Source organism: Polypterus senegalus, chromosome 1, assembly GCF_016835505.1.
Source record: "Polypterus senegalus isolate Bchr_013 chromosome 1, ASM1683550v1, whole genome shotgun sequence".
Lineage (NCBI taxonomy): Eukaryota > Metazoa > Chordata > Cladistia > Polypteriformes > Polypteridae > Polypterus > Polypterus senegalus.
Window position 1 is genome coordinate 222,817,987 of NC_053154.1, and position 60,948 is coordinate 222,878,934.

The window sequence follows — 60,948 nt, forward strand, 5'->3', positions numbered from 1 at the left end:
GAATAACCAGAAAACAGTAAGCAGATATGTAAAATAAAACATGGATATGTTGTAAATGGAAAAGACAAACAAATCTATACTCATAAAAGGCAAAGCCCTCACTAACTGACTGACTCACTCATCACTAATTCTCCAAGTTCCCGTGTAGGTGGAAAGCTGAAATTTGGCAGGCTTTTTCCTTACAGCTTACTTACAAAAGTTAGGCAGGTTTCATTTTTAAATTCTACGTGTAACGGTCATAACTGGAGCCTACTTTCGTCCATATATACAGCTATAACCTGCAGCTTGTGCCTGCCCATATAAGGCCGTCCGTCAGCAGCTATCCAACAGACACGCTGCCACGAAATATTCGTGGATGAAGGACTGTGCTTATGCAAACGAAGATGAGATGGTCAGGCACAAACTCAGCGAAAGTGCGAGAGAAACTTTTAAGTGCTGGGTCTTAGCTAACATTAAATAGAGCCGTGGACATCGCAAGATTGCATGACATAGCACAAGCACAGCTGAGAACCTTCAATGCATGTACTCCGAGCTGCTCACGTGAACTGACTTTGCAGGACTGGGAAAGGTAAACCCGTGCATGCAGTGTGTGATGTAACAACCCTCTGACGCTGAACAAGCCTTTTGTACACATATCAATACGAAAGCAAGGTGTAAAGCTTAAGTTTAAATTACGTTCATAGACACAGGCAAATCCACAACTTAATACTGGGAATGCCTGTTAAACATCTTAGATTCACGAGTACCAATTTGGGTAGTGATCACTTCAATGAATGAAAACTGTTCAAAAAACGCATTACACAATTGAGAAGGCAGCAAAAGAATATGAAGCGAGTGACGCATACAAGCATATTCATAGGTGCAGCTACTACGGAAACAAAGCACGGTGTAAACCTTAAGTTTAAATTAAGTTCACAGGCTGCCGCTGACATTTGACATGCCTACCACGAATACGATATTCGCGAGATAGACGTTTAATGAGAAGACGTAGGGTATAATGGAGACTTTTGATCACTTTGTAGCAGAGTTAAAATTGCTGTAACGGAGTTAAACTTGCTGGTGAAGGACTGTGCTTATGCAAATGAATAGGAAAGCAGGGTGTAAAGCTTAACTTTAAGTTAGGTTCATAGACACGCTGCCGCTGGCGTTTGTCATGCCTAAGACGAATACTATATTTGCGAGATAGATCGCACTAGATAGCACAAGCACAGCTGAGAAGCTTCGATGCATGTACTCCGAGCGGCTCACGTGAACTGACTTTGTTCTGACTTTAACTACTGTGAAATAAACAGACATAAACTGGAAGCATGAGACTGTGCCTTTTAATAATCTCGAGAGAGAAACATGGTGGCAGCGTAGGTGATGGAACTGCGCCGAAAGTTACGCCAGTTTGCTGTTAAAAGTTCAGGACGCGGAGACGCCTCACACGAAAGGAAAATGGAGGGTCTAAGACCGCCTCTGACATTAAGCCTCGATGCTAAAGACCTGGCGAAGTCATGGAGAACATGGAAGGACGAGTTCAGATTATTCACAGAACTTGCAATGCTGGAGGCAGAGGTAAACACTAAGGTCAGATTATTCCATAATCTTATTGGAGAGAGCGGCAGAGAATTGTGTCAGGCGCTGACCAGTGATGTAAGACCTGATGAGTTAACCATGAGCTTGATGATACGTTAATTTGATGAACATTACAACCCGAAAATAAACGAAACTGTAGAGAGGTGCAGATTTTTTTCAAGAAATCAGACAAGGGGAGAAAATATAGACGACTATGTCACCGATATGAGAGTGTTAGCAGGTACATGCAATTTCGGGGAGATTAAAAGTTCCCTTATACGTGACCGAATTGTGTGCGGAACCGGTGATGCAAGTTTAGAGAGGTGCATACAAATATGCAGAACCACAGAACTGTCGAAGGAGAACAGCAGAACAGTCACACAGGCTTCCCTATTCTATACTTCTCCCGGTGCGTCTCTCTAAACCCTCCGTGCAGGAACATTATCATAAGGCTTAACAATCCTATTGTTACACCTTCTACGTGCACCCAACTGTCCTTATTACAGAGTCTTCCTTGCTTTAACGCTGGCTGCTTCTTTCCATTCACCTTCCCAGCTCTTTATTTAAACCGTTTTCCTTCTCACTTTTCCGCTCCTTCGCTGTCTTCTGCCTTTTCGTTCAAAATACGCGCCTCCTTGCCTTTAGCGATTTGGGTAGTGAACACTTCAATGAATGAAACCTGTTATCTTTACAACGGTTGACAAACACGGAATGTAACTTGAACACAACACGTCCTCCAAATACGAACCTGATTGAAAGAAATAATGATAATCAAATCCTTGATGACAGCAACACTCATAACAGTCACAAAACAATTACATTGACAATCAGGTTATGTTATTTTTAAAATGTTTCCTTTTCTTTTTCATAACTTCTTTAACACACTACTTCTCCGCTGCGAAGCGCAGGTATTTTTCTAGTATTCAATAATATGTATATATGTGTGCACAAAATACCACTATCCCAAATTACACCAGTGACTAAATATTATATAAGACACAACTATGCAACTATTTACAAAGAACCCTCCCTTGCCCCTAAACAATTAATAGAAACACGAAACACAAACACAGATTAGTTAAACACAGCAATTGAAATGTGGTGAAAAATTAGTCCAAAATAAAATCCGGTGGTATTGATACTGCCTGTAGTGTTATTGTGCTCCTTCCCAAAAACAAAACGAGTGATGCAGTAAACGGCAGTGATGAGCTTGTAAATGATCGGGTAAATTGTCTTCTTTCTCCTCTTTCCCTCTCGCCTTCGCTCCTCTTTTTAAATACGTCCCGGATGTATCTGGTGATTTCGGTGCTACGGTCTCTCTTCATCATCCTTCCTCTCTTCGCTTAAGGGGACAACATTAACTAAGGCACATATAATGGACAGTAAACAAAACCCACTCAGCACAAAAAAAATCAAATACTTATTATTATGTAGCCAAGTCTTTAGAGTCCTGGGGCCTCATGTATAACGCCGTGCGTAGAACTCGCACTATAACATGGCATAAGCACAAAAGCCGAAATGTGCTTACGCACAGAAAAATCCAGATGCAGGAATCTGTGCGTACTCCAACTTCCAAGTTCTTCCACTACATAAATCCCAATCAGCGTGAAAACTAACGCTCGTACACGCGCATTATGTAATGCCCCAAATTCTCCCAGAATTACGCCTATTTGAATATGCAAATCAATATAAATCGCCCTTAAGCGCAGCCTTCTGTGAAAAGACAATGGGAAAAGCACGGGGAAAATATAAGAATTTCAGCGAATACCAAGTGGAGGCAAAGGAAAAACATACTATTTGTTCAAATAAAACGTGGTATATTCAACAAAATGAGGTTGATCGAGTGACATAGCTGTTGGAGAAACTTGAAAGCTCACATTCACAAAATCGCACAGTGCCGGAAATAAAAAAGAAGTCACATATCAAAGTTGCCGCGAAAAGAAGAGTTGTAAGCCCACTGTCTGAGTGTCATATGAAAGCTTATTAGGGTACAGAGAAAAAGGCACACGGTGGGGAAAAAGCACGAAATGTCAACTTTAATCTCGAATTTTCCACTTTAATCACGTAGTTTATTTTGTCATTTAGTAGAACATTATAAACTTCATCTTAAAATCGTTTAATTAACCAGTTTCTCAAAATTACATCGTAATTAAAGTAGCACGTTAAATGCTTTGTTTTGTATTTGATCTTCTACTCGTATGTGATCTATGTGTGTGAATCACTACTTGCTTCTTAAACTGGCTCTCTTCCTCCAACTGGACACAGAGTCCATTACATTTGTGATATTACAGCTCTCTGAATAACTAAAATACTGAGATGTATACGTGATGTCATTTTCATGATGATAGGAGCTAAAGCACATTATTAAACATGTGTTTCATGAGCCTCGTGCTCATGACAAGCATTATCTTTTGTCAAAATTTGTCGCTGCGTTTTTAGCTGTGTTGTTATTTTCTCTTTCTGTTTTATATTCAATATATATTGGCGTGGCCACCCAAGAGTCCTTGCTTTTCTTTCCCCAAGTAACCGATCGCCATACAATCAGCTCTGTAATAGACGTTAAGCCATCTGTAAGCTTAGCGCCGATTCTTCATAACGGTTAAAGAACATTGAAATATCTTCGTAGTACATGTTTAATTATTCTATCCTTCACGACACTCCCAGTGAAGAATATAGATTATTTAAATGAAGTTAAAGTTTTATGTGTATAATTTAACAAACATATTTTGCTGCATTTCACCTTAAAAATGATATCGTCATCATATGTAAATACGCGCTTTATAAAGTGGCTCAGGTTGTGAGATATTATAACTATAGTACAAGTTTACAGTGGGGTGATTGTACTTATAAGTACAAACCGTTCTACAAGGAGCAATTGATTGAGTGCATTTAAAGTTCTTGGGATTAAACTGTTTCTGAACCGCGAGGTCTGTACAGGAAAGGCTTTAAAACATTTTGCAGTGGCTGAGACAGCGTGTCCTTGAAGCTGTATACCGATAATTCTCTTTCCGATCAGCTGCTGCTGTGATTCACACTCAGATACAGTGATATAAATACTCCGAGTGCAGTGAGAGAAATATGGAAAAAGATGATCCGCTGTGGCAACTCCTAACGGGAGGAGCTGAAAGAAGAAGAAGAAGAAGAAGAAGAAGAAGAAGTGAGAGTAACAACGCTAAAGCAGTTATGGTATTTGGAATACTATGGCTGTTCCCTGGACCATTATATTGTTACGAGTTAATTACAATCAGATGCATTACACTAATAAACAATATGCAGTTAGTTTCTGTGTATTTATAAAGCCGCGTCATGAAAATAATGAGTAATCACACAAGAACAGTACCATTGCTTTGACGCTGGGTGCCGCCAGTTTGCAAAACCGAGCGGAGAACTTGCGTACGACAAGGCATGAGGTACCGTGGAAAGATGCGTGGCTTTACGCCAAGTGTAGGTTTTATACATCGCGATTTGAACGTGGAAAAGTTCTTACGCAACATTTCTGTGCTTACGCACCGTTTATACATGAGGCCCCTGGTGCTTCCTGTCTTGCTATATGGTTGCGAGACATGGAGGCTTTCCTGTGACCTGAGACGAAGACTGGACTGCTTTGGTACTGTGTCTCTCCAGAAAATTCTTGGGTAGCATTGGTTTGACTTTGTGCGTAATGAGTGATTGATCATAGAGTCCTGAATGGGGCACATTACCTGCATTGTGAGGGAGCGTCAGTTACGTCACTACGGCCACGTAGCATGTTTCCCAGAGGGTGATGCAGCTTGTAAGATCCTCACTGTTGGGGACCCGAGTGGCTGGACCAGGCCAGGCAGATAGAAGGTCATTTCCGGAGGGTGGGACTGGACCGTGTGTCTGCCTGGGGGGTTGCCAACCAGGATCCAGAGTTGTGTCGTTCTGTAGTGGACAATGCATTGTACTAGTGAATGCTTCCCAACTTGACTTGACTAATGTTCTTTTAATAGAGTGAAATGAGATAATAATAAATGGCAAATATTGATTAATGAAATATTCAGAAATGTTCCAGGTCTTAATATTTGCATAGTTGTTAAAATTTGACCATTTTTTATTCAAGCTTCTTTAAGTGATATTCATACTTCAGCTCCAAAAATACTGTACATTACACCATAGGTTATAGTGAAATAAGAAAATTCTAAAAAGAGATTCATGAAACCTATGGAAACGTCATAATATTTAATTAATTGTTGGGACATGATTTTTTTTTTTTTATTGAAGCATACTTAAGTGATCTTCGCACTTCAGTTCCTACTATAGGTTACACAGCCCAGGGAGGAGGAGATTCTTGTAATGGCCTTTGCTCTTCTTTTGCTTCAAACTGCTCATGTGAATATTCCTGTGGCTACAACAACAACTGCTGCCCTGACTTCTGTGACTTTTGTCCCTATGTTAATTTTGGTAAGTGTTTCAGTTTAATGTGAAATTGTTGCAGTAATTAAACATTAAGAAAGTAGAAGTTTTGATTTGGCTTAAACAGAGATTCTGTTTTAATATAGATCAGTGTTTTATTCTGCATTAATTAGAGATGCTTTATTTTAGGTTATTGTGAGCAGTCAACTGCCATGCCAAACACTACTTCAGGTATGTTGATTTTTTTACAGGATTAGAGAACCTAATATTTCAAGTTTAAAGTTAAATTCTGAACTGTAATCAATAAATATGCTTGTTAACAAGATTAATATTTGTAGTTCACTCTAATTTGTTTCTCCTGGATTGGATGAGATTTTTATTCAATGGTGTAATACATTTTATAGAAATGTTAAAACTGAGAACATTTCAGATAGTATTATGAAAGTAAAATGCTTCAAGGTTATGGTAAACTAGCCGTCCCCGCTGTTTCACCCGCATAGAAGTGAAAAAGGATAGCGAGGAGTGCCCTGCCTGGCTCCCTACTCCTGACGTCACGCTTCCCCCTCCCCTTGGCCCTCAGCCTCTGCCTCAGATTAGCACAAATATAACGCTCTTGCAAGCAAACTATGATTCTTAGCCCGATGAGAGAAGTTGCAAAATCAACCGGAATGTTCAAGCAAATTATAGAAGAAAACGTGATTTAAATATGTTAAGTAGTTCTCTCGTTCACTAGCTAAATTGGTACCACAATCGAACTATGATACTTAGTACGATGAAAGATTTCGCAAAATCAAGCAAAACGTTCAAGCAAATTATAGAATAAATCATGATCTAACTCCGTTGAGTAGTTCTCTCGTGAAAAGCATATAGACAGACAGACACTGAATTTTATATATATAGAGATAGGAGCTAAGCAATCCAGTATATTGGTTCTAAACCTAACCAAAACACAATTTTGCTAAATGATAAAAAGATCACAAACATTAAGTTTGTTTTTTTTTAGTTATGAAAAGCTTGGACATCATGTTCTAAATGCCAACATCTTTAATAAATTATGCATGATCGTGTCACATGCAATGCCCATATATAATCACCTGGGCAGTTAGAAAAAAATACTACCGACAGCATAATAGTAGTACCCATCTATAAACAGAAAGGTTACGATAATTGTGTGTTGTGCAGGATTCAATTGGAATTACAGTACATTTTTCGCAAGTACAAAGTGATCATTAAAGTACATCCACTTTCATGAGATTCTCCAAAGAATAATCACCCAAAGTCATCCATTTCAGTATGAGGTGAATGGGGCATCACTAACATAAGTGCAACTAACTGATACTCTTTCTTTATCTTTCACAGATGTACCTGTTGAAGGCTCTTGTAATGGCATTTGCACTGGATGGGCTGGGAACTGCTCCTGTGATTACTACTGCGCTTATAACAACAGCTGCTGCCCAGACTTCTGTGACTACTGTACCTACGTCAATTCAGGCAGGTTTTATATTTTACTGCTGATGTCATGTCCTGGTGTGTTGTACATTCATGCCAGTTCCTTATAGGCCCATTCTGAGGATTAGTGCTTTCTTCAGTTCTAATCAGAAGCTCTTTGTTTTAGGCTATTGTGAGGCTTCAACTACCACATACACCTCTTTAACAGGTACGTTTGCTACTAATGAAATTAAATGCTTCTTTTATTTGGGAATTTAAAAGTTAAGTAAAAGGAACAGCATAATTGTTTTAGAAAGATGAATCTCTCCTGTTAGAGATTTTAAGATTTGATTATCTCTAATGTTGTTTTCATTTTACAAATAGGAAGCAATATGTGATTTTAAAGTTTTGAATCATGATATTTAAGTTATACCTGCCTAAAATTTAAGGCCTAATTATTTTTTAAACTTAAAAAGCATTAATATTGGATCATTTTTGTCAACTTTGTTCTTCTTGAAAGACCAGCTTTAGAGAGAAACAGGTTTACTAATTTTGCATTATATATGTTTATAACAACCCAGCTATCTGCTGTTCGAGGTGTTGTGATGGTGTAACATCCTGTTCCACTTGATTCTGTGTTGGATGTCTGCATTTTGGAGTCTCCATTTCCTAACCTTCTTTGAGTGGGTTCTTTCTGGGACTTCACTATCTTCCCCCAGTCCACAATGAATTGGCACTTTTAAAAAATGGCCAGAGTCACTGCATGGGTGCGTCTGTGAGTGGCCTTAAAATGGACTGGCATCATTCCTGGGGTTGGTCTCTTTCTTGGACCTATCATTGGATAGACTTCTGCTGTCCTTGATCCAATACTGAATAAAAGAGGATTATGGAATGGATGGACTAGGAAGAGTTAATACACAAGATACTGTGTATTTTTTTAATAACTGCAGTAGCTCATTAACCATTGCTACAGACTATCTCTCTGTCTCTCTCTCTTTCTCACTCTGTCAGTAAGAATGAACCAGAGGCATATAAATGACAAGCTGCATTACACGACTTTTACAGCGATTTTCAATCATAGTTTTTGCTTACATGATCTTAGAGAGTCTAGAGCCAGTAATGTAATTTGACATGCCTAGCAACTCACTGTAACTAGTCTGTGATCTGCTCTGTCAAAATTAAATAAGTCTGAGATTATCTTTTATCGTAGGGACATGAGAGGTGACAACAAATGAATGCTCATCGGATAGTACAATGCATAGAATACAGAGACACGAAATAAGGAACATGTGTGTTGTTATACCTCACAAACAGAAGAGAAACTCGTCTTTTCTATGTTTCATGTTTTATTTACCATGACAGAATGGAAAATAGAAATAAAATTGCAGAGTCTGCAGCTGAACTTGCCACACATATTAACTCTTCGTAAAGGCTCAATATCCGTCAGAGAGCACATTATTGCCTGTCACAAAAAGGGGCAAGATGACTGTGCTGAAATGTCAGGACTCAGTCAGTAAGTGTGACATGGGCAGTAATTTTTAGTCATTTAAATTGATATAATTCAATGACTAGACCAGCAACTGTGGTTGGCAAGCCTGACATACCCAATGACTCGAAGTCTTATAATGTGATAACGTCTTAATGAACTGCCAATTGGATTGAACTATTAAAAGGAATTTTAATGTCGAATATATTTACGTATAGAAACTAGTGTATACTGATGCAGATCTAATGATCAGTAGCATTAAGTTCATCTCAGCATGCTAAGGATTTTTCTTATCATGTGCACACTTTTCAAGATGGCCACACAATGTTATCCTGGTTTTGGAATAATTCTAAGTAACCTCACAGTACTTATTTCATTCAGTTTCTGGTTAGGAATTTCTACTTTAACTTAGTGTTATGTTTTCTATATTTTTGACATTTAGATTTTGGTTTTGTTTAGAATTTATAAGCCTTGTGCTGTGATATTTCCATCTCCTACCAGTCCTTGACTGTGTTTTATTTTTTTCCGTTTGATGTTCTTGTTTAAAGTTGCACACGAGTACAAATAATTACAAAAGCAAAAATAATAAAAACTGTCAGACTAGGTAAGTAAATGATTCTCTCCGATTGCAAGGAGCTCCATCTTGCAGTACAGTCTGTTCTGAAAAGAACATCTCCTTCTTGCAGCTGTGGGATTTGTAGGCAGGGAACTGGAAGAGGCGGAGTCAGTTGCCCTCATATTAACATTGATGGCTAATGTTCTTTCAAATGAGTGAAATAAGATAATAATAAATGGCAAAAAATGATTCATGAAATATTTAGAAGTGTTCCATGTCTTAACATCTGCATAGCTGTTGAATATGACTATTTTTTATTGAAACACCTTTAAGTGACATTGATCTTCAGCTCCAAATATACATCACACCATAGTTTATAGTGAAATAAGAAAATTATAAGTAGCAAAATAGATTAATGAAATATTTGGCAGTTGTTCCATGTCTTAATATTTAATTAACTCTAGGGCATTTTTTTTTTACTAATATTCGCACTTCAGTTCCTACTATAGGTTACACAGCTCAGGGAGGAGGAGATTCTTGTAATGGCCTTTGCTCTTCTTTTGCTTCAAACTGCTCATGTGAATATTCCTGTGGCTACAACAACAACTGCTGCCCTGACTTCTGTGACTTTTGTCCATATGTTAATTTTGGTAAGTTTTTCAGTTTAATGTGAAATTATTGCAGTAGTTAAACATTAAGAGAGTGGAATTTTTGATTTTGGCTTGGACAGAGATTCTGTTTTAATGCAGGTACAGATTGTTGTTTTATTCTGCATTAATTAGAGATGCTTTATTTTAGGCTATTGTGAGCAGTCACCTGTCATACCATCCGCCACTGCAGGTATGTTGTTTTTTTACAGGATTAGAGAACCTAATATTTCAGTTTTAAAGTTAAATTCTGAACTGTAATCAATAAATATGCTTGTTAACAAGATTAACATTTGTAGTTATCTCTAATTTGTTTCTCCTGCATTGGATGAGATTTTTATTCAATGGTGTAATACGTTTTATGGAAATGTTGAAACTGAGAATATTTCAGATAGTATTTTGAAAGTAAAATGCTTCAAGGTTATGGTAAACTTGCCGTCCCCTGCGGTTTCACCCACGTAGAAGTGAAAAAGTATAGCGAGGATTGCCCTGCCTGGCTCCCTACTCCTGACGTCACGCTTCCCCCTCCCCTTGGCCCTCAGTCTCTTTCTCGGATTAGTACAAATATAACGCTCTTGCAAGCAAACTATGATTCTTAGTAAAATCAACTGGAATGTTCAATCAAATTATAGAAGAAAACGTGATTTAAATATGTTAAGTAGTTCTCTCGTTCACTAGTTAAGAAGAGGTAAGGTACGTCCAGAGGCTGGAGCGTGAGTGAAGAGGGCCCTGCTCCCTTCCCCTGGGTCTGCTGCGTCTCTCTCGGATTCCCAAAAATAAATTGGTACCGCAATCGATCTATGATACTTAGCGCAATGAAAGAAGTCGCAAAATCAATCGAAATGTTCAAGCAAATTATAGAATAAATCCTGATCTAAATCCGTTGAGTAGTTCTCTCGTGAAAAGCATACAGAAAAACAGTCCGACGGGCATTGGATTTTAAATATAGAGATAGGAGCTAAGTAATCCAGTATATTGGTTCTAAACGTAACCAAAACTCAATTTTGCTAAATGATAAAAAGATCACAAACATTAAGATTTTTTTTTTTGTTATGCAAAAGCTTGGACATCATGTTCTAAATGCCAACATCGTTAATAAATTATGCGTGAGCGTGTCACATGCAATGCCCATGTATGATCACCTGGGGAGTTAGAAAGCATCACTACCAACAGCATAATGGCAGTACCCATCTATAAACAGAAATGATACAATAATTGTGTGATGTGCAGGATTTAACTGGAATTACAGTATATTTTTCGCAAGTACAAAGTGATCACTAAAGTACATCCATTTTCGTGAGATTCTCCAGAGAATATAACACCCAAACTCGTCCATCTTAGTATGAGGTGAATGGGGCATCACTAACATAAGTGCAACTAACTGATACTCTTTCTTTATCTTTCACAGATGTACCTGTTGAAGGCTCTTGTAATGGCATTTGCACTGGATGGGCTGGGAACTGCTCCTGTGATTACTACTGCACTTATAACAACAGCTGCTGCCCAGACTTCTGTGACTACTGTACCTACGTCAATTCAGGCAAGTTTTATATTTTACTGCTGATGTCATGTTCTGGTGTTTTGTACATTCATGCCAGTTCCTTATAAGCCCATTCTGAGGATTAGTGCTTTCTTCAGTTCTAATCAGAAGCTCTGTTTTTTAGGCTATTGCGAGGCTTCAACTACCACATACACCGCTTTATCAGGTACGTTTGCTGCTAATGGAATTAAATGCTGCTTTTATTTGGGAATCTAAAAGTAAAAAAACAAGTAAAAGGAACAGCATATTTGTTTAAGAAAGATGAATGCCTCTTGTTAGAGATTTTAAGATTTGATTACCTCTAATCTTGTTTTCATTTTATAAATAGGATGCAATATGTGATTTTAAAGTTTTGAATCATAATATTTAAGTTATACGTGTCTAATCTGTAAGGCTAAATTATATTTTAAAACTTAAAAAGCATTAATATTGGATAATTTTTTTCAACTTTGTTCTTCTTGAAAGACCAGCTTTAGAGAGAAACAGGTTTACTAATTATGCATTATATATGTTCATAACATGATCGACTTCGTGGTTGTGTCGTCGGACTTGCCGCCGCATGTCTTGGACACTTGGGTGAAGAGGAGGTGGAGCTGTCAACTGATCACCACCTGGTCGCGAGTAGGCTTCGATGGTGGGGAAGGATGCCGGTCAGGCCTGGTAGGCCCAAAACATGTTGTGAGAGTCTGCTGGGAACGTCTGGCAGAGTCCCCTGTCAGAAGTAGCTTCAACTCCCACCTCCGGCAGAACTTCAACCACGTCCCGAGGGAGGTGGGGGACATTGAGTCCGAATGGACCATGTTCCATGCCTCTGTTGTTGAGGCGGCTGACTGAAGCTGTGGCCGTAAGGTGGTCGGTGCCTGTCGTGACGGCAATCCCTGAACCCAACGGTGGACACCGGCGGTGAGGGATGCTGTCAAGCTGAAGAAGGAGTCCTACAGGTAGCTAATAGGTACTGGCAGGCCAAGCGGAATGTGGCTTCGGTGATTGCTGAGGCAAAAACTTGGGCGTGGGAGGAGTTTGGGGAGGCCATGGAGAACGACTTTTGGATGGCTTCAAGGAGATTCTGGTCTGCCATCCGGCGTCTCAAGAGGGGGAAACAGTGCAGTGTCAACACTGTATATGGTGGGGATGGTCCGCTGCTGACCTTGACTCGGGACGTTGTGGGTCAGTGGGGGGAGTACTTCGAGGACCTCCTCAATCCCACTAACATGCCTTCCAATGAGGAAGCAGAGCCTGGGGACTCGGAGGTGGGCTCCTCCATCTCTGGGACTGAGGTCACCGAGGTGGTCAAAAAACTCCTTGGTGGCAGGGTCCAGGGGGTGGATGAGATACACCCGGAGTTCCTCAAGCCTCAGGATGTTGTAGGACTGTCTTGGTTGACATGCCTCTAGAACATTGCATGGACATCAGGGACAGTGCCTGTGGATTGGCAGATCGGGGTGGTGGTCCCCCTCTTTAAGAAGGGGGACCAAAGGGTGTGTACAGACTACAGAGGGATCACACTCCTTAGCCTCCCTGGAAAAGTCTATTCGGGGGTCCTGGAGAGGAGGGTGCATTGGGTAGTCAAACCTCGGATTCAGGAGGAACAGTGTGGTTTTCTTCCTGGTCACGGAACAGTGGACCAGCTCTACACCCTTAGCAGGGTCCTATTGGGTGCATGGGAGTTTGCCCAACCAGTCTACATGTGTTTTGTGGACTTGGAAAAGGTGTTCGACTGTGTCCCTCTGGGAATCCTGTGGGGGGTACCGGACGCCCTGATAAGGGCTGTTCGGTCCCTGTACAACCGGTGTCAGAGTTTGGTCCATGTTGTCGGCAGTAAGTCAAACCCGTTTCCAGTGAGAGTTGGACTCCGCCAGGGCTGCCCTTTGTCACCGATTCTGTTCATAACTTTTATGGACAGAATTTCTAGGCACAGCCAGGGCATTAAGGTGGTCTGGTTTGGTGGACTCAGGATTGGGTCACTGCTTTTTGCAGATGATGTTGTCCTGTTTGCTTCAACAGGCCATGATCTTCAGCTCTCTCTGGATCAGTTCACAGCTGAGTGTGAAGTGGCTGGGATGGGAATCAGCACCTCCAAATCCGAGACCATGGTCCTCAGCTGGAAAAGGGTGGAGTGCCCTCTCAGGGTTGGGAGCGAGATCCTGCCCCAAGTGGAGGAGTTCAAATATCTCGGGGTCTTGTTCACAAGTGAGGGAAGAATGGAACGTGAGATTGACAGCCAGATTGGTGAGGCATCCGCAGTGATGCGTGCTCTGCATCAGTCTGTCGTGGTGAAAAGGAGCTGAGCCATAAGGCAAGGCTCTCAATTTACCAGTTGATTTATGTTCCTACCCTCACCTGTGGTCATGAGGTATGGATAGTGACCAAAAGAACGAGATTGCGAATACAAGCAGCTGAAATGAGTTTCCTCAGCAGGGTGTCTGGGCTTTTGCTTAAAAATAGGGTGAGAAGCTCAGTCATCCGGGAGGGTCTCAGAGTAGAGCCGCTGCTCCTCTGCATCAAGAGGAGTCAGATGACATGGCTCAGGCATCTGATTAGGATCCCTCCTGGACGCCTCCCTGGTGAGGTGTTCCGGGCACGTCTAACCGGGAGGAGGCTTCGGGGAAGACCCAGGACACGCTGGAGGGACTATGTCTCCCGGCTGGCCTGGGAATGCCTCAGGATGCCCTCAGAAGGGCTAGAAGAAGTGGCCGGGGAGAGGGAAGTCTGGGCATCTCTGCTCAAGCTGCTGCCCCCACGACCCGATCTCAGAGAAGCGGAAGAGGATGGATGGATGGATATGTTTATAACAACCCAGCTATCTATTGTTTGAGGGTGTTGTGAAATGTGATGTAACATCCTGTTCCACTTGATTCTGTGTTGGATGTCTTCACTTTGGAGTCTCCATTTCCTTACCTACTTTGAGTGGTTTCTTTCTGGGACTTCACTATCTTCCCCCAGTCCACAATGAATTGCCACTTTTGAAAATGGCCAGAGTCACTGCATGGGTGCATCTGTGAGTGGCCTTAAAATGAACTGGCATCATTTCTGGGGTTGGTTTCTTCCTTGGACCTATAATTGGATAGACTTCTGCTGTCTTTGATCCAATGCTAAATAAAAGAGGATTATGGAATGGATGGACTAGGAAGAGTTTATTCACAGCTGCAGTAGTTCATTAACCATTGCTACAGACTATCTCTCTGTCTCTCTCTCTCCATCAATCAGAATGAACCAGAGGCGTATAAAAGCCAAGTCGCATTAGACAACTTTTGCAGCAATTTTCAATCATAGTCTTTGTTTACATTATCTTAGATAGTCAGGAGTCAGTAATGTAATTCGACATGTCTAGCACCCCACTATAACTAGCCTGTGATGTGCTCTGTCAAAATCAAATACCTTATATACTCACGTATAAGTTGGGTGTTGAAACCTAAAAAATTGATCATAAAATCAGACCTCAACTTATATGCCCGTTCAAAAATGCAACACTTAATTTTTTTTTTAACATCTTCTTGCCTCCTCCAATCTCTTATCAGTTTCTCAGACATATCGAATTTTGTTGCAGCAGCGCAGTTACCAATTTCTTTCGCTACTTCAATGACGTTTAATTTAAAACCAGCTTCATATTTTCTTCTGATTGAACGCTCCATCATAGATAAGTGATGCTCTTACAATAAAGGTGTATGAGGGTGTGAGATACAGAATAGTTTGGGTATTACTGTGTGCTCACGTAGGCACAATAGAGAGAGAGAGAGAGAGAGAGGTTAGGAGCATGCACTGATATAGCGCATTACCGCACCCACATAGAAATAAAGGCCTTATACAACTGACATTACAAAATACCAGAAATTATAGGATAAAATCAAGTCCCGACTTATCCGTGAGAGAACTTATCTGCGAATGTATACGGGGAGATTGATTTTATCTTTTATCGTAGAGACATGAGAGGTGACAACAAATGAATGCTTATCGTAGAGTACAATGAATAGAATACAGAGACAAGGAATAAGGAACACATGTGTTGTTATACCTCACAAACAGAAGAAAAACTCATCTGTCCTGTGTTGCATGTTTTGTATACCATAACAGAATGGAAAAAAGAAATAAAATTGCAGCGATTGTAGCTGAACTCGCCACACAGTTTAACCCTTCATACAGCGCTAACTCCGTCAGACAGCACATTATTGGCTGTCACAAAAAGGGGCAACACGACTGTGCTGAAATGTTGTCAGTAATTGTGACATGGGCAGTGATTTTCAGTCATTTAAATTGATATGGACTGGCAACAAGATCAGCTTCTGCGGTTGGCAACCATGACATACCCAATGACTAGAAGTCTTATAATGTGATAGCATCTTAATGAACTGCCAATCGGATTGGACTATTAAAAGCAATTTTAATGTAGAATATATTTACTTATGTAAACTAGTGTATACAGATCAGTAGCATTGAGTTCACCTTTGCAGGCAAATAATTTTTCTTAATTTGTTAAATTTTCATATTTTGTTTCTTGTATTTTTTTTACTGTGAAAAACATCCTTGGGCAAAGAAGCAACCACATTATTTGACTGAAACTGTTAAGCAGTATGCTGCAGGCTAATCCTGAAAAGTAAGCCACAGGTCTCAATTTAGAATTCATAAATGGAACTCCAAAATCACCAAGTGGCACACTGAACACTTGAACAAAATCCACAAATGTCAGCTCCTACAAGTTATCTTCTATAATTCATTCATTTTTTTCCTCAACACACTTACTGTAATACAGACAAAGGGGATTTGGAGGCTATCCTAACAGGACTGGTTGCAAGCTTGGATGCAGTCCTTTATTGGAAGCCAAGTCCACAACATTCTGACACCTTAGCATCTCCAACCAACCTAACCTGCATATCTCTGAGATGTGGGAGGAAAAGTGCCATAGCTGGAAATGACCAATATAGATACGGTGATGGCATGAAAAGTTCACATAAAGATTGATTTGACATTCAAACCCAGTTTCGTGGAGTTTTAAGGCCACACTGCTAATCTCTGTGTTATAGTGTTTTGGATAACTGTGTGCAAAATGTACTTTTGTAGATGGTTTCCAAAAATGACCTTTTACAATAAAATAAAAAAAGATTGTCTTTGGACAGAATTAGAACATTTAAAATGAGTACTAATGGGTTCCTTTTCATACTAGGAATACAAATGAGAAATGCTCTCCTTGCTGATCATCAATTGTAATAGATAGATGGAATAATCACAATATTTCTTTTTTTTATCAGAATCATTTGGCCCATTCTGTGGTGGTGTTCTTATTGGACCTTCTGGAGAAACAATAATGCCACAATATACAGAAACTAATGGAAACAGTGCTCAATGTACGTGGTACATAGAAGTTGCAAGAGGCTATCGAATACAGATCCAGATTGCACCATATTCGTAAGGAAATTCTTTTCAAAAAATATTTCTAAGCCAAACTTACATGAGTGTTGACTCACTTTTTAAACACTTAGAAATTCTGTATAAATGGTAAATTTCCCACTTTACCAGCTGGAGTGAAATCATTTTATCAATTTTCCTAGCTTTAAAAACTACTCCTAATTTAACCAGGATTTAGGAGACCTCGTGAGCTATCTTAACTCTCTAGGAGCTGCCAAAAGACATCGGAATACACATCCAGGGAAAGGCGGAGTGTTTTTGAAATGCAATGATCTTGTAAAAAGATATCAATCTGACAGAGATGGAATATTTAATATTTGTAACTAATCTTGTATGTTATGTGATCAATCCATCTATTTGGAGAAGCCATGCACTGTCAATCGAAACAAAAGTGTTGGTAATGTTACTTTTTGGCCACAGGGAAAATGTAGCCTTGTAATAGAAATGATTTGTGTATGTCACAATCTACCATTTCTCAACTTTTGCAGAAAACTTAAGGTAATACGCACATTTTTACATTTCCCCACAGCTCAATATGAGATCATTTGTAAGCAATATGCAATCATGCAACAGGGGCATTGATCTTTATGTGAATAACTAAGCATGGATAAGCATGCATATTTGAATTGCAAGAGATATTACAATATAAACACACAGGTAGTAATGGATGTAAACTGTATTGTAATAGACAGTATTTTACTCTGTGCGGCTGACAGTGAAATGGCACACAGGTATGCCAAGTTCTGTACTCTACAAACCCCTGGAACATTCATGTTACATTTTGCAAGTCTGGGAAGATTCTAGAAGGCAGACGGACACTCCTGGGGTGACAGATAAACATAGTCTCACTGAAGATGAGGAGAGGATAACAGAGAGGGACACAGGATGAGAGTCTGGAAGAATGAACACAACTTATAGCTGTGGCTGTTACTTTACGAGGTGCTTCTTGTGGCTATAAGAGTGGGAAGGTGATTCTTCTGAAAGGTACAACTGTGGATCATTCATTGCTAAATAAACATACCTGTTATCGAGCTTAGCTCTTATTTGGTACGTTTGTCTCGAATGTTCCATCTTGGTGGTCAATATAGAATCATTCTTGATATTGCTGCGAAGTGGCAATAAGTAAGTGTAACTTAGCACCTGTCCTACTTTATATTGTTCTCCGTCTTCTTCTCCTACAACTTTACTATTATTATCCTTGCGGTGAATCCTTAGTGTTAGTATCAGAAAACTACAAAATGTTACCATGAGTGCTGTAAAATTGTCATATAAGTCATTCTCAAACTTGGCCACCTACTTATTGCTGGGAGTGCGAGTAGAATGCTTTGCAGCTACCTCTAATGTCTTAGAATGAGGTAGGACAAATTCTTATCCTAATCAGACTGATAGTGCACTTTCTAGGAGTAACACTTAGACACTTAAAAAAAACAGCAACGGTCGCAAAATCTAGCAATAGGGCGAAAGACTACTGAGTAGTTTAACACTAGCTTCCCCAGTTAGTTGTCACATTTTTCCCCAAAGTCGTCTTGTGGCTTATTGCTAACATGCCATGGCCCCACTTTCGCTCTATAAGGACCAACTTGGCCCCTTCTATGAAGAAAATCTCCACCAAGATTTTCAGCTCTTTTCCAGAACTCAACTATTTTGGTTAATTTAGAAGCACTTTATGAAATTAATGGGACCCCTGGGGTACTAGGGGAAATCTCTTCACTTGCACTCGATTTCCCTAACCTTGTAATCTCATTTCCATGGTGAATGGTAAGTGTCTTTGATCAGTTGTCCAAACTAATAGGTTCATGACAGGCATGCTGTACATATTGATCACTACTTAGATATGTCAAACACATACCTTATGCTATTTTAATACAATTAAGATTAAATTGTTTATTAAAAATGTATTATATTCAATTGAACAGTTTCTTTATTTTTATTTTTTAAGGATGACATGAAACTTTAAAACATGCATCAATGATTAAAAGAAAAAGCATCAACTTATCATCTATAATGTTTGATTGACATCTTTTTCAGAGAAGTAAACTTCTATCCTTGCAACATGGACGTTATTTCTGTAATTGATGGTCCTTCTGGCATTTTTCCAATTATTGGATTGAATTGTTTTGGAGAATATGGAACATATGAATCATCATCCAACTTTTTGACAGTGACCTCTAATTTATCTTCAGTCAATACAAATTCAGCATTTCTTATAAATTACAGAACTGTTCCTGGTAAGTTGACTTTCCAAGTGTTGTTTCATTACAAAAAGTAAATTACAGTATTGCTCAAAGCACCTTTTGCAGTATTATCATGTACTCATAAAGATCAGTAGCTGTGTACACATTAAATACAGGTTAAGGATTTCATCAAGATCACTTTGAGAAATGATGAATAACTGGGTTTTCAACTTCAAACCTAAAAAGGTTGTTGTATACAGTATTTCAATATACAGCTTTACGCTTTGATAATTGTAAAAAAAAAACTAACAAAAAGTAAAGGTTTTGCTGTCTAAAATATTGTATCTCGTCAATTCCTATTCTTTTATTGTTTTGTAAATACTTTTGTGCCTAGAAAGTGTTTTTGAAGTATTGGGAGTATAACAGACATCTAATGCCACTTAGCAACCTAGACCATATTACCTCCTCGAAGAACCTTTTGATTTTATTACAAGATACAAAATATTATCAACACTTCTGATTTTTCTAGGATAAAAAGATTGCGTTTTTTGACCCTTCAATCTTAGAGTAAAGTTCTTTCCTCCCCTCTAGCAGTTTTGAGAGTCTTCTGATGGAGATTCCAACTTCAATTCAGATTTGGACCCCCTCACCCAGGTGCATTATGGTGCCTATACACTGCAGTGTCCTATAAAACGCACCATCATACACTCGACCCCCCAACACACACACATTTCTTATATTTATTTTCTTCCTTTTTTATGGCTGCTCTGTAGATGATCACATATTACTCTTTTCTTCGCTGTTAGAAACTTATGACAAAATGAATAGAGCTTTTACTCAATACTGGAAAAAAAATCCTTAGTTATACTGGCCTCATTTAATTTCTAATTCATTTATAATTATGGATCTATTGAATGTACAGGCTTCACAGTTAACATTGTTATTTCATGGCATGTTGTCAAAGTCAAACACAAGACAACTTGCTACAATGGCGCTAGTGGGTAGCAGCAAAATCCACTGCTGAAAAGGCTACACCCATAGGGTTTCATTTAAGAACCTCTTTGTCTGTGCACTTTAAACATGGCATAACAATTGCAAGTAGATTTTAAAGATGTATTATGCATTCAATACAATTATTCTGTAAATATCATTTTACAAATACGAGGGATGTTCAAAATGTTTCTGCATTCTTTTAACTCTATTTATTAAGAATTTCAAAAAGAAATTACATCACTTTTCTACATAGTTACTTTCCTTTGTGATGCAATTATCCCAGCATCGTCCTAACTTTTTATTGCCCAATTACTACTCCTCCCACTATCACCATTTCCAACAAAAATATAAAAGTGCGGAAACTTTTTGAACATCCCTCATATACAGTAATCCCTCCTCGATCGCGGGTTATGCGTTCCAGACCCCGCGATAGGTGAAAATCAGCGAAGTAGAAACCATATGTTTGTATGGTTATTTTTATATATTTTAAGCCCTTATAAACTCTCCCACACTGTTTATAAATATTCCCCGCAGAGATATACAGCATAATCCCTTTGTATTCTCTTAGATATTAGGTAAGATTCATTGAAATTATGTATATAAACACACTGTTTATATACAGTAAAACCTAAATATTATTTTAAAGATATTGAGTGTCTCCGATATCAATGCTACCAGCCATTACGATAGACATGCCACCAGCAATAAATACGCACAATGCAACAAAAATAGTATACAGTAAATGTGTGTGTACAGTGACACTAAACGACGCATACATGTACTAAGTACTGTAAGTAGAAAATTAATTCTGGTTACTCACCAACAATGACACGATGACTTGTCCGATAACAATGAGTTTTATTTTACTGCACAACAAAGGAGAGCGTTACAGCCCTTAAAGGAGCCACTTCAGGCGATTGTGAAGCACTGCCGTTGTTCTTCTTCTGGCAGTCTTCAATCCAAATCCCTAAAGCAGATTCCATCCAGACTACTGCCTTATTACATCCACTTACAACTTGTTTTGCACCCTGGTTAAAAGGACACTGCGGCCGTAGATCTTATATTCCTTTCCTACTTTTTAAATAAAAAGAATCGTAGCCTTCAACAAATCCAAAACGTTTACCTTTTCGCAATCGTTAACATCTTCCGTTTACGCTTGGGCACGGCCCCTGAAGCAGTAGCAGATCATTTTGGAGCCATAATGAAGGGCTTGACTATGCACAAAGATAAACACAAAAGAGCACAACTCTTTACAAAGCGAAACACGTTGATGCTGAATGAGCGAGACGAGACTTCCTGGTTAACACTGCATTCAGCAAGCAGGAACTTAACTGCGTGCTCTGATTGGTTAGCTTCTCAGTCAGGAGGACTTAACTGCGTGCTCTGATTGGTTAGCTTCTCAGTCATCCACCAATAGCGTCCCTTGTATGAAATCAACTGGGCAAACCAACTGAGGAAGCATATACAGGAAGTAAAAAGACACATTGTCCGCAGAACCCGCGAAGCAGCGAAAAATCCGTGTTATATATTTAGTTATGCTTTCATATAAAATCCGCGATAGAGCGAAACCGCAAAAGTCAAAGCGCGATATAGCGAGGGATTACTGTATATTATGTGTTAAACCACTGCAACTATATTCTGTTATATCATGTTTGGCATTTACATTTAGACAGTAATTTTAACGTTCTTTAGTTATTTATTTAGACATGCAGTCAGAAACTTGGATGCTGTGCAGCCTCGCCCATGGTTCAGTTGGCATCTGTGTCTTGCAGCACATTTAATGTTTCGGGTGTTTTGGTTACATAAATCTGCATCTTTTGTACCTATTTAGTATCAACAGCAAAAAGAAACCTTAACTGAAGTTGTTTTTTACCTTTTTTTTTTCCTGGGTTCAAACGCACATTCTAGAGTTCATGTTTTTGAGAAAGTAGCTGTTAATTCTTTCAACTGCACATTTACTGCAACATTATTGTCCTAACTGTGAGTGACAGAGACTACATACAGCTGGTGGCAAAGCATCGTTCACTTTTACTAGTAGCCCAGCGATGTCTTTGAATCTTACATTATAATCTGGTTTAACAAAATGTTTTTTTCTTTCCTACTTGTAGTAGGCTATGCTTATTTTTTCCATGTGCAGTGTGTTATCTGTACACGTGGTACACATTTATAGATTTAACAGGGTATTTTTTGGGAGATTTTACATCAATGGACAATTCATCCATCATAACCACAGGCTTGGTATTGGTCAGATGATGTTGATAAAAGCACCATTGCTCTTTGCTGTTTCAAATCAGCACCCCTACTTTAAGCTCAGTCTTCATTTGATATTGGATTAGCTTAGATATTTCACACTCAGTGAACTGTCTAATTGTTTCCAACCACACTTCCGTGAAATGCATTCATGGTTGACTTCAGACATACAGTGTACAGTATCTGTCTGGCACCTTTAAGTCAGTTGGTGGCCTTAAACTAGTCTGATGTCTGTGGCCATGTTTCTGATTACCCTGCAACTGTTGCAACTGGCATAAACCTTGATATCTTATCACCCTAAATTAGATTAAGGAATAGAACAATGGATATAACCGTTGATTTTCTTATTTTCACTTCCTGCATTGATATCCTGGTTGACCTGACTAACTTTGTTACCGAGGTAGATTACTTTTATTACTATATTTAACTTGTGACCTAAAATTATTTAGTAGCTATCTTTAACTTGAACAAATAACAATCATTTATTAGTTATTATTATTTATTACAAATTTATAATTGATAATTGATGAAGTTTTGCATTGTTACTGTTACTTTATGTCAGCCTCGAGGCACAGTCACTGGAGTTGAGCAACTAAACATTTCATCACATATTGTACTGTATGTATAATTTGTATGTAACAAATAAAATTTGATTTAAAATGGCCTGTATTTGACCCCCCTAGGCGCTTTACAACACAGTCATTCACCCATTCATACGCTGGTGATGATAAGCTACTATGTAGCCACAGCTGCCCTGGGGCACACTGACAGAAGTGAGGCTGCCAAACACTGGCGCCACCAATCCTTCCGACCACCACCAGCAGGCAAGGTAGGTCTTGCCCAAGGACACAACAGCTGCATTCTCATGCCGGGAGCCAGGATTGAACCTGCGACCCTCCGATTGCTGGACCACCTGCTCTACCGACTGAGCTACTGCTGCCCTAATTTAATATGATGTAAATAAATTAAGTGGCTATTCCAGCAGTCTATTAATATAGTGTCTTGTGGAGAGCTTTATGGACATGATAGGGTCACACTCAGTAGTGAAGAATTGGTGTTATTCCCATTTGTTTTATTGTAGACTACTGAAGCAATTTGAGACAGTAGGATAGGGGATTTCCTCCTTGAAAGTATGATTATGCATTGATATACAGAAACTATAATGAATAGTGTGTACAGGGTGGTTCCCCTTGATGGTCTGACTACAAGCTGATATACAGAAATTACAGTGAAGTGTAACTGGAGGGCTGTGTTTTGGATGGTGGTTCTCCCCCTTGGAATTGTGAAAGCCTGATGAACACTGGTATGCATACAATAAGTGTCTGTACCCATAAGGGCAGAACAGGGACAAAGTCAGTATAGAGTACTGGTAGGTGATGGCCCACTTCAAGCATTGGTTACACTTACCAGTTTGGTCTAAGAGATGGAAGAGACAAAAACTAAAATTGATTCCCAGGGTAGTTTAGTCTTATTTTTTTGTGACTTGAAACAGCTACATTTATTGATTCTTATCCCACTGAGTGAACTTAATAAAATCAAAAGAAGTGATGGAGATAGAAATGTACGTTTATTGGGTCATTACTGTCACATATACAGAATACACTGAAATTCTTACTTGCATATATTAATGAACAGGCAACATGTCACCACTCTGGTTCCTTGGTTAGTAAGCATGCAGTAGAGACTGTTAGAAATGGCCAATGAAATCTAAATCTGAACAATGAAGTTTTAGTTTTTTTTCTGTGCCAGTCATCAATTATCCGTAATGCCATGCGTAAACCCAAGGTTTCTATTAAGTATCCGTTGTGTCAGCACACTTTGGACCAAGTGTCCAGCATGTTTTGAACAACATCCCTAAAATCTTAGTGTTAAGCTGGGTAATATGACAACAGCTGAATCATCCAAGCAGAGCCAAAATGATTGTAAGGATGTCCCAAGCGGAATCTTTTTCCCAGCTTTGGAAATACTGTACATCTGAGGAGTCTACAAAATTGGATCTGAAGTGACCCTGTTATGTATTTCACTACTGTAGATGGCTATTCTGAGATTCAGCTGATAGGCTGTTGGTTCCTACCATGGGAACACGTCTAGAAACATCGGTGACAGGATTGTTTCCTGGTCTAAGCAAGGTTATTGGGCATGTGGGGCAAGTCCCAAAACACATAGAGGACAGTGTTCTAGCACTTCAGCTCTAAAAAGGCTAGCAGTGGGCCAAACTGATCAACATCCAACAGTGAGAAAGTCACCAAGTTAAAGCAGGGGTCATGTTTAATTTGATTTAAACTGAATGGTACTAGTGGAAGAGAATGGTGTAGTAAGGCAGGAGAGGAGGACGTTTGGGTGACCTGATAAAGGTTCTAACTCAGGAAGGACAGAGGCAATGCCCCTTGAGTTGTTTTCAGCAAGATGTGAGAAATGTTACCTTCAATTGATGGCTAAAATACCATGAAGAACTCCTGATACTGTCAAATACCCCTTTCTTAGACAAGAGCATACAAAAAGCATTCCATGGAATAGGGCCTATTTTCGGATTGGGTTACTATAAAATCTGCATGAAATACATCTGACAAAACTGGGTTGTGTTTAAACTTTTCATTCTTGAATTCTGCATGTGCAGTGCAGATTACATTCAGGGTATGAACTGTATAACTCTTACACAGATGATTAAGAAGTTAGTTACTTTTTCAAATCTTGGTTTTTACATGTTGTGGATTCAGTGAAGGTCTCTGACCTATGTATAATGTTATTTTTTTCCCCAGAGAAGTGCTGCACTAATATGGGGATGTTATGTACAATTCTATACCTGTATTTACAGAGCTAGAGTTATGACTGTGTTAAATGTATTGTCACAATTAAATTAGAAGGATCAGTGAGTTCGACTTCACAATATATCTTGAACTATCTTGAACGAAGTAAATCAAGCAAAAGCTGCATCCCAGCATCATCTATTCACTCAAATGAAATTCAAATTTAGGAGCTTATGACAAAATGCTATATTCTTACAAAAGGCTGTTTCTTTATTTTTCTTTCTAGTGTTCTCAGATTCGGACATCACATGCTCTTCTTACTTCATGACTGTAAAGCTACATCAGCCATACATCTGGTCACTGGGGTACAACGCAAGTGATCTGCATTTAGATGATGCAGCCTGTACACCACAAATATTTGGGTCAATTATTCTGTTTAAATTTCCACTTAATGAGTGCGGAACTAATAGAAAGGTAAGACTATGCTTTTCCTACGCAATGTGATTACAAATATATTAAGTTGGTCTTGGGGGGGAAAATAAAAGAGTATTGGAACTGATTATTTGAAATATGTGTCTAGACTGGAAATTTTTACTCTATTGCCAGCTCTACTTATTAATATATTCATTCCATATTTATTTAAAGAGCTTCTGTAAAAAGCCTAATTTCCACATGGTGACAAATGAAGTTCTATCTATTTATACTTTCTAGCTATCTATTTATACTTTTTAAATTAATTTAATAACACTTTAAAATACTTTCTAAAATCTAATTAATAATGTCTGTATACTTGTGCACATATTGCATGATGTTTTGTGTTTTTCGATGAACATTACTTTCTTTTTTACTGTATATACTCGCGTTTAAGTTCTCCCGTGTATACGTCAGGGCTTGATTTTCCTATAAAATTTCCGGTATTTTATAATGCTGGTTGTATAAGTCGAATGCAGAAAACTCCCACTATTGGTCCAAGAGATTATGATATGCTAATGCCCACCTGAGAGAGTAACCACGGAGCACACGGCCTTTGTTTTTCTATGTATTGTGCCTACGTGACCACACAGTAATACCTGAACTATTCCAAAGCAACATTTGCACTGACTTGTGTTTTTGGTATCTCACACCCTCATACACCTTTATCATAAGACCATCCCTTATCTATGATGGAGCGCTCGATCACAAGTAAATATGAAGCTGGTTTTAAATTAAAAGTCGTTGAAGTGGTGAAAGAAATTGGTAACTGCGCTGCTGCAACAAAATTCAATGTGTCTGAGAAACTGATGCGTGATTGAAGGAAAGAAGATGTTAAAAAAACAAAAAATGAAGTGTTGTATTTTTGAACGGCCGTATAAGTCGGGGTCTGATTTTATGGTCGATTTTTCGGGTTTCAAGACCTGACTTATATGCGAGTATATATGGTATTTATAACTGTAAATATGGCAAGCACTCTATGCTGGTAAATGCAAGTGTACTAAATTAAAAAAAAGAAAGTAATTGTAAAATGTTCAAAAGAAAATGCAGTTTCTTGAAAGTATATTGATTTGCGCATGTATACTGTTCAATCCTGTTGAATTATTGGCTGGCTTGCATGATCAAATCCCTAGGGAGTGTGGGAGTGGAATGGCTACAACACAAGTCCCACCACAGACTCATTATGTGATGCTGAGAATGTCAATTAGCTTGCTGGTGCATAAACTGTAGAAATGTGCAAAACAACTGCAATGCATTCTGTATGTAGGGCATCTTTGAATAGTGCACATAATTAGTGATGCTACTTCTGATTTTATTTAAGCATAATATATGGTTTAATATGTTTTTATATAGTTTTATAATGTGCTGTAATGGACTGTTCAGCATTAAAATTCTGGTGGGCCATACAGGAATTCTCCTGTATGAGTGCAAAATTCTCTAACTTAAACATGAACTTACTAAATAAACTAAAAATCTCTGTCTCTCTCTGACTTGTGAAACATGCAAGTTCATGTGCCTTTCACATCAAGCATCAATCAAATAATGAGATGCTGGTGCCTGGTCTGTCTTGACTGGCCTTATATCATTGAGACACCCTCTAACATATTCACCATCTGACAAAACACAGCCATAAAGTGAAAGCTTCGCAAAAACCTGCTTGCTCTGGAAAAAATCTAAAGGTTATTACCTGGTTAAACTGAAATGGCAACACCTCAAGTTTAGAACTGAACCCCTTTGAGGTGAAAAAGGACAAGTCACAATAACATGAACAGAACATGCAGGCTGCACACACTGCGTAAATCAAACTGCACGCTGAACATCCAGTAGGAGTGCTACATACTGGGCCTCTTCATTGGGAAGAAACACTACTTTTCCCTGATGGCAACATGAATTAGACAATCTACAAGTCTCCAATTTAAAGTTTAAAGCCAAACAATTTCTACATACTTCTATCATATCATCTATGTCCATATATTCGATCTCTTTTCACTTTTAACTTTTTGTCAAAATCGCATTGAATTTTGATTCTGTGTTTGGAATTACATTGTGACAATGCAACATATAACTTGCCCGTGAATTAATAACGTTTCTTTCTCTCTACACAAACTGTCTTGACAATAGCATTCACACACATGAGAAATGATTGAACCGTGTGCGTGGTTGTAAATGTTTTAGATGTGGGCAGGACTTTTCCAAATCTCTTTGCATAAAGTCTTGTCTCGTGGTGTTTGAAATTTTCTCTCGCAGGATTTCACTTTCACCAAACAATCAATCTTTTAATTCTCGCAGATACGCCTCTTCACTGGGAAGGAACACTACCTTTCCCTGATGGCAACATGAATTAGACAATCTACAAGTCTCCGACTTAAAGTTTAAATCTGAACAATATATTCGATCTCTTTTCGCTACTCTGTTATTTCACCGAGTAATAATTTACGTTTGCGCTAATGCGATCTTTACTATCATTTTTTGAGACTTTCGAATTTTTGTACAGAACTTCCATTATCACTAACCTGCTCTGCATGTGTATCGTGCCAATGTTTTTGAATTCTTTACAACATTCCACTTTGTCATCTATTCTGTCTTTTATTTCCGGCCCTGGGCGTGGTTAAATCTCTTTGCACAAAGTCTTGTCTCGCGGGACGTGGAAGTGTCTCTCTTCAAAAGATTATGTCTTATTGCAGGATAAAAAGTCTCGTCTCCCAAGATTTTTTTTTATAATAGAGATATATAGTTTCATATTACTGCTTCCATTTTTAAAGAGTATCTATCTTAATACTGTATATTATGAATAATTAAGTTAAAATAAGAAATATTAATAAGCAGATAAGATTTATTTTTGAGAAATGGAATTGAATATAAACTACTGTATATATTTTTAATATTTCCTTAAAAATTCTGGAATGTTTTTAATTTTCAACTTTTCAGAATGATTGCACTTAAAGTAGATCAACTTAATAAGACAATGTATCAATGTAGAAAAACTGTGTGAAACAGTTTAACAGTGCAAACATGTTAAACTGCAAACATAACACAAAGCAAACCAAATCTGCATTACTAGCTAGAGTAAACATCTATCTCTGTTCTGCATTACTTACAAATATCAGGTAGAACAGTATCTAAAATAATTTGAAACCTTTTCTTTTTTCTCTATAAAAGCAGCACACATTTTCTCTTGTACACTACAGGGTTTTTGCTTAAAAGACTAGCCTATTTATTCATTGTCTCGGGCTTGATTGACACTCTTTTGCAAGTGACAATGTTCCCTCCTGTACTAAAAACCCCTTCTGAGGGTGAACTGGTAGCAGGAATACTTAGGTATGTTTAGCCAGGAGGCTTAATTTAGGAAATACAGTTGTGTGGATCTTCCACCATTCCAGAGGACTCGTTTTACTGTCCACACAACAGAATGGTGTTTCTTGAAGAAGCTGCCCAGTGTTTTGTTTTTTGGCTGGTGCTGGTTCTCTTCCCTCAGCTTCTGCTGTACTGACCAGAGTTGTGAAGTCCTTTAGCTGAAATTCTTTGGCTTTCTTGCGTTATTTCAACCACAACTCTAGCTTTCATGGCATCAACATCCTCAGGTTTCACAGAGCATGTTTTGAACCTCTGAAACAAGGATAAAGAAGGGATGATGTATCCAGAAGGTCATCAATGGCAGTGTCATCGTATTTGTCATTCAAGTAGCTAATGACAGAGTTTTAATGTTCTTTGTGAGTTCAGAGTCCTTATCATCTGGCTGCAAGACCTCCTCACTGACCAGGTGGACCACAGGTTTCACATATGATACATTGACATACAAGTCCCCTGACAGTACATCTGTGAAACTAACCAATGGATTTACAGCCTTGTGGACAGACTTGAGGATGTCAATGTCTTGCCACGTGGGCACAAGGTGACTGTTTTTTTTCTCTGCAGATAGTATGTTTACCCCTTCTCCTGCTCCAGCATGCCCCCTACCAGTTTTTGTCAGGACTCCATTTTGTTGGAGATTCTGTAATCGGTATATGCTGGATAACTTGCATACTGACTTTATTTGTGCTTGGTCTGATTTGAGGTGGCTGAACCACTTTCAAACATTTGATGACTCATGCCTTTTCTTTAGTGTTACCTCCTCCTGAGCAGTTAACAGATTTTCCTTCTCAGCTTCACTTACCAGGATGTTCTTGTTGCACAACACATTTCCCAAACACCCAACCATGTTGCTAATGTTGACAACATAGCTTCTTTGGGGGGCATGGGCAAATTTTGCAAAGTGCATCATGTTTGGCTTTGGAATTGTTGTTTCACCAAGCCTACATGCTGCGTGATAGGCCACAGACACTGTCTATAGCAACACATTGTTTTATTGATTTTTATAGCTTAAGTTTTTTTCTCCAATCAAACACTGAAATCATTTTAACACCCAGCTCTACCAAGAATTCAAGCTTCTCCTAAATGTGTGTTTTCCTTAAGCATGGTCTATACAAAAAAAAATTTGATTTCCTGTCCCATAATAAAAAAAATTCATGATACGAGTGAAAAAATACCATTAGTCAACATACACAGGAGAAATAAGTAGTCTACACAAGATACCAGTAGATTACATTTTTATGTAAAAAATAGTAACATTGGGATTTAATGTAACCTTTTTTTTAAAAAAAAATAAGCCTATTGGATCTAAACTATTTACTTGTTAATTTGCAGGCAGTAAATGGTACCATAATTTATTCCAACAATGTCAGATCTTCTCCTTCTAATGGACTGATAACTCGTGAGACTTATCTCAGACTCAATGTACAATGCAAAATGGAACAGGAGGCAATTACAGACATCATGTACCAAGCAAATGGAGGAATTACTGCAAATGAAACTGGCACAGGCACTTACAACATCAGCATGGTATTCTACCACGGTGATTTCACTAGTCCAGTATTAGAAAACCCCTACATTGTTGACCTAAATGAAGATATCTTTGTTCAAATTATGCTCTACACTTCAGATTATTTGGAAGTTTTCATTGACACCTGCACTGCTTCACCATCTCAGTTTGGTTATCCTTCATATGACTTGATCAGAGATGGGTAAGACCATTTTACCATTTCGAAAAAAATATTAATATCTAATTGTGTGCTTGCAATATATCCACACCTAAATACAATTTAAAACTTTCTCAAAGTAATACCTTAGTCGTAATTTTAAAAAGCTTGGCAATAATTAGATGTATACTCTTTTTATAGCCAGTGTTGGAAAAGAGTTTTTAAAAGGAAAAAAGAATCATGATGCATAAAGGTCCAGTACTAGAATCGTATAAATATGAAAGTGTCTATACAAAAAATCATCAAATAATTAAATGCAACTTTCTTGTTAAGTAATTTACTGTTTAATTGAACATATGAAAATAGTTAAATAGATGAAAACTTTGCCATTTTGTTTTTCACAAAAATAGTATTTTTTGGTTAATATAACTTCAAAATTTACAATTCTTACATATACTGTGCTGTATTATTTTATAGTGGTTTTAAGAAAGAAGTTGATTGTCTTTCTTATAATGAAAAAGTGTATAATCTCATAATTTACTTCTCAGGTGTGTAAGAGATGACACATTTGTTGCCTTCCCAAGTACTTCGTTTGACATTGCACGCTTCAGATTTAATGCTTTCAAGTTTGTTGACTACTCATCCAGTGTTTACCTTGAGTGCAAAGTGGTGCTGTGCCAGATGTATGACTATTCTTCACGATGTAACCGAGGCTGCCAGGCAAGGCGCAGGAGAGATTTAAGCTCTTCAAAAGATAAGGTTGATGTAGTCTCTGGGAGAATAGAGCTAAGAAAATACAAGAATTTTGCAGGTAAAAAGGATCAATTCCAATTGTCTATCAAATCAAACACATTTTTATTATTAATAGAAAATAAAGTTTTAATATTTTAATGTAACTGCATTACATTAAAAGTAAATAATCCTCTGTTAACATGAAGTATCTCTAGGACACAAGATTTTGTCAACCAGCCTCAGTATGCCATTTGGCTAATTAAACCTCTCTGAACTTGACTCATTCACTTCCATTTACACCACAAATAAATCAGCTGTCAAAACAATAAAATGTTTATGTCTCACATTTATTCTCTCTTTCAGAAGAAAATATAAAGTTAAAGAAAGAAGAGGTCAGTAAAATTTCTTCAACACAAACACTAGTGTGGATTTCCATGACAGCTCTGGCTACTACCACAGCCATCTTGGCTTTCTTTACTCTGAAGTTTTATAAGAAAACCACAAAGGATGAATGGAGACTTTAACAGATTATAAATTTACAGGTTGGATAGAGGTCGAGAGCATTTTACTTTCTTCAAGAATACTATATTAAGTCAACTAAGTTAATATGTAATAAATAATAATTTGAATGATACCAAACAGTCTGTAACCTTTAAGAAATGTATCTGTCTATTTTGTTTCTTGGGGATTTTAATCAGTGGAAGTTCAAAATATGTAAAAGAATAAAGCTTATAAATTATGACAAATGATTCTGGACATTCAGCTAAAACAGTAAATTCACATGAAGTGAACATGATTAACAGAAAAAAAACAAAATAAGGTAAGAAGCATATTCTGATAGATACAAAGCCCTGTGAACAAAAATGTTTTTACTTCAAAATGTTAGCAATAAACTTCTGTCATTTTTATTAACCAACATTTAAATTGCCACACAATACAGGAAATATGAAAGAAACTTACAGTTGCTGTAATTTCACAAGTATACAATGACTGAACATATAATCATATCAGAGTGAAAATTACATTAAACCAAAGGTGACACCTTATTTGAAATGTAATTTACAGAGTTTAAAACATAAAATTCCATAACTTAACCTGGAAATTTTATTGGCTTTGAACCAGAAGACTACCAAACAATAAAGCTAAAGCAAACACAACCAAGAACTGTGATTCTCGTATATTGCTTCTACTGAAGTAATTAGCATAAAAGTCACTTACATTTAGATGTCTGCTGACAGTGCAGGATAAAATTTGCCAGTCTTTTTGGAACCCATGAACTCCCATAACTTGTTTACTCAGTGTTGTCTTAAAGATTTGTTAGAAAGTTTAATGTTAGGTTATATTATATTAATTTATTTAGAATGTCTTATTGGGACCATCTATAGTTGCGAGCTTAACTACACTGGGAACAAAAAAAAAAAAAAAAAGTATACCAAATGTGTAATTTAATGCAAATGTTTTACCTCACCACAATTATTAAAAAAAAAAAACAAAAAAAAAAACACATTTTAGGAGAATTACTATAATGAATAATTTTTAACAATTTCAAGATTTTTATTGTACAAAGCACAATAAATGAAATTCCAATTATACTCCAACATAAAAAAAACTGTGATAAACCTATTTTTCAGTATTCAGCATGTATCATCATAACATGTAAAAATATTAGAATATATGCAAGTTATCTATGTTTTTTTTTTGACATAAATCCAGTCCAAAACATTTTTGATCAGGAAATAAAGGTTCATATTATTGTCAGGCAATAATAGTAATTAGCTTAGTACCACATTTGTATTTTCATAAACTTTAGTTGTGTATGCTATAGGCTGGCAATACACTTTTTAATTAAAACCTTATGTTAAAGGCTAGTTGCATGAATCAAACCTCCATGACACCAATTAGAACTACTAACTGAAATTATATATTAACCGTCCAAAAAGAGTATAGGCCATTGCACAGTGTTTGAGGAAAGAGCAATTTTACATTAAGAATTAGAAATAGACATGTCGATTGTTGAAGAAAATAAGCACTGCATTTCCTCTGATAATTCCAAGAACAATAAATATACAAATCTATCATTTACATAAACAGAGGCCAAAAAAAAAGAAATTAAGGTTGGAGGACTTTTTTCTTTTTTTAAATTGAACAATGATGCATACTGCTCTAAACAAACACTGACATACAGTGGTATGTTAATACTACATGGAGGACTGTCCTGGAAAAACTCTTTGGCTTAATAACGAACATGAGGTAATAACAAAAACCTTAATAACATAAAGCAAATACTTGAGGTATGATGAAGGTTTACATTTAACTTCTGTGCATATATATATATATATACACACACACATATATACATATACATACATACACAAACACCATAGTGTATCCAACATTTCAAGTAGCTTCAAGTGGAACAAAAATAACAGCTTTAGTATAGTGCATCAAGACAGTATTTGGTTACACATTCTCATTAGCCAATTCTGTACACCTGCAGCAGTGAATTTCTCCTTTAACACCTTCAGTCTTCTGAGCTAAACTTGTAGCCAAAATAGTCCTTTGTAGACTTTCCTGTAACTCTTTCATGCGATGGTCTATATGGTCCATAAGTTTCTGCTCTATTGATTCCAGTTTTTTTGCAATTACCACTTCTAAAGCCGAACAGCAAGAATGTGCCTGTCTGAAGAACAAAAATAAAGATAGACAAAAGATTTGCTTATTACATACAACAGATAATTAAATGAAGCTTTTGGTACACATGAATAAGTATACAACATTACTATTATGCAGTTATAAATGGATACATTAATCAAAAGTAGAAGTTAACTGTATAAGAAAAATGAAATTCAAAAAACTAAGGTAAAACATTTAGGTAATAAAACTCATTCAGCTCCTTAAATGTTTTTTGTGTACTGTAGTTTTCCGGGTCTGAAAAACATCTTTTAAAGGCACATATCACAGGTGGTCCCATTTAAAAATAAATAACCATATATACAGTGTCGTATACATACACTATATGTACAGTGACGGATGGCCGGGGCCCATGCCTGGCTGGGACACATCTGCCAGGGGGACAAGGGTGGAAAGCCCTGTATCTCCCCCTGGACACTAAATGTCAGCCACCCTGGGTTGCAGTGGTGCCTCGGACTCCCCCAGGGCTTCATGGGGGTTGAAGTTCTGTGCAACTCTGGGGTTCTACAGGCACCGCCAGGGGGTGCTGCAGGAGAAGCTACTGGGCCATTTTCGGCACTGGTTTCAACCTTACCCGGAAGTGCAGCCAGATGTCGCCAATCAAGCACCTGGAGCACTTCCGGGTACCCAATAAAAGGGAGCCAGTCACCACCACTTAGCAGCCAGAATCGGGAGGAAAAGGACGAGGCTGCCAGGGAGGAGTGGTGGAGGAAGAGAAAGTACTTGGTGTTACTGTTGTACTGTGCTTGGGACAGTGTTGTGTCTGTGGGTACGAGGAAGGCGTAGCCCACAGACGAAGAAAAATAAATATTTTGTTTATTTTACCCATGTCAATCTGTGTCGGGTCGGGCGCAATATAGCACCTTTTCTTGCAATAGATATATAACTATTATAAATTTAATTACTAAACATGAAAAATGTACACTGGAACACTTTTTACACAACAGAATCAAACTAAACTTAAAAAAACAGCAACAAATGAAAGACAAAATATATTTTGTTAAGACTGCCAAAATGTAAATGAACAGAGACAAATGGCACAGTCTATTAAAATATTTTACAAATACAGTTTACAAGTAAAATACTCACTCTGATCCTAAGCATGAATCTTCACCAGGCACTGTTTTTAAATCACTTTGCATATTGTTGAGACGTAGCTGCTGTACTTGCCCACACACTCTCTGAAGCAGAGAGAACATTTCAGTAGCTGAAGTATTCTGTTTGTCCCTAGTTTGATTACACAGAAAAGAATTTGTCTCCTTAACATGATTTGTAGAAGGAAGGATGCCATTTGTTTGAACCTGGTGTCTGTGGCATTCATGGTTTTGAAATTTTCCACCTGCATCTTCTGCGATAGTGTTGGGACTGGATTCAGCATACGTGTGATCAAATCTGAAGTCTTTCACAGAAGATTGCTCAATTGTTTGTATTGCATCAGCAGCAGTTGAGCCAGTGATAAAAGTGGATGCAGACTTCATACTTTCATTATTACAAACTTTAAATTGGCTTTGTCCAAGTAGAAGTGGTAGGAAACCGCTCATCATGTCCTTGGAGTTCTGAAAATATTCAGTACAAAAATACACACAAAATATCAAACACATTTATTTTGCTGTTAACTAGCATAAGCAGCAATACACTGGAAATTGAACAATGGAAACATAAAATATAAAAAAATATGTATCTATGTTAATTTTGGAGATACTTGGAAAAATGTAAGGGACTCCAAGGGAAACACTGCTTAACACATGGCAGAATGTTACATTCTAACTGGAACATCCCTACTGCACAGAGTGTGTCTCAGAGGTGTATCATACACATATTTGACTTGACCTACACACATAAGGTTACAACTCTATTAAACGTCTTAATCTTGGCTGTAATTTTGTCACCCTCAAAATTAATTTTTGACATAGCCTTTACAAATTACATGTGATTGGCTCCAGCAGACCCCCGTGACCCTGTAGTTAGGATATAGCGGGTTGGATAATGGATGGATATTACATGTGTTTTGGTAAATTTTATTTTAAAGCTAAAGCAAACTGGTCCAAAAGTATGTTTTAGTTAGTGGACACCGGCGGTGAGGGATGCCGTCAAGCTGAACTAGGAGTCCTACCGGACCCTTTTGTCCTGTGGGACTCTGGAGGCAGCTAATAGGTATTGACAGGCCAAGCGGAATGTGGCTTCGGTGGTTGCTGAGGCAAAAACTCGGGCATGGGAGGAATTTGGGAAGGCCATGGAAAACTACTTCGAGGAGATTCTGGTCCACTGTCTTGCGTCTCAGGAGAGGGAAGCAGTGCAGTGTCAACACCATATATGGTAGGGATGGTGTGCTGCCGACCTCGACTCGAGACATTGTGGGTCGGTGGGGGGAGTACTTCGAAGACCTCCTCAATCCCACTAACATGCCTTCCAATGAGGAAGCAGAGCCTGGGGATCGGGGAAAGTGCCTCTGGATTGGCAGACCGGGGTGGTGGTCCCCCTCTTTAAAAAGGGGGACCGGAGGGTGTTTTCCAACTACAGAGGGATCACACTCCTCAGCCTCCCTGGAAAAGTCTATTCGGGCGTTCTGGAGAGGAGGGTCCGTCGGATAGTCGAACCTCAGATTCAGGAGGAACAGTGTGGTTTTTCGTCGTGGTCGCGGAACAGTTGACAAGCTCAACACCCTTAGCAGAATCCTGGAGGGTGCATGGGAGTTTGCCCAACCAGTCTGCATGTGTTTTGTGGACTTGGAAAAGGCATTCGACCGTGTCCCTCGGGGAATCCTATGGGGGGGCGCTCCGGGAGTATGGGGTACTGGACCCCCTGATAAGAAGCTGTTCGGTCCCTGTACAACCGGTGTCAGAGCTTGGTCCGCATTGCCGGCAGTAAGTCGAACCCATTCCCAGCGAGAGCTGGACTCCGCCTTTGTCACCGATTCTGTTCATAACAAATTTTGTGCTCTTTTGTGTTTATCTTTGTGCATAGTCAAGCCCTTCATTATGGCACCAAAACGATCTGCTCCTGCTGCTGCTTCAGGGGACGTGCCCAAGTGTCAACGGAAGATGTTAACGATTGCCAAAAAGGTAAAAGGTTTGGATATGCTGAAGAAAGGGAAAAGCTACACCGCTGTAGGGCGCCATTACGGCATCAATGAGGCTACGATTCTTTTTATTTAAAAAGTAGGAAAGGAATATAAGATCTAAGGCCGCAGTGTCCTTTTAACCAGGATGCAAAACATGTTGTAAGTGGATGTAATAAGGCAGTAGTCTGGATGGAATCTGCTTTAGGGATTTGGATTGAAGACTGCCGGAAGAAGAACAACGGCGGTGCTACACAGTCTCCTGAAGAGGCCCCTTTAGAAGAGCTGTAACGCTCTCCTTTGTTGTGCAGTAAAACTAAACTCATCGTTATCGGACAAGTCATCATGTCATTGTTGGTGAGTAACCATAATTAATTTTCTACTTACAGTACTTAGTACATGTACGTATGTTTAGTTTCACTGTACACACATTTGTATAGAATTTTTCTTGCATTGTACGTATTTATTGCTGGTGGCCTGTCTATCATAATGGCTGTAACATATGTGATATTAGAGACGCTCGATATCTTTAAAATAATATTTAGGTTTTACTGTATATAAACAATGTGTTTACATACATAATTTCAATGAATCTTACCTAATATCTAAGAGAATACAAAGGGTTTATGCTGTATACCTGTGCGGGGAATATTTATAAACAGTGTGGGAGAGTTTATAAGGGCTTAAAATATATAAAAATAACCATACAAACATAAGGTTTCTACTTCGTGGATTTTCACCTATCGCGGTGGGTTCTGGAACGCAATCCCCGTGATCGAGGAGGGATTACTGTAGTTCATAATTAAACAACACACATTGTTAAGCATATTTCGTAAAAAGACCTAATGTTCTACTGTACCATGTGTTATATGTATGAATGAGAATGTGTACATTTTTGCATTTATCTATATTGGCATTTTCTAAAAATTCACAAACATACTTGTATACAAACTTAAAAGTATGGTTTATGCTTTAGAATTTAGTAGTTTCCCATAAAATAATGAAGGATATTATGATTACTGGGACAGCTATATTTGCACACAACTAAAGACTGACAATTTCCACTATTTTGAAACATTCATGGAATCCTGTTTTAATGGCAGTGTTTGTTTTTCTCTATTTTTCTTGATGCCAGTCTCATCTAGAGTTATACAGATAAAGACTTCAAACTTTATCATTTAATCAAAATGGAATATAGGTTGCAAAAGTACTACCATAATCAGTTTCAATGCGTAAGCCAATATCCTGACTATACACTAGATGTTTTTTACATTTGAATCTCCCATATATGTTTCTCTCTACATTTGCTACCACCTGTATACTTTTAAACTTTTTACTATATCTGATCTTTTTTATTTCTCTGTGATTTACTGTTTTTGTCAGTGTTTATAAAAAGTACAACCACTGAAGCTATCTAGCACTGTCTCTCCTGCTTATCATAGTCTGTACTTGTCACAATACCATTTGTGCATGGAAATAATATCTAAGAATTAACAAAATGTCTTTGCTATCGAGCCTGCTCTTCCCTTCTCTTCTCTTTTCTAAAGAATTATGATAGGAAGACCAAACAAACTTGCCATAACATGAAATTTGCTTTAAAGTCTTGCTGATGAAATTGCTTTTTGATAACACTGTTTTTTATTTAGCAGCATGGATTTAATTAAAATTGTGTCAAAATGCCATTTTCATTCAATATGCTGAATTCTCCACTACGGCTATTTGAATCAATATAAAGAAATTCTGTTGAATGGCACACTGTACTTAGTTATATAAATTAAATGAACCCTAGTAGACAGAAAAAAATTACAAATCCACAAACTTCCAAATCTGCATGCTAATAAAGAGATTGCAAGACTAAAATTACAGAGAAAGCAAATATCTGGTGTATTGAGGTTGTCCTTGTCCATGCAGTAAAAGACTATGTAATGCACCTGTATCAGATAAAACGAGTGTGGCTCAAAATTACATATGTCCAAGGCTGAAAAAGTACACATTTCATTATTAATTTGTGAGGTATATCACTGTGAAAGAATATGTTAAACTCAAGCAAAATTTAGATTAAGTATTCCATTAAGCTCCTTGAGCATGGGAAAGGTTCTATATAAATAAAATGTATTATTATAAAGTCTGTAACTCAGCCACAGGGGATGCACAAACCAGTGTATTTCTTTGTGCCAGGAAGGGCATCCGGTGTAAAATTTTGCCAAATCAATATGCGGACAATAATACAAATTTCCATACCAGATAGGTCGAGCCCCAGGTTAACAACGATCGCCACCAGTACTGTTAGTCAACAGGGTGATGGCGGAAATTGGGCTACTGTTGGCTGAAGAAGGAGAAGAAGAGGGGGGAGACGTGTCCGGAGGCAGTAGGAGAGGAGGAAGGTAAAGAGAGTGGAACTGAGGGTAAGAACTTTGAATGTTGGCAGTATGACTGGTAAGGGCAGAGAGTTAGCAGATATGATGGAGAGAAGGAAGGTTGATATATTGGGCGTGCAAGAGACTAAATTGAAGGGGAGTAAGGCTAGGTGGATCGGAGGTAGATTCAAATTGGTCTATCATGGTGTGGATAGGAGGAGAAATGGAGTAGGGGTTATTCTGAAGGAACAGTATGTCAAGAGTGTTTTGGAGGTGAAAAAGAGTGTCAGACAGAGTAATGATTATCAAGCTGGAAATTGGAGGTGTGATGATGAATGTTGTTAGTGCATATGCACTGCAAGTTGGGTGTGCAATGGATGAGAAAGAATATTTTTGGAGTGAGTTGGATGAAGTGATGAACAGCATACCCAAGTGACAGAAAGTGGTGATTGGATCGGATTTCAATGGACATATTGGTGAAGGGAACAGAGGAGACGAGGAGGTGATGGTTAGGTATGGTGTCAAGGAGTGGAATGAAGAAGGTCAGAGGATAGTGGATTTTGCCAGAAGGATGGATATGGCTGTGGTGAATACGTATTTTAAGAAGAGGGAGGAACAAAGGGTTACGTACAAGAGTGGAGGAAAATGCACATAGGTAGATTACATCCTATGCAGAAGAGGGTATTGGAGATTGAAGACTGCAAAGTGGTGGCAGGGGAAAGTATGGTTAAGCAGCATAGGAGGGATGACATTGGAGATCAAGCAGAGGAAGACAGTGAAGGCAGAGCCAAGGATCAAATGGTGGAATTTGAAAAAGGAAGACTGCTAGGTTGAGTTTAGGGAGAAGGTGAGACAGGCACTGGGTGGTAGTGAAAGGGTGATAGCAATAAGGGTGCTTGGTGTGACATTTGGACAGAGGAAGGAGGAAAAGGAAACCTGGTGGTGGAATGAGGAAGTACAGGAAAGGAAGAGGATAGTAAAGAAGAAGTGGGATAGTCAGAGAGATGCATAAAGCAGTCAAGAGTACAAGGAGATAAGGCACAAGGTGAAGAAAGAGGTGGTGAAGACTAAAGAAAAGGCATATGATGAGTTGTATGAGAGTTTGGGCACTAAGGAGGGAGAAAAGGACCAGTACCAATTGGCTAGGCACAGGGACCTAGCTGGGAAAGATGTGCAGCAGGTTGGGGTGATAAAGAATAAAGATGGAAACGAACTCACAAGCGAGAAGAGTGTGTTGAGCAGATGGAAAGAGTACTTTGAGAGGCTGTTGAATGATGAGAACGAGAGAGAGCAAACAGGCTGGATGATGTGGAGATAGTGAATCAGGAAGTGCAACAAATTAGCAAGGAGGAAGTAAGGAAAGCTATGAAGAGGATGAAGGAATGGAAAAGCCATTGGTCCAGATGACATACCTGTAGAAGGATGGAGGTGTTTAGGAGAGATGGTAGTGGAGTTTTTAACCAGATTGTTTAATGGAATCTTGGAAAGTGAGAGGATGCCTGAGGAGTGGAGAAGAAGTGTACTGGTGCCGATATTCAAGAATAAGGGGGATGTGCATGACTGTAGTAACTATAGGGGCATAAAATTGATGAGCCACAGCATGAAGTTATGTGAAAGAGTTGTGGAAGCTAGGTTAAGAAATGAAGTGATGATTATTGAGCAGCAGTATGGTTTCATGCCACGTTAGAGCACCACAGATGCAATGTTTGCTCTGAGGGTATTGATGGAGAAGTACAGAGAAGGCCAGAAGTAGTTGCATTGCATCTTTGTGGACATGAAGAAAGCATATGACAGGGTGCCTCGAGAGGAGTTGTGGTATTGTATGAGGAAGTCAGGAGTGGCAGAGAAGTATGTAAGAGCTATACAGGATATGTACTAGGGAAGTGTGACCATGGTGATGTCCGGGTTAGGAGAGACGGATGCATTCAAGGTGGAGGTGGGATTACATCAGGGATCGGCTCTGTGCCCTTTCTTTTTTGCAATGGTGATGGACAGGGTGACGGACGAGATTAGACACGAGTCCCCATGGACTATGATTTTTGCTGATGACACTGTGATCTGTAGCATTAGTAGGGAGCAGGTTGAGGAGACCCAGGAGAGGTGGAGATATGCTCTAGAGAGGAGAGGAATGAAGATCAGCAGGAACAAGACAGAACACATGTGTGTAAATGAGAGGTCAGTGGAATGGTGAGGATGCAAGGAGTACAGTTGGTGAAGGTGAATGAGTTTAAATGCTTGGGATCAACAGTACAGAGTAATTGGGATTGTGGAAGAGAGGTGAAAAAGAGAGTGTAGGCTGGGTGGAGAAGAGTGACAAGAGTGATTTGTGACAGACAGTTATTAGCAAGAGTGAAAGGGAAGGTCTACAGGACAGTAGTGAGACTAGCTATGTTATGTGGGTTGGAAATGGTGGCACTGACTAGAAAGCAGGAGACAGAGCTGGAGGTAGCAGGGTTAAATATGCTAAGATTTGCATTGGGTGTGACGAGGATGGACAGGATTAGAAATGAGTACAGTAGAGGGTCAACTCATTGGACGGTTGGGAGACAAAGTCAGAGAGGAGAGATTGTGCTGGTTTGGACATGTGCAGAGGAGAGATGCAGAGTATATTGGGAGAAGGATGCCAAGGATAGAGCTGCCAGGCAAGAGGAAAAGATGAAGGCCTAAGAGAAGGTTTATGGATGTGGTGAGAGAGGACATGCAGGTGATGGGTGTAACAGAACAAGATGCAGAGGATAGAAAGATATGGAAGAAGATGGTCCACTGTGGCGACCCCTAACAGGAGCAGCCAAAAGAAGATTATTATAAAGTCTGTGTCCATTGTAATGGTCTGAAAACCTTCTAAATGCAATATATATGTAAATCTTTCTAAGACTGATCAAGTTTTGATATTTTTTAGCTTTTATTGACCAGGTTATTTAGTGTATTTCTCATGATACACAAACTTAAAAGTGCAAACTGTCTCTTTGCCCAACAGGTATATTTGTGTGGGCGGCACGGTGGCGCAGTGGGTAGCGCTCCTGCCTCGCAGTTAGGAGACCCGGGTTCACTTTCCGGGTCCTCCCTGCGCGGAGTTTTTATGTTCTCCCTGTGTCTGCGTGGGTTCCCTCCAGGTACTCCGGTTTCCTCCCAAAGTTCAAAGACATGCAGGTTAGGTGCATTGGCGATCCTAAATTGTCCCTAGGGTGTGCTTAGTGTATGTGTGTGTGCGCGCGCACCCTGCCCGGGGTTTGTTTCCTGGCTTGTGTCCTATGTTGGCTGGGATTGGCTCCAGCAGACCCCAGTGACCCTGTAGTTAGGATATAGCAGGCAGTTTTTCACAATTCGCGGGTACTCTAGGAACGTAACCCCTGCGAATTTTGGGGGTGTACTGTATATATACAGTCATGGCCGAAATTATCGGCACCCCTGGAATTTTCCCAGAAAATTGTTGCAATTACAAATGTTTTGGTATACACATGTTTATTTCCTTTATGTGCCTTGGAACAACACATAAAACAGAGAAAAAAAGCCAAATCTGACATCATTTCACACAAAACTCAAAAACCGGGCTGGACAAAATTATTGGCACCCTTAACTTAATATTTGGTTGCACACCCTTTGGAAAAAGTAACTGAAATCAAGCGCTTCCTATAACCATCAACAAGCTTGTTACAACTCTCAAATGGAATTTCTGACCACTCTTCTTTTTTTAACTACTCAAGGTCTCTCAGATTTGAAGGGCGCCTTCTCCCAACAGCAATTGTGAGATCTCTCCATAAGTGTTCAATCGGATTTAGATCTGGACTCATTGCTGGCCACTTCAGAACTCTCCAGCGCTTTGTCTTCAACCATTTCTGGGTGCTTTTAGAGGTATGTTTGGGGTCATTGTCCTGCTGGAACACCCATGACCTCTGACGCAGACCCAGCTTTCTGACACTGGGCCCTACATTGTGCCCCAATATCTTTTAGCAGTCTTCAGATTTCATGATGCCTTGCTCACAGCAAAGGCATCCAGTGCCAGAGACAGCAAAACATCCCCAAAACATCTTAGAACCTCCATGTTTGACTGTAGGTACTGTGTTCTTTCCTTCGTAGGCCTCATTCCGTTTTCTGTAAACAGTGGAATGATGAGCTTTACCAAAAAGCTCTACCGTGGTCTCATCTGTCCACAAGACGTTCGCACAGAAGAATTTTGACTTCCTCAAGTACATTTTGGGAAACTCCAGTCTGGTATTTTTATGTTTCTGTGTCAGCAGTGGGGTCCTCCTGGCTCTTCTACCATAGCGTTCAGATGTTGATGGATAGTTCGAGCTGACACAGTTGCACCCCGAGTCTGCAGATCAGCTTGAATATGTTTTGAAGTTGATTGGGGCCGTTTATTCACCATTCGGACTATCCTTTGTTGCAGTCTTTTATCAATTTTTCTCTTCCATCCACGTCCAGGGAGATTACCTACAGTGCCGTGTGTTGTGAACTTCTTGATTACGTTGCGCACAGTGGACAAAGGAACATAAAGATCTCTGGAGATGGACTTGTAGCCTTGAGATTGTTGATATTTTTCCACAATTTTTGTTCTCAAGTCCTCAGACAATTCTCTGCTCTTCTTTGTGTTCTCCATGCTTAGTGTGGCACACTCGGATACACAACAGAAAGGTTGAGTCAACTTTTCTTCTTGATTGCTACATTGCCAGTACCCATTTCTTGCCACAGGTGAGTTCAAACGAGCATCATATGCTTGAAATAAAATGATTAACCCACAATTTTGAAAAGGTGCCAATAAATTTGTCCAACCCATTTTTGGAGTTCTGTGTGACATGATGTCAGATTTGGCTTTTTTTCTCAGTTTTTTTGTGTTGTTCCAATGCACATAAGGAAATAAACGTGTATACCAAAACATTTGTAATTCCAACAATTTTCTCGGAGAAATGGTGCATTTGCTGGGAAAATTCCAGGGGTGACGATAATTTCGGCCATGATAGAATAATGTGTGTGTGTGTGTGTATATATATATATATATATATATATATATATATATATACACACACACAGTGAAATACGTTTAACGCGAAAACGCTTAAGACGAAATATCGGTTAACACAAAATAATACAACGGTCCCGACAAACTACTATGTATTTTCATGCATTTTTTTTTCTCTTAACACGAAACGAAAATCGCTTAATACGAAAAGATTTCCCTTCTGGGAATGAACAAAATACGGAAACACCAGCCGCGCAGGCGAGATTTAAGAGGGGTGTGAAATGAAAGAGACGTGGTTTCACATGTTTCGTAGAAAGGAGGCTAACTTGGCTTTGAAATACCCTCGGAATAGCCTGTGACACGAGCCAATTTTCTTTATCTAAGCTACTTTCACCCTCCACCCCTACAAACGCCACACAAAAACATCTCATCTCTCATCAGTTGGCTTTGGAATTCGGTGACGAGTACATCACAGTGTGAGTAAAAATCAGTGAGTTTGATTTGCGTTTTTTTTTCTGTTTTAGAAGAATTTTTTTACAAGCACAATGGCAAAGAGCTCAGGGGGAAAGCAAACTGCTATTTCGCTTAAAATGAAGATGGAGCTTCTTAAGGCTGTTGATCAAAAACAGAAGACGAAAATGGAAATCTGTAAAGATTTTGATATTGCTAACTCTACATTATCAACAATAATTAAAAAAAGAGAGCAAATTATGTAAATGTTTGAATGGAGTAAGCCAGAGCGAAAATGGATGAGAACGGCCAAGCACAAGGATTTAGAGACGGCTTTACTTGTTTGGTTCAAACAAGCGAGATCTCAGAATGCTCCCATATCAGGACCTTTAATGCTAGTTCTTGTGAATGTTTTTGTTTCATTGATTTTTATTAAATACATGCATATATACATATCTATGTAAATAAAATGTACTCTAATAAACTTAATTTTGTTGAATATACTGTATGTTTTTTTTGTAATATCCTTTAACACGAAATTCTTTTAACATGAAAAAATATTTCAGTCCCCTCCGTTTCGTGTTAAACGATTTTCATTGTGTGTGTGTGTGTGTGTGTTATATATATATATATATATATATATATATATATATACACACACTGCATATATATATATATATATATACTGCTCAAAAGAATTAAAGGAACACTTTTTAATCAGAGTATAGCATAAAGTCAATGAAACTTATGGGATATTAATCTGGTCAGTTAAGTAGCAGAGGGGGGTTGTTAATCAGTTTCAGCTGCTGTGGTGTTAATGAAATTAACAACAGATGCACTAGAGGGGCAACAATGAGATGACCCCAAAACAGGAATGGTTTAACAGGTGGAGGCCACTGACATTTTTCCCTCCTCATCTTTTCTGACTGTTTCTTCACTAGTTTTGCATTTGGCTACAGTCAGTGTCACTACTGGTAGCACGAGGTGATACCTGGACCCTACAGAGGTTGCACAGGTAGTCCAACTTCTCCAGGATGGCACATCAATACGTGTCATTGCCAGAAGGTTTGCTGTGTCTCCTGCACAGTCTCAAGGGCATGGAGGAGATTCTAGGAGACAAGCAGTTACTCTAGGAGAGCTGGAGAGGGCCATAGAAGGTCCATAACCCATCAGCAGGACCAGTATCTGCCACTTTGGGCAAGGAGGAACAGGATGAGCACTGCCAGAGCCCTACAAAATGACCTCCAGCAGGCCACTGGTGTGAATGTCTCTGACCAAACAATCAGAAACAGACTTCATGAGGGTTGCCTGAGGGCCCAAATGTCTACTGCGCCTGTGCTCACTGCACAGCACCGGGAGCTCAATTGGCATTTGCCATAGAATACCAGAATTGGCAGGTCCACCACTGGCGTCCTGTGCTTTTCACAGATGAGAGCAGGTTCACCCTGAGTATATGTGAAAACGTGAAAGGGTCAGGAGAAGCCGTGGAGAATATTATGCTGCCTGTAACATCGTTTAGCATGACTGGTTTGGTGGTGGGTCAGTGATGATCTTGGAGGCATATCCATGGAGCGACTCACAGACCTCTACAGGCTAGACAACGGCATCTTGACTGCCATTAGGTATCAGGATGAAATCCTTGGACCCATTGTCAGACCCTACGCTGGTGCAGTAGGTCCTGGTTTCCTCCTAATGCACGACAATGCCCGGCCTCATGTGGCAAGAGTATGCAGGCAGTACCTGGAGGATGAAGGAATTGAAACAATTGAATGGCCTTCACAATCCCCTGACTTAAACCCAATAGAACATCTGTGGGACATTATGTTTCGGTCCATTAGGCGCCAGGTTGCTCCTCAGACTGTACAACAGCTCAGGGATGCCCTCATACAGATCTGGGAGGAAATGCCACAAGACACCATCCGTCGTCTCATTAGGAGCATGCCCCGACGTTGTCAAGCATGCATACAAGCTTGTGGGGGCCACACAAGATACTGAAAAGCATTTTGAGTAGCAGAAATTAAGTTTTGAAAAAATGGACTAGCCTGCCACATCTTCATTTCACTCTGATTTTAGGGTGTCTACACAATTGAGCCCTCTGTAGGCAGAAAACTTTTATTTCCATTAAAAGACTTGGCATCCTTTTGTTCCTAAGACATTGCCCTGTCGTTATTTGTATAGATATCCAACTTCATATTGAGATCTGATGTATCTAATGTGTTTCTTTAAAGTGTTCCTTTAATTTTTGTGAGCAGTGTATATACTGCATATATTACTTTTCTCCAATAGGAATGGCATAGGATAGTAAAAACAATACAGCCATCATGCCAGTCAAAACATAAATCACACATATAATTATTCAATTTAGCATTCATAATCTAGTCAGGTGTCTGTAAAGAAATAAAGAGAAAGGCTCTCACCAACCTTCTGCTGAAACTGTACCATGTCCATAAGGTGCTGTGCTCCAGGAGAGAGTCTAGTTCCCATGGATTCCATCATGTTTTGCACACGTTTAAGATCTATACTCACACCAGCTGCAGAAGAACTCTTCATAGCTTTAACAGGTGCTGTTTCCACAACAATTTTATTAATAGCAACATTTGTCTTCTCTCGGAGTGAAAGTAACTAAAATAAGGGAACAAAATAGCACTCTGTCAGTCAAAATAAAGAACGAAAATAGCACTCTGTCATTCAGAAACAGTTACTCTGGACCACTGAAGGGATGGCCATGAATTCAAATTAAAAGGCCTCTTTAAACCTGAAAATTATATTTGCTTACAATAAATTGGTTAAAGAAAAATAGTTGGCCTTGATGTTAGCTCATTTTGAATCTGTATACCCTATTTTCCAAAACAACAACTTCTTCCATATAAACATACAATAAAAATAAAAAAGCTTGGATTAATGTAAAGTTCAGGTTGTCCTCTGACTTTTATTCCACCTACAAATTTCTATTATATGAAAAGCAAAACTGAATTACTTGAAGAAATGTTCAAAATAATTGACAAAAGGGAAAAAGTACCTGTCCACAAACAGTGAAATTTAAAGAAATAATGCAAGAAAATTAATTCTACTTTATGAATATAAATAATTTAAAAGGAAAATATTTCTTTGTAGATGCACATTCTCTAAACAGTCCAAGTATTTCAAAGCCAGTGAAAATGATAAAAACATAATTTGGTGAAGTTTATTGAAAGATATAGCATTGTACAAAAAACATGATTAATGATAGAAATCTGTACACTGAATTCAGTTTGACACTTTAGGACACTTCTGCGATGAAAAGTTAAAACACAACCAAATATGGAAAGTTTTTTTTTCAAATTTTTAAATATGAAACAGTGATTATATGCACAATAGATTTATTTAAAAAAAATATGCTTTAACTGAAAATTTCTAAAGTAAGAAATGATTAAAAAATGGGGGACCTTGGAGGATGGCAACAATAAGTTATATAATACATTTAGATTGATCTTTAATATTAACATTTACAATTTAAAACATATTTAAAATATTAAGGAATAGCATGTGAGCCATTCAGTATACAGTTCATCTGGAAAGTATACACAACGCATCACTTTTTCCACATTTTGTTATGTTACAGCCTTATTCCAAAATGGATTAAATTCATTTTTTTCCTCAGAATTCTACACACAACACCCCATAATGACAATGTGAAAAAAGTTTACTTGAGGTTTTTTCAAATTTATTAAAAACTGAGAAATCACATGTCTGGCCTGGACTGTCCAAATAATAACATTACACTAAATAAAGATACCATGAATATTCCACATTTTTATGTATTAAGAGCTAAGTATGTTTTAGGACTACTTTGATCTTTAAAATTAGATTTAGGCTCCATATACAAGGATTATATTATACAAGGATTATATTAGACTACAACAGTGAAGTGGTTATTTAGTAAAACAGGCACAATAAGAAGTCCATCTGTTTTGATAACGTTGTGCATTTAGGAACCTCTCTTTAACAGATATGCTAGCCCTTACCTCCCATTTTCTTTGTACTTCTTGTTGCCTTTGTTTATTGGACATTCCAGTCCTCTTGTGGATGCCAGACATGCATTTAATTTATTTATATAACACACACATATACACGTATATACTGTGAGGCTTCCATGCTCTTTTGAGACCCTTTTCAATGGGGCTGCACAACGAAACACAATAGACGTGTCTGTCAAGTGCTGCTTGTCTGTCGCTGAGGCAGTGCCCCACAGGTTTGTAGCACCACCCAGTCAACATCAAGTCTGCAGCCTCTCCGTGCCCGAGGGGTGACACAGGGAACATTATAACCAGGCTGCTGACCTTGCCCCATCTCTGTTTGTTTGCTGTGTCTGTGTGAAGGGAAGTGGTAGCTCCCACTTGCATGATGTTCTTGTTTGGACTGAAATCATACACACACACAAACAGATGGTTATCCTGCAGGGGTCACATAGTGAGAATATTGAAGAGGCTGTTGACTGCACTACTGACTACATCAACTTCTGTATGGACATTGTAGTTCCAGTAAGAACTGTACGCTGCTATGCTAACAACAAGCCATGGATTACAAGTGACATCAAGGGCCTTTTGAACCAGAAGAAAAGAGCTTTTAAAGGCGGTGATAAGCATGAGCTCAAGCACGTGCAGAAGGAACTCAGAGTTCAGATCAGGACAGCGAAGGAACAGTACATGAGAAAGCTGGAGTACAAGTTGCAAAATAACAGCATGAAGGAAGTGTGGGACAGGATGAAGATCATCACTGGCTGCATCTCGAAGCGGGGTGCCACCATTGAGAGAGACGTGGAGAGAGCAAACCAGATGAACAACTTCTTCAACAGGTTTGACCACCCTAACCCACTCTCACCTCAGAGTACTGCACCCTCCACCCATTCTTCCGCTGATACCAGCATAGGAGAGAGTTTCCCCAACCCACAATTTCAGCAGCCCAGGTAAGCAGAGAGCTGAGGAGACTTTGTGCTAGCAAAGCAGCGGGTCAAGATGGAGTATCTCCACTGCTGAAGGCCTGTGCGTTGGAGCTGGGGAATCCTCTACAGCTCATCTTCAACCTGAGCCTGGAACAGGGGAGAGTCCCAAGGCTTTGGAAAACATCTTGCATCACCCCAGTCCCAAAGGTATCACGTCCTAGTGAGCTGAGCGACCTCTGGCCTGTCGCTCTGACGTCACATGTGATGAAGACTATGGACAGGCTGCTGCTTCAACACTAAGGCCACAGGTCCACCACGCCCTCGACCCTCTGCAGTTCGCATACCAGGAGAAGGTGAGAGCGGAGGATGCCACCATCTACATGCTACACCGATCCCTCTTCCATTTGGACAGAGGCAGTGGTGCTGTAAGAATTATGTTTCTGGACTTCTCTAGCGCCTTCAACACCATCCAACCTCTGCTCCTCAGGGACAAGCTGACAGAAATGGGAGTAGATTCATACCTGGTGGCATGGATCGTGGACTATCTTAAAGACAGACCTCAGTATGTGTGTCTTGGGAACTGCAGGTCTGACACTGTGGTCAGCAACACAGGAGCGCCACAGGGGACTGTACTTTCTCTGGTCCTGTTCAGCCTATATACATCAGACTTCCAATACAACTCAAAGTCCTGCCATGTGCAAAGGTTTGCAGACGACACTGCTATCATGGGCTGCATCACAAGTGGGCAGGAGGAGAAGTATAGGAAACTAATCAAAGACTTTGTTAAATGGTGCGACTCAAACCACACCAAACAACTAAACGCCAGCAAAAAAAAGGAGCTGGTGGTGGATTTTAGGACCCCGTGATCATCAGAGGTGACTGTGTGCAGAGGGTGCAGACCTATAAATACCTGGGAGTGCAGCTGGATGATAAATTGGACTGGACTGTCAATACTGATGCGCTGTGTAAGAAAGGACAGAGCCGACTATACTTCCTTAGAAGGCTGGCGTCTTTCAACATCTGCAATAAGATGCTGCAGATGTTCTATCAGGCGGTTGTGGCGAGCGCCCTCCTCTACGCGGTGGTGTGCTGAGGAGGCAGCATAAAGAAGAGGGATGCCTCACACCTGGACAAACTGGTGAGGAATGCAGGCTCTATTGTAGGCACAGAGTTGGACAGTTTGACATCAGTGGCAGAGCGAAGTGCGCTGAGCAAGCTCCTGTCAATAACAGACAGACTGCTGTCACTGTCCTCCTCCACTGACAGACTGAGGAGATCGTTCCTCCCCCACACTATGTGACTCTTCAATTCCACCCAGGGGGAGTAAATGTTAATATTATACAAAATTATTGTCTGTCTGTTATATTTCATTGTTATCAATCTTTAATTTAATATTGGTTTTATCAGTATGCTGCTGCTAGATTATGTAAATTTCCCCTTGGGATTAACAAAGTATCTACCTATCTACACTCCCAGCATGCACTTTACTTAGCTGGTACTTTCAGTGATATAAGTGAACAAGAAATTTTGCAAATTAAATAAGATCAAGTAAAAATGTAGGACTGAAAAATAGAAAATTTTAAGTGTTTTGAATACTAGACTATTATGCACAAAATGATAGTGATAAAAAAGGAAAATTAACATGTGATACTGATGCAAATTATGAATGCACACATCCTGAAAATTATTCACAGACAGTTAATAAGTTAATATATTATAAACAATAGTTTACCATTACAGAAGTGTTAGCACTGACCACATTTGTTTTCTTGAATGTGTTACACTTGCATAAAGGTTGTACTAAGGTACAAGCGCTGCTCTAGGGAAACGAGTGAGAGGGAGAGGCAATTTCGTTGTACCATGTGAATGTGACTGAGAGAATAAAACAGAATAAAAAAAAAAAAAGCTATCTTTTACAAGTAGCGAAAATTTACACCAGGTTTTAGTCTCAAATCAAATATATGTTTTTACTATATAATAGTAATAACAATAGCAGCTGATTACTCAACATGGTAAGAACGCGGAGGACCGGGGATTGAACCCACAACTTTGAGGCAGCCATTCTTACTTCTGCACTAGCCAAGCGGACATGTCTGCTTTGCGTCAATTGATATTTGGGCTTTGGCATTTACACATTGACAGCAGCATGTAAATTGAATAAACTATTTTTCTTCTGTTGTATTCTTGAATAAAAGCACACTTGTTTTGTCTTTTCTGAAACTGTTTATTTGATATTTGGACTTCCGTCTTCACACATTACACATCAGCATTTTGTCATTATTACTATAACATGAAAAAAGCTTCTGTTTTAGTTATGTGTTCAATATTTCTTGCCTCGCATTTCCTGCATATCCTACATTTACGCAGATTGTTGTAGACATGGAACACATATAAAATGTACGTATTCCAAATAACAATATATTATTTACTCTATACAATTCCAGACCCTTAACTGCCAGATAAAGAGACCAGTTCTGAGAATTTTGTGTCCGACTTGACTTCAGCTGCCTCAGTGGGGGATGGGACAGCAGGCTGCTTACTGTTTGCGCTGATTGACACATTTGCAAATAAAGGCGCCGATGAGAAGGTGGGAGGGAATATTTTTGTAGACCTCAGGGATTCTAGTGCTAAACATCTAAAGGTTTCACTCCACATCAGATCATAAAAATCACAACACAAAATTAAAATGCATTCAACTGTAATAATGTTTATATCAGAGATGCTCCGATCAATCAGTTGCCAATATTGTCGTTTAGATGTGCAGGTAGAAGGTGGATGCTATGAACCGTCCGCTGTGCTTCTACTGGTGTCATTAGGCACATTTACTGATTTGGGTGTTTCGAGTACTGGAATCTGCACCTCCTATGGCTCTTCTATAACAACTCTCTTAACGGAAGTTCTTTTTACCTCGTTTTAATGGGGTGTGACACATTGTTTGCTTTGAATACAAATTTTGCGATTTATATTTTCACAAAAACAGATGCCAATTCTTTCAGCCCTACATTGACTCCTACACTATCATAAGAGAAAAAATAGTTTCAGTTTAGAATTAGGGATGCTCAACCTGTACTAGACTCTGTACTTATTAGAATGACAATAATACTCTGGTTTTTTTTTTTTGGTGATAAAAAGAGACAATAAAGCAATAGGCATCATGCATAAACTTTTGGTACTTTCAAAATTTTAGCCTTGACTAGTCTGCCAAATCCCTACAAACTGGGAAATTTGCAGAACCAGACAGCTATAAAAAACTAATCTTTCTTTTAGATGAGATCATTTGATGTTATTAAAGCCAGAGAGGAAACACCTCTACCTAAAACACTGCACCAGGTGTCAAGTTGTGTTCTCATTAAAAACTTTTCAAAACTCTGAAAATCAACTCATTAGATAATATTCTGCTGAACAATCACCACACAGATCCTGCAATTAGTCACAGTTAAATAGTAAGACAAGTAAAAACAAGTCATATAAAGATAGGTGTTATTTTGAACTAAACAAAGAAGATGATGGTGCAACAGTCACATCTGTTTTGACAATTCACTCTCATCCCGAAAAGTAGTATCTTAAAATATAAAAAAAGATGTACCTTCGACTTCAACTGTACTGTCAGTATGAGCAAGTATAAACAACACATTTGTGAAAAATTCTTCAATAAAAGCTTTTTGCAGTAAAGATCACAAAATGCCTCCTAGACAAGTGCCAGAACCAAAGAGAGTCATAACATGCCTTAATAAGTGTGACATCACGCACAATAGGAGGACAGGCGAAAGCAATATATCATACAGGCTCCAGCTTTGATGTGAGCCTGGATGGCAGTCATGCTCAATATGATGATTTGATATAAAACTAGAAAAAAAATGTGAAATTAACATTACAAGGAAAAAATTCTCAGTTCAAATTTTACAAATCTAGCAGGCACTTATCCAACGTTTCTTTTTCAACTGAACATGTTATAAAAATGAAAACCTTTGTGGATATTTCAGTATCTCGGACTGATTACTTAAGGTTAAAACTTTCTCCTTCTTTGCTTTCTATATAACTATGGGAAATGTTTTCTGATCTGACTAAGTAGTAGTAAGTTATCAGTAATAAACTAAACACACATTGTAATGAAACCTTGAAATCAAAATAATTTATATTCATAATGATCTATGTATATAACAGGTGCAAATTAACATCATTCTGCTCTCTAATTTGTACATTCAAAAAGACCTGTTAAATACAAATATGCATTTACTTTATATCATGTTAGCTATTCTACAGTAGTTACCAGGGTACTGTACATTTCCAGAGAAAATAGTCAAGCAACAAAACTTTCTTTATATTTATTGCAAGACAGTATTTTGTATCATAAAAAAGACTAACCTTAATTTCACAGGAATTTGTAGGTGAATCAAGACGTATATTTTTCTTATACAACAGTACATTTTCTTTAACACTGCAACAAGAACAGAAATAACACAGTTATGTATACATAAAGACACAGCAGTGTAACACTGTGTCTGATGGAATTTGACCACCAAGACAGTGCTAGGAAAAAACATCCATTTTGACTTTTCTCACTGAATAACACTTAAGAATGTATTTTTTGTTTATTTGCAGATGTATATAGCTAAAGAATGTTAAAAAAAAGATTATTTTATCCAACAGCTCATTAAAGAAAGTATTTATCAAAACTGTTTGGTTTTGTTATTTTTATGTTTAAGATAATATTAAATATTACACCTTTCATTATCCTGGCTTTCTGTGTGAATTAAAATTGATCTTATATTCAGATATAATTCATATTAGAGTAGTATTGACAATCCATTACTGTATTTTGTAGTGTTAAGTTAGAAATTCTGTCTTTTTTGCGTGGGTCTTTATTTTCATCTTTGAGTTGTTACATAAGAAGTCTTGAGTTGAATAAAAGTGTAAAGTAATGTATTGATTTTTAGAATTTACTGTGGCCACTATTTGCAAAAAAAAAGACACATATTATTGTTCCTAGACATATGGTCAAGTTGAAACAATTTATCAGTCAAACAAGCCTCTTTTGATATTACACTATAGCTTCTACCAAAGTAATCAAGCAATACTATGACAAAATACACTTTTGTATATAATGGCAATATATATTATTTTGTAAGAATTACTTAAGTACAGTTTGAAATCACTTCAGTTGTGCATGCCATATCAGTCGACAAAAGGGGTTCACTCTCTAATGAGATACAACGAGTCAAAGTTATGGCTTTTTACAAAACTTTTAAAAAGAACTGTTTACTAGTTTAATTTATCCAACACAGAACCATAAACGAGACAATGCAATTGTCAGGTACTTCCAGTTTAGGAGACTTCCTACCAGATACCTACTGGGCAAGATGTACCATAATGTCAAATTTCAGCTTTTTACCTAATCGGGAAATAGTGTTTTTGTGGATAAGTGAGTGAGTGAAGGAGTCAGTCAACTTTGAATTATATATTGTATATACACATGAATGCACATGTGAATAACTTCCAATGATTTTTTTTAAGCCTGTCCAAAACACTAACCAGTTGCAACATTCTTATAAAAATGACTGTGTTCTTTCGTATTTTGGCATTATACACAACACTGACCCATATGAGTAAATCTACACTGTATTATATACTTATGCAGGCTTAGGGTTCCTCAAACCATTGTCCTGAAGACAGGCACACTGCTTAGCAAACCCAGTTATTTTAGCACCATGACTATATGCAAGCATATAAAATGAAATGTACAGTTCTGTTATGACTGTTCATAAGATAATTCCTAATTCTTTTTCAAAACAAAGGTTAAGGACTGGTTTTGATTAAATGAGGATTTCATAGCAGCATTAAAATAACTACAATAGTAATTTATAAACATTCTAATTTCTTACATAGTAGTTACAAGTTAATGATAAGCAATAAGAGGAAACATAAAAATAATCCAAACATAGATTAGAAACCTATGTAACAAAAATGGATTTTACTTTACAGAATGCACAGAATTTGTTCTCAGTCAGAAAGGAAAATGGGAGAATACACCACTCATCAATTGAAAATAAGTGTTAATATACAGGTTGCACAACATTAACTTGTTTCTAATTTCTAACCCTTTTTTTGTAATGTGGGCAACAAAAGCATTCTGAAGAAAGTTTAAACAGATACCTCCAATAGGTCTGACACCAAATTATCAACCAATCTGCCTAAATGAAGGAAGTTGCAATGATTTCTACTATTAAGAGATTAAAAAAAAGATAAAAATATGAAAATAGTTGTTGTGCTTCCATGGTGGCTAATCAAAGCAACACAACCAAATCAAATTCTGGAAACCAGTGTTAAAAATAACCTTACTTCTCATTTAACATGACATCATGAGATCACCACTCACATACTACACTGCTATCCCAATCACAATACACTATAGGCCTCTTCTATTGAGCAAAGCAATTCCAAAAGTATGTTGCTTACATACATTTTTTTAAAAAAACCAAAGCCATATAGAAAATGAACAATTCTGTGCACTTCTATAGGTGGTTTCCTCCTATGTTCTAAAAATGCAAAGCCCCTACAGTTTCCTCTGAAGTACATTTGCAAAATGGAAATCTATACATATAAATATAAAACAATCACACAAAACAGAATTACCCTGCCACCACTGCAGAGTACACCACACATACAATGATGCTGTTCTAATTAAGGCTGACTAGTAGCACCAAAATACACATACATAAGAAGTGTGTGGAATGCCAAGTATTCAAAAAAATTCACACAACCAAAGTAAGAATGTGCAAAGTTCTCATAGAAGCTGAATCATCCAAAATTCAAACTGGGAAGCTGTGACGCATTAGGCCTAACAAATGTTGCCACATAAAGAATTACACAATTTAAACAATTGTTAACCGTACTCTATTATACAAATTGAAATCACCAACTAACATGCTTATGAACAACTGCCTTTAAAGTTAGAAAAGAATGGTCACACAAGTTTTATTTAGAATTTCAACAAAAGGTCATATTTTGGAGTTTACTTTATTTAAAATAAAAATATGAAACGAACAATGCAACAATCAATCTTCATGCAATCTTCAACAAATAAGAAATATTCAACTTTAAATGCTAGTGAATGGTGAAAAATTGTAAAAAAAAATTAAAATGCTTGGTTAATGGGATGGCTCCAAAAGCAATAAACATTTAATAGTTAACATGTGGTGCTATATTCCATTTTATTGGGATGCAACTTTTAAGATGTCTTGGGACAATATTTTTATTAAATAAGAAGCCCTGCTGGAATGATTTTTAATGGAAGAACACCATGTTACTTCTAATCAATTTATCAACTGTCTTATAACTTCTAAAAGCCTTAAGGATTAGCTATACTTACAAGGACAGTAACTGTTCCCAAATTATTGAACCAAGTTATTTGTGAACTAATCATTCATTTTTTTTTTTAGGACATAGCTAATTTATTTCCCTAAATAACAACCCAAAAAGCAATTGGGTGCTAAAAAGTACCAGGCAATTCAGTAAAAGAGTAAAAATAATCTTCTCCATTCAATACAAACTTTTCAGGAGACACTGGCTCTTGTTCTATATGCAGTTTTTCTAAGTGAGTTTGTGAAAACCTTACAATTATTCAAGCATCTATGCATAAGAGAAAAGAAAAGATATATACCAGTTGTCTTGCGAAGTGTGCACTGGTTCACCTCGACATGTGCCACAGTACTCGGAGGATGAATACACTTCCATGGTCCGTGCCTGGCTCACTACATGAAGGCAGACTATTTCAATCCCAGCCTGTGGGATGCATTGCAAGTGCACTACACAGGGAATGCCTGTTTCATTGTCTTGAGGTTGTTGTATGATTAATAACTCTGACCTGTTAAATAAAAAACAAGATACACAATAATAAAATTAATCAACTAAAAAAACTCATCACATATGTATTGTAAGCTTTAAAACAAAGTCCTGAACATCCACATGTGCAAAAAATGTTAACTCTCAATTCAGTGAAAAAACTGACGCCAAAGGAGTGCTCATTATTCATTACAAAATGACAGTAAAGGTGTTGAACTCCAGTAATCTTTTTCATTAGTGCTGTTATTTTTTTTTTTATAAGGAAAGAGATTAGATAAAAAGCTCTTAAACTGAGTGAATTGTTAAACCTGATGAACTGATTTTCAAACTGTCATTTTTTAAATAATGGTGCTTTATAAAAGAAAACATAAGCAAGATTTTTGAACTTACTCTGTCTCAGTGAGTAAGATTTTTATTATAAAAAAAGATTTACTTTTTAGATGAAGCTCATAACAGCAAAACAATAAATTCACTTAGGTTTTTATAAACTGAATTTCAATAAAGACACATTCATTTGCACATTCTATCCATTTCCTTACACATCAATCTAGCCATTTTCTGGGTTCAGGGTTGCTGGGTAGGAATGCCTACCTGACAGCACTGAGTACTGGCCAGGAATAATGATGTCGGTCCAAGAACTAATGCAATGTATTTCTAAAGTACACGATTAGAGAGGAAACCAAACCGTGCGTACGTATATCCGAGACAACTGACAAAACCAGAGTAACTGATGAAAACACACCCAGCCAAAGAAAAAAAATGTGATGTTCCAAAAACAGCAGAGGGTCAAAAACGACCTCGGCGAAGAAAAGTATTTAACAGTTAAAATAGGTAGGATCAAGATTCTTTTGTACAAATTGGTAATTTTGTCGCGCAGATTAGACGTGGCACTCAATATTATCAATGGAACAATTACACACGGATATTTTGCATTATCAGTCTGTATATCAATTGTATAAAAGGTGCTTACAGATCTGACGTGTCACTTGTCGCTTCAGAAAATTCCGTAGGATTGTTTGCCAAAACCAAGTGACCCCAAAAATCCTCTTCCGATGTACAATTCCAGGAAAATTTTACAGAAATTACGGCTTGCTTGTTTGACAGCAAACACTGGTTCTGCATCCTTTACCATGAGTTACACCGATGTTCTTAATGTAAGATTAAAGTAAACTAACTGTACGCAATGCGATTGTAATCACTTCTTATGACAACTTGCAACGGACCATATATCCCAGTCCTAAAATGAAAAATAAAATCAAAACTTAAATGAATACAGAAAAATACGTATCCAATAACCGTTGAATTGATCACAGGTACGCTGTATTAAACGTCCTGTCACGTAAAAACTATACGTTCATATTGTTACTTCAGAAATTACACATTAATACCAGAACGTAATATTAAAACTGAATGACACTGTTAAAAAATGTTCTCTGCGTATAGTCTACATAAAGTCGGTCTCATGTAAAATAAAATATAAACTTGAAGTGAGTTAAATGCTAAACACGCCCGAACTCACATAACCAATGTCGCCTTCGTGACGTAAACGCATCAAACACAGGTCCTCGCATTATAGCTGCCTTCTCCATCTGCCGGAAAGAAAATTGTGCTTGTCTTTACTTTTCGACATATTTCACTGTAACTTTATTTATGAAATAAATTAATACATACATAAATAGCATTTTAATTACTCCGTTTTCATTATATGCATATTACCATTTTTATGATCCTGCCCAGTTCCTAATATACTTAATCAACCGTTTTGATTTGCATAATACAGTACAGTAATCTTTCCTATTCTATTTGCAGCCGTTTTCCCTCCCATACCCAAACAACTTCTCCCCGAATACAGTAATGAAATGGACGGATAACTGTATCTGCCGAAGTAGCTATCGGGACAACTTAGTTTGAGTGTCGTGCCTAAAGTATGCGTGCGTTTAGCGTGTCCACTTAATAATTCAGTAAGTTTAAGTGTGTGATATCCAGCGTGTATGGACAGATATTCCACCCTGAGAAGGTCAAGTGTACTTTCCCTGTTCGTATTTCAGAGAAGAGACTTTATCGATGCAGACTTGCAAGGGCCCAAAACTAACAACATTCTAATTGCCCAGCAATATATGTCAAAAGATCTAAATACAATTATTTGATCTCATTACAGTATGTATATCTACCAAATTCTTAAATTATATTATACACATTAGTGGCATTAGATGTTGGCTATCACTGCAGACTCTACAGATTCTAACTGTGCAGGCAAAGCATTTAGGTCTGTTTTGTGCCACGGAAAAAGCCAATCATAAACCCAGTTTTGCAGTTTTCATCTTGGGGTGAGCAAAAATAGATAAGAAAACCTATATGAAAATGCAGAAATCTCCTTTCAATGCAACAATTCTCTAATTATTATAATAATCCATTTAGGAAATTAAGGGGAGGCAAGAAATGACCCCAAAAGCAAGAACCAAGCGGCAAGAATTGACTATGGACAGCTTGCCAGTCTGTCACAGGACATTCTTATGCAAACATGCTGTGACATTTTAGAAATGACAGTAATTCTATTAAATGCCCATAGAAACATGAATATAGAAATATGTTTGTATTCTTGGATGTACACACTATCACTTAGAATTTAAATAACTTAACAAAAATAATATGTACTAGGCTGACCCGCCTTTTAAGGCGACCGACTTTTAAGTTGACCACTTCTTAAGGCAATTCAATATGTAGATCAATTTGATATTTTATACAAACTCATTAATTTGGTTATATTGCATTTGAGCGGTATTACTTTAATACTCGTAGTTTCTGTTATTTTTGTGATGAAATTTAAACTTTTTTCTATATTGAGGTCGCCCTTTTGAACCCCCCTGATATTTACTACGCGGTGAGGCATTTGTACTCCATCAACATTAATTATTTCCAGAGACATCATTTTGTCTATTTTTCCAGCGCATCGCGCACAAAAGCAAGGGAACAATGGGAGCACCAGAACTCTGCTCACATCATGTCGCTTCTGTGATATGCGGAATACCGCTACGCTTTCCACTCACGGGACGGAAGGACAATCCCGACCGCTTTTATATAGTAAGAAAGAAGAAGAAGATATCACACAGTCTGGAGTAGAAAATCATCTTTTACCTGGAAAAACGAAACTACAAAGTCCATCGTGCATTGCAAAATGGACGGGGCGTGTGTGAAACTCCGCGCCTGCGTAGCACTCACGGGACGGAAGGACAATCCCGACCGCTTTTATATTGAAAAATTCTGATACATCATATTTTTTGAAGATTTGGAATATATAG

The 60,948-nt window shown here is 38.2% G+C and overlaps 2 protein-coding genes across 4 annotated transcripts; one reads left to right on the forward strand and one right to left on the reverse strand.

Annotated features, from left to right (window-relative positions):
- Positions 1–11,711: 11,711 nt before the first annotated feature.
- On the forward strand, positions 11,712–32,288 carry LOC120539383 (CUB and zona pellucida-like domain-containing protein 1). Its single transcript, XM_039769395.1, has 7 exons — positions 11,712–11,754; positions 16,832–16,988; positions 19,017–19,216; positions 25,439–25,626; positions 30,307–30,683; positions 31,187–31,449; positions 31,734–32,288. Exons 2-7 carry the CDS (start codon positions 16,888–16,890, stop codon positions 31,892–31,894), a joined length of 1,290 nt encoding a protein of 429 aa, XP_039625329.1. The 5' UTR covers positions 11,712–11,754; positions 16,832–16,887; the 3' UTR covers positions 31,895–32,288.
- A 785-nt stretch (positions 32,289–33,073) lies between these two features.
- c1h10orf88 (chromosome 1 C10orf88 homolog) lies at positions 33,074–59,236 on the reverse strand. Of its 3 annotated transcripts, XM_039769374.1 has the most exons (7): positions 59,169–59,185; positions 58,620–58,886; positions 57,468–57,671; positions 54,173–54,245; positions 47,308–47,508; positions 35,151–35,617; positions 33,074–34,050 (listed from the first exon to the last, which is right to left on the reverse strand). In XM_039769374.1, exons 2-7 carry the CDS (start codon positions 58,769–58,771, stop codon positions 33,831–33,833), a joined length of 1,317 nt encoding a protein of 438 aa, XP_039625308.1. In that variant the 5' UTR covers positions 58,772–58,886; positions 59,169–59,185; the 3' UTR covers positions 33,074–33,830. The 3 variants fall into 3 exon arrangements, with proteins under 3 accessions (XP_039625308.1, XP_039625317.1, XP_039625301.1); XM_039769383.1 differs by lacking the exon at positions 58,620–58,886 and having other exon boundaries at positions 59,169–59,236; XM_039769367.1 differs by lacking the exon at positions 59,169–59,185 and having other exon boundaries at positions 58,620–59,162.
- Between the last annotated feature and the right edge of the window lie 1,712 nt (positions 59,237–60,948).

Coding starts and splice junctions, on each gene's coding strand:
- LOC120539383 (XM_039769395.1), top strand. CDS start 16,888: ATGCCACAATATACAGAAACTAATGGAAACAGTGCTCAATGTACGTGG. Junction 16,989..19,016: donor ATCCAGATTGCACCATATTC/GTAAGGAAATTC, acceptor CATCTTTTTCAG/AGAAGTAAACTTCTATCCTT. Junction 19,217..25,438: donor AAATTACAGAACTGTTCCTG/GTAAGTTGACTT, acceptor TTTTCTTTCTAG/TGTTCTCAGATTCGGACATC.
- c1h10orf88 (XM_039769374.1), bottom strand. CDS start 58,771: ATGCAGAACCAGTGTTTGCTGTCAAACAAGCAAGCCGTAATTTCTGTA. Junction 47,509..54,172: donor CAAATTCCTGTGAAATTAAG/GTTAGTCTTTTT, acceptor CCCTTATTTTAG/TTACTTTCACTCCGAGAGAA. Junction 35,618..47,307: donor TGGTACAGTTTCAGCAGAAG/GTTGGTGAGAGC, acceptor GAATATTTTCAG/AACTCCAAGGACATGATGAG.